Source organism: Papaver somniferum, chromosome 9 (genome assembly GCF_003573695.1).
Source record: "Papaver somniferum cultivar HN1 chromosome 9, ASM357369v1, whole genome shotgun sequence".
Lineage (NCBI taxonomy): Eukaryota > Viridiplantae > Streptophyta > Magnoliopsida > Ranunculales > Papaveraceae > Papaver > Papaver somniferum.
Genome location: NC_039366.1, coordinates 170,507,630 through 170,579,718, shown reverse-complemented (window position 1 = coordinate 170,579,718; position 72,089 = coordinate 170,507,630).

Sequence of the window (72,089 nt, the reverse complement as noted above, 5' to 3'; positions counted from 1 at the left end):
TTGGCGTCTTGTCGTATTTACGGCTTGGCCACAGGATGCTGGCGTTGGCGCTGCAACTTTGGTCAAGGAGTGCTGATGCTGACGCTGCAACTTCGGTCACGGACCATTGATGCTGGCGCTGCGACTTTTGCCACGGAGCGGTGATGATGGCGCTGCAACTTTAACCACGGAGCGGTAATGATGGCGCTGCTGGCTTGGGCTACGGAGCAGTAATGATGGCGTTGCTGGCTTGGGCTATGGAGCGGTAATGATGGCGCTGGCTCGGCTACAGGGCTTGGAGCGTTGGCGTGGCGTTGGCTCGGACGTGGAAATTGGCTCCATGGAACGTTGGCCCCGCGGGCTGAGCTGCCTTCTTCCGTGTTGGGCCCAAAAAAGGAAACCTTCTTCTACTCAAACTCCAAAAAGCTCCATGTATATAAAGGGTGTTGCCCATCTTTCTTTTTATTTTTGTATTGTTGGCTTTGCTTCCGCGTCGTGTTAGCAGCAAAGGTGCATCATCCGTGAGTGGATCAGTGGAAGGAACATCAGCATTAAAAGCAGGCCAGTATATTTCAGATATGTATTCCATTGTCTCTTCCTTCTTGTTTGTTCTTCTGTATTGGTGCAAACCCTAGCCATAGGCATGTCTTCCATGAACTTGTAAAAACACTTCAATATGAATAATTCCTCATTTCTAGTAGTATTATAGTAGCGTTAGCCACAACATTAATCGCAACGAAGCCAATGCAAAGCAATCATTTATGGGCAGGCGGCCGTCGTTGATTCCTTCTCTCGCAAAACCTAACTTTAGGTTTTTATTTGGCCGTGAGCACCATTCCCGCGGCAATACATAGTTTGGCCAAGAGCATATTTTCCGTGGCAAGTACTCGTTTGAGCGAGCATCAGTCCCCATTCCCTTAGGTCGTGAATGCCATGACATGTGGCCAAGGAAAACTTCCCGTATAAAATATGTTGTTGACTCTTGATTATTGTACCCAGATTTTGAGAAAATTTCCATGCATGTTTTTCTTCAAAGCAGTAACTTTTCTATTTTTGCTCCGTTGTAGTTACTTTGAAAGTGAAAGCAGCATAAGGAATTTTTATTAAGATGTCACCTGAAAGCAGTTCTGCCGACGCATCGATAAATGCTAACAACTCCAAGCCGAACGCGGATGATGAGTTCTTTACAAAGTATCCTACAGTTACAAGGACCCATCCCAAATTCGTGGCAACCCTCCTGACCGATTCATAGAATGAAGGAGAAGTCCAATCAGTCTATCCAGGGCGTATAATGAGATTTTTCCTTCAGAAGAAAGAGTATCTGGCTTCTCCCATAGACTTCAAAATATGTCATAGTCCATTGCGCTCTTATGATAAATGGATGAAATTCATGATAAGCCGAGATCATGTAAGAGCTAATCTGACTGGGGCGCAAATCGTGAATGCTGTCATGGCATCTGCGACACTTCAAATCAGAAAAGATGTTGCGGGCTTGATTACTTTCATCTCCAGATGGTGTCCGGAAACTCACACGGCTATATGTAGATGAGGTGAGATGACCATTGCTTTGGAAAGCGTAGCCATTCTGTTGAGTCTTCTAATAATTGGGAATCTTGACGTCATCTTGTCTGAGGAAGAAGAATAAATGCATGCCACTTTGGTCACGAAATCAACATGATATGTTCGGAAGGATTATGAGGAAAAGTGCTTCTATAACTGGTGGGTGTCTGAATGGTTCCCTGATGAGCCGGAGTCGGATCAGGTGTTGGATGATATACTCCATGTTGCTGCATTTTTAGCTCTGTGGTTATCCAGAGACATTTTTGATGATGGCTCTGGCAAGAAGGAGATAAGGCAAAAGCTCATCAAATTTTCTATCAAATTAGCGAAAGGCGTTGCTCTTCCCATTGGCAGTTTGTTCCTTGGCTCTTTGTACACCCATCTGGATCACTTAGCGGCGGACATGTATGTTTCTAATGGGTACATGAAAGTAGACTCGTACGTCCATGTCTCCTTTATCCAAGCATGGTTGTGGGAGCATTTCAAAAATTACGCTCATAACCCGAAAACCTCATTTCCTGATACATATAGCGGCTCTAGGATACTCCGTTTGTTGGAGAGGCGTCCAGGACCTGGCTCAAAGCTCATTGATTTTCTTGACAACGTGCATGCAGTTAACTTTTGTCCTTGGGCTCCAGTCCACGCCTCCATAGTTTAACCAGACATTTTTGCTTCCGCCTCGAACGTGACATTGCATTCTACTGACGAGAGTATGAGCATTGGAGAAACTGTGTTCTTGCGAAGCTGCATACTTGGGTATGTGCAATCTTTTTTCAGATGGTCTTGTGAAGTAGTCCCTTACAACTTTGACAGGGCTGATTGACATATGGGCTTCGATCAGGGAGTCCCATTCCGCTACCCACTGACAGCTCCAGATGAATTGCTACCCGCCGTTCTTGATAACAGCGTCTTTGCACCAGATAAAAGCCTTCCTTTCTTGATCTCAGAACGAAGACCGGTGAAGACTCCCAAATATAATGTGTTTTGGCAGGATGAGTTTCTCGTTATTCATCAATTCATGCAGGGTGTTATGACAAATCCACGCGGCAAGCCCTCCTCTAAAATTTTATCAAAGCACCCCTTGTTGAGGGAGCCTTCTCCGATTAAGCGGAAATCTCCTAGTTCAAATGGGAACAGTCCCCAGAAAAGGGAGCAAAGATCAAAAAGTCATGTAGGTGGCTTCCGATCGGATTCGACGGCTCTCGTGACCTTTAGTTCTTCCAACATGAAGGTACGTATGATCTTCTTCCTGACTTGGCTGAATTGCATAAACATTCTAAATTGTTTCCACTGAGCATCTCTTTCTTTTTAACTCAAGGTCTTAACAACATGAATGCCGTCGCCAAACTTGCACGTAAACAGAAAATGACACCTTCTGAAGAAAAATCTGGCGACACTGAGACGCTCGACAACGAAGAGGAAAGCGAAGAAGAAGAAAGCTCAGGATCCTACGGTGACAGAAAAAGTACTTCAGAGTGTATAAGCGCGTCTTCTTCCAGTCCCAGTGGACCTGCAGATGAGTCGGTGAGTTTCCCACACATTTTCCTCTTGGACTACTTATATATACGAATAAATATTCAACTGGTGATATTTACAGGAACAAGCCGCTTATGAAAATAACATTGAGATGGAGATTCATGGCAATGAAGATGTAGATGTGTCTCCAATCATGGAAACCGTACCCGCTGGTAATCTGGAGATGGAGATTGATCATCGTGAAGACGTTGTTGTGTCTCCAATGGCGGAAAACGTTGTCGCGACGACGGGCGTGATTGTTCCCAAAGAATCTTTGCTAGTCGTACATCCAGTTGCAGGTGTCGTTTTCGATCCTCCATTTGAGGCTCCTTTTGAGGGTCATGTGCTGATTGGAGGATTCAGCGTGCCAGTGAAGTATGCGGAGCTATACACCAAGATATGGAGAAATTATGGGCACATCTCCACGACCAGGAAGGTTGATAGTCTTTTTACATTGGTTAAGCGTGTGGAGGAAACCTTATCTTCAATCCATGACATATGCAGTGTGACTGGACACACTGTTTCTGGAGACGTAATCGAAATTTGGGAATTCCACGGGACATGTGTGTGAACTTCGAGTTTAACGCCTCTTGGTTTTGTGAAGGATTTTCCAAAATCCAAAAGCTGCAAACTGAGATGGCTGGAGTTCCTTCCGCGGATTTTATTAACCAGCAGGAGGCGGAAATCGAGAGCTTATCCTAGGAGTTGAAGTTGAAGCAGGATGCTCTTCAAAACATGAAGGATGCTTTCTCCAAGAAGAATGGGTTGTTGTTGGACAATTTCCCTTGAATGTTTTTATTTTTCTGAACCTCCTCTTTTAGGTTTTTTTTTTGAAAGGCAAGAGGCGCCTATTTTATAGTTTGATTTTCTAGTTTTTGGATTGATAGATGGTTGTTTTATAAGGATTTTCTGAATTGGTTTATTTTTGGAATGGTATGAAATTTTAGAACAATTGGGTTATTGGCTTTTGTAGTTATCGTGGAACTGACGCCTGTGTCAGGTTTCCAGCACATTCAAAACGTGAGTTGCGCAAACAAAACTTACCCGCTTAAGGGTCTTTCAACAAACTGAATCTTCAAGAACAAATCCGAGTTTATTGTGTGACGCCATCCTGGCCGCGAGAAGTCCCCAGTCATCCGTTATTGTCTGTGTGACATCTTTATGCCGATCCGCGGCAGGGCGGAGAATCTCCAGTCCTCATACGCAATTCCCCTGAATCTATCTTTTCCTGAACGATGCACTTCAGAGCATTGCATCCACTGGCAGGATGATGGATGAATCTGTGATACAGGCAATATCTTAAATCTAGCATCTCTTGATTAGTTGGTGGACGCCATACCGGGGGTAGTTGGACCACCCTCTCTCGTACCCAAATTTTCAGTAACTCCAGGACTCTTCTGATAGGAAACGGGAAGTGTGGATATTCTGGGTCTGGCTTTTCTCGCATCAGCGGTTGCTGTGGTGGGAGTTCTGGCAGACTTGGGTATAAAGCTCTTTTCGAAGGAGGAGTTGACGCTTGGGTGATCATTGATTCACGAGCGGATCGTTTACTTATACCATATTGTTGAAGGGTAATTTCTCTTGAGGGATCTGCGTCAGTGGAAGCAACACGAGGTGGCTGGGCTGGATATTGTTCGTTTCCATGGGCGTCTTGGAAGATTTCCCCCTCTTCAGGTGCCTCTTTCTTAAGCAAAGCAGTCGTGGACACGGACTGTTGGACAACTCCTTGAACCTCCGTGAGGGTTTGAGATAAATGTTTTTCAACAAAGCTTCGTAGGCCAGCTCTTCACCCTTTTCCTGTAGACACTGCGGCGTACCCAGCGAGTTTCCTTCCTTGGTCTTGTGAAACTGTCTTGGCTCTCTGGCAGAATCCAATTGGTTGTTCCTCTTATGCTCTTGTATAATATGGCTACATTATCTGTCTGTATCTTCATTGGTGTAAATGGTGGATTTTCGACAAGGAATAAAATCGTAAACTCATAATTATACGAAGCTCTGATCCAGCAATCAGACGTGAGTATCGAGACAAGGGTCTCTCGTCGGATTCTCAACGGAGAGTAGTTTCTCTCAGAGTATGTGTAGATATGTAGTCTCACGACTGGACCACGGCATATCTCATGAATACTGAATACTTTCAGTGATTATTTCTATATAGTATCACGAGATGGACGGCTCCTAGACAGCTTGCTCTGCTAGTATAGAGCGATAACGTCTTCAGGAACAAACAACGAGTTTACCCTGACTAGATAAAGGATATGACTTACCGACAAGCTCATATCGGGATAATTAATGCTCCTAGACAACTTGCTCTGCTAGTATATAGCCACAAAGTTAATTATTCCTAATTACAATTGCTCATATTCCATGGTCGAATCCACGACTGGTCCCATGGAATGGCAATAACAATTGCTCCTATTTCATGGTCGAATCCACGACGGGTCCCATGGAATGGCAATAACAATTGCTCTTATTCCATGGTCGAATCTGCGACTGGTCCCACGGAATGGAAATAAACAATTGTTCTGATTCTATGATCGAATCCACGGCTTGATCTCATAGAATAGCAATAACTATATTATCTCATTACTCCGATTTCTTGATCGAATCCACAACTGGTCTCATAAATGGTAATAGATAAATCTTAATTACTCTGATTCCATGGTCGAATCTACGATCCCATGGAATGGTAATGCTCACTTTATTATTCTGAATTCGTAGTCGAATCCTCAGTTGATCCTATGAATTAATAATAAATATCTTATTACTCAGTTTTGTGAATTATTCTCTACCGAATTCCACAATTAGTAATAAATAATCAACAACCGGGCGTCTGAGCTACCTCTAAGTAAGCCTCGATTCAAATGGTGAAAGTGTATTCAACGACGATACACTAACATTCACCGCACGAACGAGTATTTCAAAATACAACGAAACGATGAGCCTATGCAAAATAGGGAAGAAAATAATAAATAATTAAAAATATTGACCAAGGTGCTGGGAACACGGACACACGACCTACCGACCGTGTCGCGGTCAGTTTCACGCCAGTTTTATATTTTTAATACATTTTTATTATTTTCCATGATTTGATGAAAATTCTCTCATCTGATCAAATCTCCTTCGTCTCGAGGAAGCTCCTCGGTTTCATGGTACTTCCATAAATCCATAACAAATAATATAAAATTAAGGAAAGGAGTGGGGGACGTGACCATTGGCCAGCCGGCCATGCCTTGGTCCCATCCGACCCCACACCCCACGGTTCCTTATTATCTTATTATTATTATTATTTCTCTAATTTCATGAAAAAAACTCCTTGATTTCATGGTATTTTTTGCACAAATCATCATATAATAATAAAATAAAATTATGAAAATTTGTGGGACCGGGCCACTAGCCGGCCGGCCATGCCCTAGCCGGTCCCACACGCCCTTTGCTTTATTATTTTATTATTATTTATCCTATTTTTCCTTGAATTCATCAAATTCCTTGATTTTATGGTATTTCTCTCAAATTAGGAAAAATTCCCTCAAATCATCAAAAATACCTAAAAATATTAAAAAATTATGAAAAACTCGTGGGACCGGTCCATAGCCGGCCGGCCATGCCTCCATGGTCCCACACGACGGTGTTTTAATTATTTTAATATTTTGCTTCCATGAACTCATGAAAACTCCTTCAATTCATGGAAACTCCCTAAATTCATCAAATTTCTCAAAATTCATGAATTTTTCATAAAATCATCAAAATATTATAAAATTAAGGAAAAGGCACCACGGGACCGTGGTCACGACCGGACGACCATGCCTTGACCACGGCGGTCCCACGCCTCCTCATTCCTTATTTTATAATTATTTTTCATCATCTCATGGTGTTTTCCTCATTTTCGTCGAAACCCTAATTTTGGCATATTTTCTCAAATGGATGCTCAATTGCACGCCAGAAAATATCAAAATTCTCAGGGCTGCGATGCGGACGCCTTGGGGAAACGAGCATGCTATCTTGACCTAACAAGATTGGATCTTTGGCTCATGGAAGCAGGTCCCATCAATTTTCACAGTTTTGACCTAATTTGCACAATTGCTCGTATTAGGTCCAAAACTCTTCCAAACACTTCGGATTTTCATGAAGTGATCGTCAGTAGGTCACGTGACAACCCAGGTCCGGTTTCATGAATCCATGGTCGGTCCCTCGCCTCGTCATAATTAATTAGGTTTTCTCACCTAAGGCTCAGACGAGCATTTTTGAATAAATGATTAAGCTAGCATTTAATCATTCTTCCACCAACAAATCGTCAACTCTTCAGGAGTTCTTCGTATTTACTCACGTGAGCATATGGACACTACATGGTTGATCCACGGTCCCATATAATCGCTCCCTCCTTCGTCATATGGTTAAACTTCTGACGAACCATGAATTGATCATCAATTGATCAAATTAGGGTTTCTGAATCCAAGGATCATCATTCAAGATTCCAACCTTAATAATTTTACGACGGCCTCGTGGTCATTAATTTTATTAATTATGCTCGGTTCAACGACCAGTATTCTAATTAATATTTTTGGTGCGCTGCCAATAATCCATCAGATGAGCAACACATGCTCAAACGATCAAATATTCAACAATTCATCACATGAGCAACACTTGCTCAGATGATAAATATTTGCTCAAAACAAGGAATATTGGTTCAACAATTAATATTCAACGATCCATCGAATGAGTAATACTTTCTCACTTCATCGTAAGAATTATACCTCTGTCTCATGACATGTTCAATTCATGAGTTTCAGAACATCATGTTCGACACTCAGCAACTAAATGGACTCATCGTCCTATCAAACCACGAAGTCATCAATTGACTAAAAACCCACGAGACGTCAATCGTGTCACTTGGGGGGATATCACTGAATTCACGAGGTAGTGGGTGGAAAATCGATCAAGTCTCCACATGTTGAGAAACTGGTTTCAAACACGATCTCCACTTTCCCACTCCTTGATTCCATCAACTGTCACACTTCATGGGATCATGCTGTCTAAAATTCCAGCAATATAAATAAGTCTCTGAATCATGATTGAATCATCAACAGTATTATCAGTCTCACGTCTCATCGACAACACGAGATCATCAACTCATCAATTGAGCAACTACTCTCAATTGAGCAATTTCAATCATTCAGAGCTTATCATATTCCGAATTCACACACCCAAAATCTTTGATTACCATTGATTCCACATATTTCCCATCTTCCCTCCTACATATCAACCCATCCTCTCTTGTGACCGAATTTACTCTGGAACGGTCATTGTCTTGATTTAGGCCGGAGTACTACAGATTGATCTCTCGAATATAAAGAACCCCCTTTGCAGCGGTGCATCTGTGTGAGGTTTAATATTTCGCTCGGATCGAGGAGTTTCCTCCGTACGGTCGTCTCCTCAATTCCTTAAAAACCATCAAATCGTTTTTCCCCATCCACAGATTGGCGACCACAGTGGGAGATCATTCTCTTGGTTGCAATATCACAATTTCACAAGATGGTTGATCTCAGGTCGGGTTCAGTTACGAATCCTAACAAAAACCGTGCTAGCACTAGCAACAACAATAATCAGAATATCCCGGAGACAATTCTGACCTCCAACACTGATGGTGGTTACATTACTCCTCCTCACGCCGAAGGTCATGCACTGTCCGGACGACACCCTGAAGAAGTCAGAGGAGATCCACCACCTACCATTGCTGATCTTATCAAAGTGCAGGAGACTCTTGCAAAGAATCATACTGACATGGCTGCTACACAGAAAGAGATATGTAATTATCTCAAAACTCTTACTGAAAAGATGTCATAGAAGACTCAAGACAAGGGAAAGGAGAAGGAGAAATCCTCAGACGACGATCCTGAAGTAATTCCAATCATACAGTAGAAGACGACGAAGTCCACAAAACTGCTGCAGACAACTCATCAGCGAAGGGATCATCGAATTTCATCACTCGCGAGGATCTGGAGCACCTTTTGGAGAACCGTGGAAAAGACAAAACATCGCATGTCCATCGTCATCAACCTCCTTATCATGCCGCTACGCAGAAGATTCCACTCCCCAAAGGTTACGTTTCTCCAACCTTCACCTTATATGATGGAACTGGCAATGCTCGGGAACATGTCTCTCGTTTTATCGAATCCCTGGGAGAACATGAACATAATCATGTTGTTTGTCTCAAGGAATTCTCAAAATCTCTGAAAGGCAGAGCATACACCTGGTATAACAACATCGCACCGGGGACTATCAACAATTGGGGAGAAATGGTTAACGCATTCTACAGGAAATACTTATTTGTGTCAGAACAAGTCACCCTCTCCGACCTTGGAAGGATGTTTCAGAGGTTCAGTGAAAATCCCAATGATTATGTGAAAAGGTTCAGAGTCCAAACCCTGGATTGTCATGACCCAAACGTCACTGAGCAGCAACTAGTGGACTTGTGCATCAATGGCATGCTCCCGGTTTACAGGGCCTTGATGGAAAACCTTCGATTCCAGACTTTCTCAGAGCTTCACGAAGCTGCGAAGAGGTCGGCAACCAATGCACCCGCTCTTTTGGAAAGAGCAAAGTCTACAAAGACTGGGGATTCAAAAGACACTCGAGGAAGCAGGCGTTTGATCAACAAGCAGTACAACCTGCAACCTTCAACAAATGATGTCGCGGAAGGGAGTAAGCGAAAAGCAGAACCACAGCACAAGCATACTTCCTCCACCCCTTCAAAGGCACACAAGAAGGAGAATTCGAAAATCCCTCCTCAGCATACGGAAGATCCAGAAGCACCTGATTTTCCCTGTTCAATGGAAGAAGTTAATGAACTACTCGATGCCTGGATCCAAGATGGTGCAATCAAATTGCCTTATGTCAAGAAGGAACCAACTGAAGAGGCCATGGAAAATCCTCGGTATTGCCGCTTCCATAGATACGTCATCCATCCCACAAGTGATTGCAAAATTTTGAAGCGCATATTCAAAGAAAAGGTCGAATTAGGAGAGCTTAACCTGGGGACTGAGGGAGTGCACAAAAACCCCCTCCCAGTCAGAACTTTTACCATCTCTGAACCTCTTGTCAAAGAAACGGTCCAATCTCTGATCGAACATGTCTGTGAGTTGTTGTGTCTTTCGAAATCTCAAAGGAAATACATGTTTGCTGCACTGAACCACATCGTGTCCGAAAAACGTTTGTTGATCCAAGAAACCACCACTGAACCTTCAGTCACCGACAAAGAAATGTATGACTGGAGACTGCTCACCACAGTGCACATTAAAGGAAATGAGTTCAAAAGGGCGTTCGTCGATGTTGGTACCGCTGTCAACGTCGTCCCTTTGAAAACTCTCAGAGCTGCCGGTATTACTCGACAGGAATCCACCCACACTTCCATAGCAATTAGGGACCACGAAGGAATCTCCAGAGACGCATACGGCTTCATGACTCTCAAAGTTACGGAAAGATTGATCTGCACTGAGGCCAAGTTTTTCATAATCCGGGAAGACCCTGGATACGACATGGTCCTTGGAAGAACTTGGATTCATGCCGGAAGGATAACGATGCCTTCAACACATCCTGTCATCGACAAGGATTCCGAGTCGGAAGACGAAACAGAGGACGCACCACCGTTTGAGCATCTGAAAGAAGTAAAAACTCTGATGGGACTTACGCAGGAACTTGGAGAAAATCCGCACACCTTTTTCATAAGGTTTCGAGCTCAGGCAAGTCTTATTCCTCCTCATGCTCCAATATTACCAATGTTCAAATACGCTACTATGGTCCAAGGAATTCTACCCATGAACAATTTAGCAGTCATCAAAAGCTATGAGTGGATAACTTCACCTCAGCAATATTACACTCAATGGTTGGGTTCAAAACTTCTTCAAATCGTTCACTCTATCGAGAGGTTTATTGCTGAAGACCTGGCTAAGCATGATCAACACTATTCTGGATACTCTCTTCCGCGTGAGTGTCCATATGTGCCACAATCGTGGAATTCCGACAAACAGGAAATTCCGAATCAGCGGAATATATTCAAGGCACGATCGACCAAGACTAACAAGTTTCATGAAGGGGACCTGGTTCTCAAAGCAGTTCAACGCGGTCTTCATTCTACAAGGAACTCAAATTGGGAAGGACCATTCAGGGTCGCTAAGTCCGTGGTCGGAGGATACTAAAAATTGATCAACACAGATGGGAGAACCCTACCAGTAATTCACGAAAATTGGCTCAAGGCGTTTATCTGAAATTATTGGACATTTAAGGTATTGGGCGTTCGAAGCATTCATGGCGTTTGGATTTAACATTTAGGATTTTCTTTCATTTGTATTTCAATTCCTCCAAAATATTTGCAATACATGCAATCAGTATTTGAATTCAGCAATTTATCAAAATTCAGTTCATATTTCGTAAAAGAAAATCTCTATCAAATCTACAAGAAAATCCTTAACCATCAGTCAATCCAAAACCATCTAAATATAAAAACTCAAGTATAAACCTCACATCTCTCAGAAGTTCAGAAGTTCAAGAGATCAGCAAGAAAAGGCTTTCGCTCATCAGCATCCTTCAAGATTTGCAAAGCCGCCCTCTCCTTGTTCAACTCCTCGTCCATCTTGGAAATCTTGGCCTCCTTCTCCTTCACAGCATCATAGGGAAAGGGTATGTTCTTCTCACATGAATCCTTGATTATGTTTATTTGCTTACGAAGCCATTTCACGTTGAGGCCAAGTATTTCTGATTCTCCAAGTTAAACTCCCAATCAAAGAGTATATCTGGAGTCACGGTATTCCTGGGTCCCGTATGCATATCACTCACGACACGCAAGATAACGCCTACTAGCCTGGGCCTGCAGCCTGGCCGGGGTCGGCCTGTCAATAAAGCTGGCCAGGCCAAGCCTGGCCTGGATCCTATTAAATGAGCCCATCCTGAGCCTGAGCCAGGCCTGTTTTAATTTTGGCCGGTCCAGGCCTGGCCAGGCTAGCCAGTTAAAGTATGACCTCTTTCTTTTCAAAAAATATATCCATAGTGTTTCGAACTCATTACCTCGTGCTCATATATCAATGATCCAAACCAGTTGGGCAGCGTTTTATTTATGTCTAATTTGTCAATTGATATATTATATCAAATCAATTTACATATCGTAAGGTCAAACGATCCATTATTTATTTAAGGCAGGCGGGAAATTAGGAAACTCTTTAATGTATGGTTGCTATAAGCTGACAAAGACGTTGGCAACTTGGCATATTTAAAGGTCAATATATCAGGAATTTCCAATTTTATTAGGACAATTAATAGAAAATAAATGGAAGGAAACAACTAAATAATGAAATATTTATCGAGCATAGAAAGGAAACAACTAAATAAGAGATAAATTTATTAATGAAATATTTATTAAGTATATAGAAATAAAAATGAATTAATTTATTGACGAAAATTACTTACCGAAAAAAAAAGGAATTCATAAAGTCTAATAAATTTGTTTACATAATAAATCACATAGCGTGTACAAAATAAAATTTCAAAATATATAGGTGAGAACTTCATCACTACATGTTGAGTACATCCCAACTAGGTTGGCACCTACTCAAATGCATCACGATATGTTGAGTACATCCCAACTAGGTTGGCACCTACTCAAATATCTTTCATTTGCATTGTTTAATCATCGATCACCCCCAAACGTTCGAATTCAACTGCGATCTCATCAGTATAAGCTTGATCTCTATATTTTTCATCATCCCAATACTTCACGCATATGAGAGATTCTAACATTTCTGACTTTAATCTGCTTCTTTTCTCATCCAAAACCCTACCACATGCACTAAAAGTAGATTCTGATGCAACTGTAGATGCGGGTGGTGTTAATAGATCACGCACCATAATTTGGACAACGGGAAAATTAATACCATTCAATCTCCACCATCCCAATATATCAAACTCATCCACATTATCAACGGTTGTAGCTTGTAAGTATTTTTCGAGATCGTTGAGTGCTCGCGTTCCTGCAACATTAGAAGAAGAGACACCCAGTGGTCCACAACCACCGCTAGCATTGGCAAGTAAAGACCAAGATAGATCTTTTGTTTTTTTATGTGGTCTTGGAGTTATCATATTTTTTCTTTGAACATTAGACCCATAAATATTTTCATAATGAGTAAATAAAGAAGATAATTTTTCCATAACCTTTTCCACTGTGTCTAGCACAGGGATATTCAAATTCTCGCAAATTTTCGTAATTAAAACCATTGTATGTTGCAATTTTTTTCTTGGATCCATTATAGAAGCTAAATAATAAATAGGAGGAATTGGTTCAAAATATTTTCTAAATTTTAATTCCATTGCATATAATACTTTATCATAAATATCATAACCCTTACAATCAACAAAAGCTTGAGTCATGTTATATAATTGGTTTATGACAATATGAGATGTGGGATAATATATTCCTGATAAAACATTTGTAGCATCATAAAAAGTTTCCAAAAATGTCATGAACAAAGAACAAACTTCAAAATCAATCATTTCTAAGTTAACAACACAATCAGCAGAAGACATAACGTATTCAATAATTGCCTTTTCATAACCTTCGCACGCTTTTAACATAAGATATGTGGAATTCCAACGAGTACCACAATCTAATATCAATTTTCTAGGGTTCAAACCATTAGATGTGCAAATTTCTGAATATTTTTGTACCATACTAGATCCAGTTGTAATATACTTAATCGCATCTCTAATCCGTCTAATGAAATCAAGTTCTTCATCTTTTTTAATAGTATTCATTCCATCATTAACCACACGAGCAATAATATGGCATACACATCTAACATGGAACAAAGCATCTTGGTAAAAAGCAACAAATCGTGCACGTTTAAAATTATCGATCGCATTTGTATTAGCTGAATGATTATCAAAAGTAATGCTAAAACATTTGTTTGAAATGTTATACTCAGTAAATATAGATGATATGCATTTATATATTTCAAGCCCTGTGTGAGGAAATGGTATCATACGAAGTGCAATAATTCTTTTGTGCATCACCCAAGATGTGGGATCAACATAATGTGCAGTAAGTGATAAAAATCCTAAATCATTAACCCCAGTCCACATATCCGAAGTAAAAGAAATCGCACCAACGTGATTGTGGAATTCAGTCTTTAACAATTGTTTTTGTGAAATAAAATATTAGAAACATCACTTCTATTAGTATTTCTACTTACACTAGAAAATCCTGGTTGAACATAATTTTTGATCCATCTTTCTAATCTAGCATCTGCAGCAAAAGTAAAAGGTTGTTCTGCTCCTGCTACGTATATGGCTAATCCCTCCCTCATTGATTTTTGGGAGTATTTGAAACTTGATATGGAACTAGTACCAACATTTATTTGTGACTGTGTAGCGTCATTTCCGTTAGAATGTTTGGTCTGCATGTGCCTTTTTAAATGACTATTACCAGCACTGGGATCACCGGCAAATTCACATTTACAAATTTTACAAATAGCTCTTTTTTTCATAGCTCCTTGATGTAACTTTTTTACCCTATCAAAATTTTTCCATACATCGGACCTAAGTTCCCTTTCTTTTCTTTGTGTACCTACAACAGGTGGTTCTTGATTTTCTTCTTGGATTCCATTTTGATTGTCTAATTCTAACTCATATTCTCCAAAATTTAAGTTTTCTGGGTCTAAAATTCTAATTTATCTAGGTGTCATATTATTATCCATCATACAAAAACAAAAATCTAAATGGACGAATATTAAGTACTGATATCAGTAATTATGCCAAGAAAATAAAAACATTTATAAGTTAACAAAAATCAAGTAATTAAACAAGGAAATTAAACAACTAACCTTTACCAAAATTAAACCACTAATAAGGAAACTCGAAATCAATTGCTAGTATATCGGAGAAATTGGAGGAAACTTAAGGAAATTTTAGATAATGAAGATAATAGATTTGTGTTGTATATAGGATGTTTGTAAGTGTTAAAATTAGATTGATATATATATATAGAAACTAAATTATGAATAATTGTGCGATAATTAATGCCGTCATTTAATTTCAAGGGAATTTTTAAGAAACAAAACTTGATTTCACATATATTGAGAAAATATAACGGGAAAGATAATTAAGTCTTTAACGGGATAATTACTATTAATTACCTTAATTTTAGTTTGAATTAGAATTGATAACGAGTTAATTAGTTAGGTGACTCCCTTGTTTTTCCAATTGACCTCACGCTAATTAAGGAAAAATAACGGTAATAGAATCTTAATTATAATGGAATAAAATCTCATAATGAAATTATTATCAGTTGATTAGGTTGATAAATGGTTTCCAAAACAAAAAAGATGATAATTACCTACAAATAATTCTGAATGTGTACTTAAACATATAAAGACGTGTGGATTAGTTGGTTTAAGGTGCTTCTCATTTTCGGAGGGTAGATCACGTGATCGAAACTCAACACCATTTGAATTTTTTTGATCGACTAAAACTAATAGGCAGGCTTTACAGGCCTAGCCTGGCAGGCTTGTACTGGGCCGGACTTTAACAGGCCAGGCCATGACATGCTAAAAGGCCAAAAACTTAAGCCCGGCCAGGGCCAGTCACAGGCCACAGGCAGGTAAGGGCCTGATTTATTACGGATCGGGCCAGGCTTTGGCCTGTTTAAACTGGTCGGGCCAGTCCAGATCCTGGCTGGCCTGGCCTGTTTGACACCTCTAATCGAACATGTCATTGAGTTGTTGTATCTTTCGAAATCTCAAAGGAAATACATGTTTGCTGCACTGAACCACATCGTGTCTGAAAAACGTTTGTTGATCCAAGAAACCACCACTGAACCTTCAGTCACCGAGAAAGAAATGTATGACTGGGGACTGCTCACCACAGTGCATATTAAAGGAAATGAGTTCAAAAGGGCGTTCGTCGATGTTGGTACCGCTGTCAACGTCATCCCTTTGAAAACTCTCAGAGTTGCCGGTATTACTCGACAGGAATCCACCCACACTCCCATAGCAATTAGGGACCACGAAGGAATCTCCAGACACGCATACGGCTTCATGACTCTCAAAGTTACGGAAAGATTGATCTGCACTAAGGCCAAGTTTTTCATAATCCGGGAAGACCCTGGATACGACATGGTCCTTGGAAGAACTTGGATTCATGCCGGAAGGATAACGATGCCTTCAACACATCCTGTCATCGACAAGGATTCCGAGTCGGAAGACGAAGCAGAGGACGCACCACCGTTTGAGCATCTGGAAGAAGTAAAAACTCTGATGGGACTTACGCAGGAACTTGGAGAAAATCCGCACACCTTTGTCAGAAGGTTTCGAGCTCAGGCAAGTCTTATTCCTCCTCATGCTCCAATATTACCAATGTTCAAATACGCTACTATGGTCCAAGGAATTCTACCCATGAACAATTTAGCAGTCATCAAAAGCTATGAGTGGATAACTTCACCTCAGCAATATTACACTCAATGGTTGGGTTCAAAACTTCTTCAAATCGGTCACTCTATCGAGAGGTTTATTGCTAAAGACCTGGCTAAGCATGATCAACACTATGCTGGATACTCTCTTCCGCGTGAGTGTCCATATGTGCCACAATCGTGGAATTCCGACAAACAGGAAATTCCGAATCAGCGGAAGATATTCAAGGCACGATCGACCAAGCCTAACAAGTTTCATGAAGGGGACCTGGTTCTCAAAGCAGTTCAACGCGGTCTTCATTCTACAAGGAACTCAAATTGGGAAGGACCATTCAGGGTCGCTAAGTCCGTGGTCGGAGGATACTAAAAATTGATCAACACAGATGGGAGAACCCTACCAGTAATTCACGAAAATTGGCTCAAGGCGTTTATCTGAAATTATTGGGCATTTAAGGTATTGGGCGTTCGAAGCATTCATGGCGTTTGGATTTAACATTTAGGATTTTCTTTCATTTGTATTTCAATTCCTCCAAAATATTTGCAATACATGCAATCAGTATTTGAATTCAGCAATTTATCAAAATTCAGTTCATATTTCGTAAAAGAAAATCTCTATCAAATCTACAAGAAAATCCTTAACCATCAGTCAATCCAAAACCATCTAAATATCAAAACCCAAGTATAAACCTCACATCTCTCAGAAGTTCAGAAGTTCAAGAGATCAGCAAGAAAAGGCTTTCGCTCATCAGCATCCTTCAAGATTTGCAAAGCCGCCCTCTCCTTGTTCAACTCCTCGGCCAGCTTGGAAATCTTGGCCTCCTTCTCCTTCACAGCATCATAGGGAAAGGGTATGTTCTTCTCACATGAATCCTTGATAATGTTTATTTGCTTACGAAGCCATTTCACGTTGAGGCCAAGTCTTTCTGATTCTCCAAGTTAAACTCCCAATCAAAGAGTATATCTGGAGTCACGGTATTCCTGGGTCCCGTATGCATATCACTCACGACATGCAAGATAACGCCTACTTGCATGGTTATATCATAAGCACGCCCAGGGTTCCTGTCAACGATCATGTAGCCAAACTTCTTCCATATCGTCTCGTACAAGCGTGCATATCCAATGGAAACGCTGAATCCACCGACCAGTTCATGATACGGGAGTGAAGTGTTAAAGGGAGTATCGAAAGCAGCCTCTGCAGTTGGATATTCATACACTATTATACGGTTCTCAGTCACTGGAGCGGCTTCCACGACCAAAGCAACTGTTCCTTCGGTGTTCTCCGTTGCTATCTCGGTTTCTTCTATCACTGAGGCAACAACCATCTGGTTTTCCATAACATCAGCAGCGACCTTCTCATGGCCTCGAAGTGCAGGGATGGCTGTCTCTTCATCAATAACTTCGGAAAGGTTAGATTTATCATCAATGGCTCCAGTATCCTCAACTTCGGTATTTAGCACCTAATACGAAGATTACATGAGGTTAGAGTCACGAAGCCAAAGGAGATTATGAAACACAGTATACCCGCAAGGAAATATCATCATAGTACATTCAAGGCACGAGCAAATAACATGAAAGTCATGAAAACACATTTTACGATGAGTCCGTCTGAAGAAACTGAACTCTGCCCTGTACTAAGAGACGAACTGGGCGAAATATACAAGGAATCTGAGGATGGGTCATATTCCATTATCTTCGTATGGATGTCCTCTATGACATGTCAAAATTTCATGACAATCCGATGAACGAGCGAGTAGATGTGGCCAAAATATCAAGTGACACGCAATCTGAAAAAGTTCTGGAAGTCTCCTGGAAGTTTACTATTTCGCCTTTTTCAGTCTCTGAACGTGCTCAAAACTTAAAAAGCTTCTTGAATAAAGCTTGGAAATTTTTCGGGCTTGAATTTGCACATGCAGATCATCAAAATCCGACTCCGGACGAAGATTCTACAGCGTTTCTACTAAAAAGTTGGGTTCTGAATTTTCTGACGACGAAATTAGACTAAGTTTTCATATATTCACATGGGTTCTCATTCATTCATTCACAAGTCAGCACTTTTATACTTCTATGAATAATATACAGGATATATACTTACTTGAGGAGTCTCCAAAGTGTTCAAGGGGTTGGAATTGTCCACATCAACGACAAGAGGAACATCACTTCCATCCGGCTCCGAATCTTGGGAATTACCTCCATTCCCATTCCCAGAGGATGATTGAGTTCCAGAATTCTCCATCTCCATGACAACATCCTTATGTACACGCCCTTTACAATCAATATTTTCATCTATGAAGCACCACATTTGAACATGTGAAGAAATACTTACAGTTTCTTCGTCACTCAAATCAGCGATTGCTTGTTCAGTAGCAGAAAATTGAAGACCTTCAAGACTTGATGGAGTAAAATTCTGCAACAAAATTAACAACATTGGCTTCATGATTCTAATGTTAATAGCAATGAAAGTCACGGTGAGAAATATTGGGAACTCACCAAAGAACGAACTGGTACTTCACGGTATTAGGTAACAACTTATAACTTTTGTTCCTTCCTTCTCCGCCGTGAACAACTTCTCCAATATCTGAAAAATATGCATGGATTCGAGGTCTTACGCTACGACCGTCCTGTAAAGAATTCAATAACATGATCAGAATACAGTTACCATGGTTTCATAAAAGACATGTGGAGAATCTTACTTGAGAACACCCTGGAGATAATTTTCGTTTATCACCAGAAAGGTACTTCAGTCTTGGTCGACCAGAGATCATCTCAGCAGACGGAGGAATCTTCACTGGAGGCTGACTAACTGTCACAAATTCATGCAACCTCTCAAATTGTTGATGCCAGAATTCTATATAACCTGGGGTTACATATGAAAATCTATCAGAACCAGGAAACCAGTAACTACTCCCTTCCACGTGAGTGTGATCTAAATGAGACGCAAGCTGATCAACTGATGGTTTCCTTCTCCGGGTAGTTGGAACACATTGATCCATACCCATTTGTCGAGCCGCCCTATCAATGTTGTATTCTTCTACGACCCACTCTCCATGCATAACGGATAACAAGTCATCAGGAGTACAGCTCAACATGAAGGATCTCTCACCATCATTCGGGTTGGCACCAGATTTCAGAGTCGTGCTCTCTCCAGTATTGAAAGTCGTTGGTTGAGAAACACAATCAGGAACCGACACCCACGGACGAAAGTCGAACTCCGATTCTTCATCCAACACATCAATGAGGCGTGCTTTAGACCGAGGCTACTTTGTAGACCAACGCATGATTCGGGCATTATCTTTCTCGGCGAAGATGTGACGGGCATCAGTATTTGGTCCTTGCAGGATATTATGTGGGATAGGCGCATAATTCTTGAAGTGTTCCCACATCAAAGCTTGAAGGAACATCGTGTTAACATAACACTCAATCTTCATGAAGCCATTCGACACGCTGGAATCTAGCACCAAGGAGTCTAAGTTAGAATAAAAGGAACCCAGGAATAAGATACCTATTGGGAGTTGCTCACCTTGAGCCATCTTAATAGCGAAAGGGATTACGAAAGGCTTCAACGAATGTCCACTGTCTTCAAATATGTCTCTGGATAACCATAAGCATAAGAAAGCGGCAATAGGTAACATACCGGCGATGGGACTATCAGAAACTTCATCTCTTGGCCACCAACGTGTCAACCAATGGGCATAACAACCTTTACTACCTGACGCCTTGTTCACTTCTTCCAACGCAGCTGTCAGAGTGTCAAAAACCACTTTTTCCTCATCCGAAAGACCTCCAGAGAAATTACCTGTAATCGGGAGATGCATAAAAAAAGCCACATCTTCTAAGGTAATAGTAAATTCTCCCCATCTACATATGAAGGTGTGAGTGGGAACACACCAACGAGCCAGCAAAGCCACGATACTTTTCACATCATGATTAATAGACAAGTCTCCAGAAGCTTGAATAGCTCTCGTAACTTGTGCCTGGTTGAGCATAGCCCTGACATGAGGGATGCCCAACATATGCCTCGCCCATCCAGAATTTTTTTCCAAAGGGCGTCGAAAAAGCTTAAACTTTATGGTCGATGCAAGGAAAAGCCCTCGTTCGAGACAAAGTCGTATTACCATCTTCGGGGTCACCAATTTATTCTGGGTCACAGTCCTAGGGTTGATCAGAAGACGATATACCGGGGATTTGAGATATGCTTCAGCTCCTTTTGGATCCTCCTCAAAGAATGCGTCGTCTATATTCGGAATGTTCTTCACGCCAGTGGCATCCTACTCTTCTTCACCAATGGAGGTCTCGTCCATGCATGCATCATCCCTGGAGATGTCATCATCAGTATACGATTCGTCCCTTGAAGTATCATTGGCTGGGGAATTGGTCATTTTGCTAAAAACAACTGCAAAGTCCACATTACATTTTACTTCAGTATGCTGTCCAAACACGAATCAAGGAAATATGGAAAAAATGGTAACTCTTAACTCTTACCTTTTGTACTTCCACTAACAATAGTGATAGTAACAGTAGAGTTAACACTTCAAAATCGTTCGTCTCTTCGAAAACTGCAAAAAACGAACGAAACTTTATTAATTTCGAAACTGATTTTTCATAAAATCACGGACACAATTTTCATAATGTGAACATTCACACAACTTACCTATGAAGTTTACAACAATAAAATATTTCATCATAAATATATTGTCTATCTTCGAAGATTCCTCAAAACCCACGTTTTTGATTTTTCAAAAAACAACAATTAATGCAACATTGCTTACATAAATTCTCAAGGATTTTATCTAATGAAAACAAATTCATGCAAATAAAATATACCATCATATTTTGCACAATATATGTCACGGCTACATATAAAAAAAACTATTTTTCCTTCGTATCGTCGTTCTTTGTCTTTAAAACGAAGGTTTATTACAAAAATATTGTGAAAGCTCACATCTCATACATATGATAAAGTTTTTTATTTACATGAAATCTCATAAGCAAAATTTTATCACTGGACACAAGTTCATCATACATATTTTCCTTCGTGTCGTCGTTATTTGTCTTTAAAACGAAGGATTATTCCGATTTCATGAAAATTCACTTCTTTTATGATGAAACCTTGGTATACATGAAAGCTCATACACTAATTTTTATCACTGGACCTAGGTTCATATTTAAAAAAAAAAATCTCTCTCGAAAATCAGGGATTATAGTTAGTTTTCAAAACTAACGATCGAACGAACATACGTTTTCAAAAACGAGGGTTTTTCATAAAACTCACACTAATATACACACATGTATATAACTTCATCATGGCCAAAGCATGAACAACTCATGAGGATCATAAACATCAGCAAACAAAAAAAAGAAAATTACCTAACGTGCGGCGGCCGGAATTTGGCCGGACGACGGTCGGACGGCGCCGGCGATCAGTGGCGGCTGGAGGATCCGGTGGAAAAACCCTTCTTCCCTGGCGTGAAGTTGATGAAGGTTCTGGTCGTGTGTGAGGAAAATAATAATAAAAAAAAGAGGTTAATCCCTTTTATACAATTTTTATTTCCCAAAACCTAATTTTACAAGGATTTCCTTATTGGGCCCGGCCCGAAAATTCTAATCGACCACGGACTCGTCGTCCGAACCAGCGGTTCAACACCAATTTATGCTCATCAAACTACGCTTCAATCATGGCATTGAAGCCTTCATCAAGTCGTGGTTTGCTCATGCTCTCTAAATCCGGTAACGTCTCAACTTACGACTAAGTTCAATTACTGGTATTATTATTTATGGCCGGAAAATCACCATTTAATGTTGACTGAGGAACACAACTTTCCTCAGTAAGCAGGGGACTTAATATAGATGGTGGATTTTTTACAAGGGCTAAAATCGTAAACTCGTAATTATACGAAGCTCTGATCCAGCAATCAGACTTGAGTATCGAGACATGGGTCTCTCATCGGATTCTCAACGGAGAGTACTTTCTCTCAGAGTACATGTAGATATGTAGTCTCACGACTGGACAACGGCATATCTCATGAATACTGAATACTTTCAGTGATTATTTCTATATAGTATCACGAGATGGAAGGCTCCTAGACAGCTTGCTCTTCTATTATAGAGCGATAACATCTTCAGGAACAAACAACGAGTTTACCCTGACTATATAAAGGATATGACTTACCGACAAGCTCATATCGGGATAATTAATGCTCCTAGACAGCTTGCTCTGCTAGTATAGAGCCACAAAGTTAATTATTCCTAATTACAATTGCTCTTATTCCATGGTCGAATCCACGACTGGTCCCATGGAATGGCAATAACAATTTCTCCTATTCCATGGTCGAATCCACGACTGGTCCCATGGAATGGCAATAAAAAATTGTTCTGATTCTATGATCGAATCAACAGCTTGATCTCATAGAATAACAATAACTATATTATCTCATTACTCCGATTTCATGATCGAATCCACAACTGGTCTCATAAATGGTAATAGATAAATCTTAATTACTCTGATTCCATGGTAGAATCTACGATCCCATGGAATGGTAATGCTCACTTTATTATTCTGAATTCGTAGTCGAATCCTCAGCTGATCCTATGAATTAATAATAAATATCTTATTACTCAGTTTTGTGAATTATTCTCCACTGAATTCCACAATTAGTAATAAATAATCAACAACCGGGCGTCTGAGTTACCTCTAAGTAAGCCCCGATTCAAATGGTGAAAGTGAATTCAACGACGATACACTAACATTCACCGCACGAACGAGTATTTCAAAATACAACGAAACGATGAACCTATGCAAAATAGGGAAGAAAATAATAAATAATTAAAAATATTGACCAAGGTGCTGGGAACACGGACACACGACCTACCGACCGTGCCGTGGTCAGTTTTACGCCTGTTTTATATTTTTAATACATTTTTATTATTTTCCATGATTTGATGAAAATTCTCGCATCTGATCAAATCTCCTTCGTCTCGAGGAAGCTCCTCGGTTTCATGGTACTTCCATAAATCCATAACAAATAATATAAAATTAAGGAAAGGAGTGTCGGGCGTGACCATTGGCCAACCGGACATGCCTTGGTCCCAGTCGGCCCCACACCCCACGGTTCCTTATTAGTTTATTATTATTATTATTATTATTTCTCTAATTTCATGAAAAAACTCCTTGATTTCATGGTATTTTTTGCACAAATCATCATATAATAATAAAATAAAATAAAATAAAATAATGAAAACTTGTGGGACCGGGCCATTAGCCGGCTGTCCATGCCCTAGCCGGTCCCACACGCCCTTTGCTTTATTATTTTATTATTATTTATCCTATTTTTCCTTGAATTCATCAAATTCCTTGATTTTATGGTATTTCTCACAAATTAGGAAAAATTCCCTCAAATCATCAAAAATACCTAAAAATATTAAAAAATTATGAAAAACTCGTGGGACCGTTCCATAGCCGGACGGCCATGCCTCCATGGTCCCACACACCCGTGTTTTTATTATTTTAATATTTTGCTTACATGAACTCATGAAAACTCCTTCAATTCATGGAAACTCCCTAAATTCATCAAATTTCTCAAAATTCATGAATTTTTCATAAAATCATCAAAATATTATAAAATTAAGGAAAAGGCACCACGGGACTGTGGTCACGACCGGCCGACCATGCCTTGACCACGGCGGTCCCATGCCTCCTCATTCCTTATTTTATAATTATTTTTCATCATCTCATGGTGTTTTCCTCAGTTTCGTCGAAACCCTAATTTTGGCATATTTTCTCGAATGGATGCTCAATTGCACGCCAGAAAATATCAAAATTCTCAGGACTGAGACGCGGACGCCTTGGGGACACGAGCACGCTATCTTGACCGACCAAGATTGGCTCTTTGGCTCACGGAAGCCGGTCCCATCAATTTTCACAGTTTTGACCTAATTTGCACAATTGCTCGTATTAGGTCCAAAACTCTTCTAAACACTTTGGATTTTCATGAAGTGATCGCCAGGCGGTCACGTGACAACCCAGGGCCGGTTTCATGACTCCATGGTCGGTCCCTCTCCTCGTCATAATTAATTAAGTTTTCTCACCTAAGGCTCAGACGAGCATTTTTGAATAAATGATTAAGCTAGCATTTAATCATTCTTCCACCAACAAATCGTCAACTCTTCAGGAGTTCTTCGTATTTGCTCACGTGAGCATATGGACATTACATGGTCGATCCACGGTCCATATAGTCGCTCCCTCCTTCGTCCTATGGTTAAACTTTTGACGAACCATGAATTGTTCATCAATTTATCAAATTAGGGTTTCTGAATCCAAGGATCATCATTCCAGATTCCAACCTTAATAATTTTACGACGGCCTCATGGTCACTAATTTTATTAATTATGCTCGGTTCAACGACCAGTATTCTAATTAATATTTTTGGTGCGCTGCCAATAATCCATCAGATGAGCAACACATGCTTAGACGATCAAATATTCAACAATTCATCACATGAGCAACACTTGATCAGATGATAAATATTTTCTCAAACCAAGGAATATTGGTTCAACAATCAATATTCAACGATCCATCGAATGAACAATACTTGCTCACTTCATCGTAAGAATTATACCTCTGTCTCATGACATGTTCAATTCATGAGTTTCAGAACATCATGTTCGACATTCAGCAACTACATGGACTCATCGTCCCATCAAACCACGAAATCATCAATTGACTAACAAACCACGAGACGTCAATCGTGTCACTTGGGAGGATATCACTTAGGGTTTTGGTCTGGCGGTCTACGACACGTGTGTTCAAACACACGATGGAATGTGAGCAAGTCGTGCAGTCAGTTGAAGGAATTCACGAGGTAGTGGGTGGAAAATCGACCAAGTCTCCACATGTTGAGCAACTGGTTTCAAACACGATCTCCACTTTCCCACTCCTTGATTCCATCAACTGTCAAACTTCATGGAATCATGGTGTCTAAAATTCCAGCAATATAAATAAATCTCTGAATCATGATTGAATCATCAACAGTATCATCAGTCTCACGTCTCATCGACAACACGAGATCATCAACTCATCAATTGAGAAACTACTCTCAATTGAGCAATTTCAATCATTCAGAGCTTATCATATTCAGAATTCACACACCCACAATATTTGATTACCATTGATTCCACACATTTCCCAGCTTCCCTCCTACAGATCAACGCATCCTCTCTTGTGACCGAATTTACTCTGTAACGGTCATTGTCTTGATTTAGGTCGGAGTACTACAGATTGATCTCTCGAATCTAAAGCACCCCCTTTGCAGCGGTGCATCTGTGTGAGGTTTAACATTTCGCTCGGTTCAAGGAGTCTCCTCCGTACGGTCGTCTCCTAAATTCCTTAAAAACCAGCAAATCGTTTTCCCCATCCACAATTGGTAGAAGTACAAACCTTGGTGAAATATTGAACATCCTTCGTATCATTCTGGAAATTGGTGAGATATTTATGACAGGTAATTGTTGATTCTTTCCACAATCGACTTATCATACATTTCAGAATACGAAGCGTTTTATTTTACCCACTGATAATATCAACTTGGTTTGCAGCCATATCCTCTAGCATTCTTATCACACCTTCCATGGTGGTTGGCTTCTGGATGTTCATTGCTTTTGAATGGTTCGAATGACCGGGATACATCTGGGAAATTGGAATCTTTGACTGAAATGAGTTTTAGTTAATGATTGGATTAATCCTAAGACCAATTGGGATGGAAATGAAATTGAGAATTGAATTTGATATTGCAACCAAGACATTAATCAACCACTGTGGTCACCAATTGTTTATGGGTAAAAACTGTTTCTGCTGGTTTTGGTAAATTTGGGTGTGTGGATGAGAAACAAATCTAAACCTAAAAAAAATGCATTGCATGGAGTACTTTAGATTCAAAAGATCAATATCTACAATCCTGTCCTAAACCAAGAAATGGTCGTTCCAGTCTTGCTTCGGTAACAAAGCTATCATTTCTTTGGTATTTTTCTGGATACCGTGTTGTTGTTCTACCAAAACTTGTTGTTTGGTAGAAATAGGTAAAACCTATTTATACAAGTAATATCGAACGCACCCTTATCTCGTAGAAAGTGGGAGTGATTGAGTAATGGAGAAGTGGGATTATGTGTAAATGCCAGAAACCACGTTCCCATCATGGAGGAAACTGGTTAGTTTACACCCACTACTTCTTACCGCCACTAACTATCCTGCTTTATGACACTTTCTTATAATGGGCGCGTTGCACGCCGCACGCTGTAAACCGCCATACCAATACTCTGATGAGCATCCCCCAGTTTGTGACATGTTTGATGTCTCGAGTGTTTTCATGGAAAATATGTAGCAGGTTGTTATGTGTGACAAGTCAAAGTCAGGAGACTTTCCACAGGAGAATAGCACGTGATGCTATCTGTATTGTCTTAATTAGTCGCCCAAAACTTGCCACAGGCCTGTCAATTCTGTGGAGAATTTGGACGGTTGAGATCGTAACTCATGAGAAAGGGTGGCCATTGATTATGGCCACATTCTGTTGGCGCCTCATGGTAGCACAGTGGCGTTATTGACACATGCCAATGGTGTAGTGGAATATAGCGGCATGCCCGTGGCGTAGTGGCGCCTGGCGTAGCCATGGCATAGTGGCGCTTGGCGTAGCCATGGCAGCTATTTTGGCATATTGGTGTTAGACCCAAATATGGCTCTGGCAACATTGGCCCTGTTGTTATATCAAACTTAAGGCCTAGAAGAATTACTTGACTTAGTTGGTGTGGCAACTTTAGCTAAATTAGGATTTGGCATATCGAAACCCTAATTAGCGCGGCATGGCCGCGGCATGGTGGCGCTTTATGCAATCGGTGTCATGGCTACATTAAAGGAACTATGGAAGGCCATAATGTGGGTTAGCACGTCGGCGCGTTATTTATGGTACGTTGCACGTTCGGCATGCTTCTGTGGCAAAGTGGCACGTTTGGCATGTTTGGCATGTTCGGCATGCTACTGCGGAAAAGTGGCACGTTTGGCATGCCAATTAGTGTATTGGCGCGGCATGGCATGTTTGGCATGCCACTAACACGCCGGAGCGGAATGACACGTTTGGCATCGTGATTATCTGGCGCAACTTTGCCTCTTTTAATACTGTGGCAGGTTTAGAGCGACCTGATTGGTCAATTAAAAAGAGGGGCCGGCCAAGCATGGGTGTGGCCATATTTCTAGTGTGCGTGTGGCGGATTTAAAGCGACCTGATTAGTCGATGGGAAATAGGGCCGACAAGTATGGGCCCAGCCACAACTCATGTGTGTGTGGCAAGTTTAAGGCGACCTGATTGGTCGACGGGAAATAGGGGCCGGTTCGAGCAGCATGGGGCGTGGCCACTTGCAAGTGGCGCCGGCTGGCCTATGGCATGGCCACACCTCCCTTTGTTGCTGCTCCTATTCCGCGGCTCCTTTTATTCCTTGTTTTATGATTGTGGGTAGGATTTTGCACCTACTAATCCATGGCGGATTAATTGCCTAGTTCATCTAGGCTTAATTTCGACAAGCGAGGTCTAATATACTGCGCAGGGCGCAAAGCCCTAATTTTTGAAAATTTGTCAAGGTAATATCTGAATCTTGTGAATTATCACAAAATTGATTGAATTTTATATGTTGACACAAATTTCTCTAAGTTTTATTGCCAGAGAGCGGTATGCTTTCCGATTGAGTACTTTTATGCAAGGACCTTAACCTTGATACTTGGAAATTTGTGCTACTCTGTTGTGAGTGAACTCAAATTGTCATGCCATATCTACATTAAGGGTTCAGCCAGGGGAACATAGCACGGAGAGCATTCAAAGAAACTTATATTAATTTAATAATACAGGCAAAGTGCCGAAATTTATAGAATATCTGGGATTGTTGCTATATGCACCATTCTGGATAAATTTCATGAGAAAATATTGAGTTGCTTGATAAATGCGCAAGTGAAGAGGTTGAACACTCATCACTTTTACATGGCTCCGTTTCTTTGCAGAGTGACGGTATATTAAATGCGAGGTTTTACAATCTTAACCCTGGACTAAAAACCATCAACACTAATACAAGACGTGGTCACGCAACCAACCCGCGAACCTCAGGACCGAGAGGCAAGAACAACACAAGCGAAGAGCACACAACAAATAACCTCGGCTCCAAATTCCACATCACTAGCTCTACAAGACATACAGAAAGAACCAGAGGAACGCACACAAAGGAGACAAGAGATGAAGGAATCGATAGAGCAAGCCACGGAAACAGGCCAAGGTATCACCGAAAGAATGGAAGTAAACGAAAAAACGCAAGGATAACAAACCAAGGGCAATGTCGCAAGAAGCCGTGGAAGAGTACCTAGAGGAAAATTACCGCATAATAAAATAGGACAAATACAGCTCCACAAGTAGGCCCTACCCTACGAGCATCAGCGAATACCAATACCCTGAGGGTTACATATCACCAAAATTCAAAGTGTGCGATGGGCAAGGAAATGCGCGAGAACACCTTAGCTGATTCCTGTCAGCAATGAATGATAAAGCCTTTGATGGAAAGTTATGCCTAAGAGAATTCCCAAAGTCACTCATTGGCACGACATTCACCTGGTATGACAACCTAAAAATGGAAAGCGTAGACTCGTGGAAAACCATGTCCACGCTCTTCCTCAGAAAATTCTATTCGGCCAAGAGAAAGATCATATCAATAGATCTGAGTAGGTGCGACCAACGGACATGGGGGAAATATGAAAATACATCTTCTGATCCCGGTATCTCGCGCTGGATTTCCATGAAGACATCATCAAAGAAGCGCTAGTCGAAATATGTATACGCGCAATCTATACACATACGATGGCCACCATCTTTCTTGTCTACTAAAAATGTTGGACTAGCACAAGGACTTTTGCTTAACCTAATCAATCCTTTTTGTAACAAATCAACTTGTTCTTGTAAAATCTCATGCTTCTTAGGACTCAACCTATAATGAGCTTGATTAGGAAGAGAAGTTCTGGGGATAAAATATATTTGATGCTGCAAATCCCTTAATGGAGGCAAGGTATTAGGTAATTCATCAGGAAATAATTCACCAAAAGGAGATAATAAAGTTTGTACCTTAGAAGAAATCTCCACCATCAGCTTAGTAGACTCATGAAAACTCAAAGTATGAGTTGGTTGTAAAGAACGAGTAATGGAAGCAACTAGAGCAGTTGTCTCTGGTTCAGAATGTTCTCTAGTTGAATTAGAAGATTATAAAGGCCATAATACTTTAGTAAAACCATCATGAATGAAAGTGTACGTATTCTCATAGCATTTATGAAAAACACAAATATCATACTGCCATGGCCTTCCCAAAAGTAAACTTGCAGCAGTCATATTAATCACGTCACAAAGAGCATAATCCTCATATCTAGGGAATGAAAACATAACCAAGCACTGATGAGTTATCTTTTGTGTAGAAGAACTGTTTATCCATCCTACAGAGTATGGATTTGGATGAAGAGTTACCGGTAATCCCAACTTCTCAACCAACTTTGCAGCCACATAATTTTCAGTACTCCTACTGTCAATGATCATACTACAAAGTTTTTCTTCTATAATACACTGAGATTTGAAGATACTATGTCTTTGTGACAGACATGGTTCTGTGATCAGTATTAGACGTTGTAGATGGGGCAAAACGATTTGCTGGTTTTTAATTAAGAAGACGACCGTGCGGAGGAGGTCCCTTGAACCGAGCAAACTGCTCAACCTCACACGGATGCACCGCAAAGAGGGTGTAACACCCCGTGTTTTTAGCATGGCGCATGCTAAAAGATGCGCCATTTTCTCGAGATGAAACTTCTTCCAAAGCTTCCGTTGCATGTGAGATGCATATGGCCCAGGGCCAATATCCGGTGCCAGGTAAGGCACATCGCGTATGCATATTGGCTAAGGCCAATATGGCATTAGTTGGAGTCTACATTGTCCAAGAGACAATCTTGCATCAAATGATGCATTAGGCCAGTTGGGTAGATGGCCTTGAATATGTACAACCAACATGGCTGGACATCAGATGGAAAATGTACAACCAACATGGTTGGGCATAAGAGTGGCCTACGGGCCAAAGCTATAATACAACCATCCTGGCGGAACATCTGGTTGACATTTGAATGGCCTATGGGCCAAATTTGGAAATACAGCCATCATGGCCCTTCATCGGGTTTGGCCCAAGAAGTGTTCATCCATCCTGGCCGGGCATAGGAACTGGCATGTGAGCCAGAACCGAATGTACAACCATCTTGGCCGATTATTCAGGAAAATACATGGCAACGGCCATGGATAGTAAAAGTTGGGAGTTGATGAATGATTTTTCCTCCCCCAATTTGAGTTCTAAAAATGTGAATATTAACATATATAGGGAGGGATAGTTGGTTGAAGGTGCATATGCGGACCATGTACCAAGTAAGCTTCACAGCATATCCGGAACGCTATGAATGATGCCTAAGGCTCATTCTAAGTTGCATAGCCTTACGAATGGAGCATATGATGCTGAGGCATCACTATACCATTCCACGGACTCGATGATGCATCACTTTGATGCCTAAGGCTCATTCTAAGTTGCATAGCCTATACGGACTAGGCCATTACCACTATTGCTTGGCCACGACCATGCAAACGAGTTGGCATAAGTTTTTGTCCCTTCACTGCTGAACTATGGTCTGTGCTTGATCCCTTTAGAGTAGGGAAGGGTACGTAGGATGCCTCAATGAGTTGCAGCATTGCCGGTCCATCACTTTGTCGCTCATATCATCTAATTGTGAGATGATTGCGACATTCTGGCCCCTCATATCATCTAAGCTCGGTAGCTCGACGCAAGAGATGATTGTGGCCATACTTGATGAGGCTTAGTTACATGCCATCAAGTGGATGCGCATACTTCCTATCAAGCTACAAAGAGCAAGTTATTGCCTATCTGGAGGCTAAAAACCCGAGTGTTGTAATTTAGCTCAAGAAGAGTCCATTTTGGTTGGAAAAGTCCCAAAGATCAAGACAAGTTGATCTATAGATCCATATGGTCACCAGAATTTAGCCAAATTCCATCGTTTAAGGCCTCAAAAGGTCGTTTTAGCCGTTTAGAGAAAGTATTTATTTTCTTAATGAACCCTCTGCAGAACGAGGGTAAGTTGGAAAGGTGTGGAAGCTAATTTTGACGCATCATGCTCCACGAGCATGCTTGCAAGGGCAAATGGATGTGAATTTGCCTAGCCTGATGGCCCAGATCGTAGCTTCATCATGGCGCATCGGGGAAATTACGGCCTGCGGGGCAACTCGACAAAGGTGTAATTTTCCAGTACGTCACAGTTGGTATCAGAGCAAGTTCCGAGAAAACACTAGGGACTGTGTGGAGTGGACTCGTCAAACGAGTATTTTTCCTTCAAAGGGAAATAAAGTTGGAGCATAAGCCAACTTTTGCGCGGAAAGAGTTTGTGACTGCAATGTAGGTTACTATGTGAATCGAGTTGAGCTTGTTCGCGTACTGTGAGTTTTCCTAGCCTAAGTGGTGCCCCACTTAAGAGTGTATATTCGGAAGACCATTTGGGACGATGGGTAGACAATAGGACCGATCATCCCCACACATTGGCAACTGGCCAATGGTGTGTGTTGTCAGGCCCGACTAGCATCCCACTTACGAGTGGCAACCTGGATGACCGTCAGGGACGGTGGGCAACTGGAAACTGTTCCACACAGTACTGCGCTAAAATCTTGTCATTTCGATGACACCTTCAACCTTGTGAACTTTAGGGATTCTTGGGTGGTGGTATGGGACGCCATTCAGGATACCTGGTCGAGACATCCTCTTGGCACTGGCCAATTGCGATTCTTGGTATTGTTGTGGGAACTTTTGGATTCCTGGGCAAGTGGTATGGGACATGTGCTCAGAAGGTCTAAATTGTTGTTCATGACAACTTAAAGAAACCCGTGATTTCTGAGCATATGGTATGGGACTTTTGCTCAGGAAATCCAAACTGAAGAGATTGTCCACAATAGTTTGATTTTTAATTTCGAGGACAAAATTCTTTGAAGGGTGTGATAATGTAACACCCCGTGTTTTTAGCATGGCGCATGCTAAAAGATGCGCCATTTGCTCGAGATGAAGCTTCATCCAAAGCTTCAGTTGCATGTGAGATGCATATGGCCCAGGGCCAATATCCGGTGCCAGGTAAGGCACATCGCATATGCATATTGGCTAAGGCCAATATGACATTAGTTGGAGTCTACATTGTCCAAGAGCAATCTTGCATCAGATGATGCATTAGGCCAGTTGGGTAGATGGCCTTGAATATGTACAGACAACATGGATGGACACAGCCATCGGGTGGAAAATGTACAACCAACATGGTTGGGCATAGGAGTGGCCTACGGGCCAAAGCTATAATACAACCATCCTGACTGAACATCGAGTTTACATTTGAATGGCCTATGGGCCAAAGTCGGAAATACAGCCATCACGACCCTTTATCGGGTTTGGCCCAAGAAGTGTTCAGCCATCCTGGCCGGGCATAGGAACTGACATGTGAGCCAAAACCGAATGTACAACCATCTTGGCCGATTATTTAGGAAAATACATGGAAACGACCATGAATAGTAAAAGTGGGGAGTTGATGAATGATTTTTCCTCCCCCAATTTGAGTTCTAAAAATGTCAAATTAACATATATAGGGAGGGATAATTGGTTGAAGGTGCATATGCGGACCATGTACCAAGTAAGCTTCACATCTTAGCCGGAACCCTATAAATGATGCCTAAGGCTCATTCTAAGTTGTGTAGCCTTACGAATGGAGCATATGATGCTGAGGCATCACTATGCCATTCCACGGACTCGATGATGCATCACTTGGATATATTTGACGGAACGGCCTAATGAGTTGCAGCATTGCCGGTCCAGCACTTTGTCGCTCATATCATCTAATTGTGAGATGATTGCGACATTCTGGCCCCTCATATCATCTAAGCTCGGTAGATCGACGCAAGAGATGATTGTGGCCATACTTGATGAGGCTTAGTTACATGCCAGCAAGTGGATGCTCATACTTCCTATCAAGCTACAAAGAGCAAGTTATTGCCTATCTGGAGGCTAAAAACCCGAGTGTCGTAATTTAGCTCAAGAGAAGTCCATTTTGGTGCGAAACGTCCCAAAGATCAAGGCATGTGGATCTATATCCACATGGTCACCATAATTTAGCCAAATTCCATCGTTTAAGACCTCAAAAGGTCGTTTTAGCTTTTTAAAGAAAGTCTTTATTTTCTTAATGAACCCTCTGCGGAATGAGGGTAAGTTGGAAAGGTGTGGAAGCTAATTTTGACGCATCATGCTCCACGAGCATGCTTGCAAGGGAAAATGGACGTGCATTTGTAGATGGTGGATTTTCGAATAAAGGCTAAAATTGTAAACTCATAATTATACGAAGCTCTGATTCAACAATCAGACGTGAGTATTGAGACACGACTCTCTCATCGAATTCTCAATGGAGAGTACTTTCTCTCAAAGTACATGTGGATATGTAGTCTCACGTCCGGACAACGGCACATCTCCGGAATACTGAATACTTTCAGTGATTATTTCTATATAGCATCACATGATGGACGACTCGTAGATAGGTTGCTCAGCTAGTGTAGAGCCACAAAGTTAATTATTCCTAATTACAATCGCTCCTATTCCATGGTCGAATCCACGACTGGTCCCATGGAATGACAATAACAATTTTTATGATTCTATGATCGAATCCACAGCTTGATCTCATAGAATAGCAATGACTATATTATCTCATTACTCCGATTTCATGATCTAATCCACAACTGGTCTCATAAATTGTAATAGATAAACCTTAATTACTCCGATTCTATGGTCGAATCTATGATCCCATGGAATGGTAATGCTCACTTTATTATTCTGAATTCGTAGTCGAATCCTCAGCTGATCCTATGAATTAATAATAAACATCTTATTACTCAGTTTTGTAAATTATTCTCCACTGAATTCCAAAATTAATAATAAATAATCAACAACCGGGTGTCTGAGCTACCTCTAAGTAAGCCCCGATTCAAATGGTGAAGGTGTATTCAACGATGATACACTAACAGTTACCGCACGAACGAGTATTTCAAAAATACAACGAAACGATGAACCTATGCAAAATAGAGAAGAAAATAATAAATAATTAAAAATATTGACCAGGGTGCTGGGAGCACAGACACACGACCGACCGACCGTGTCGTGGTCAATCCCATGCCAGTTTTATATTTTTAATGCATTTTTATTATTTTCCATGATTTGATGAAAATTCTCTCATCTTATCAAATTTCCTTCGTCTTGAGGAAACTCCTCGGTTTCATGGTACTTCCATTAATCCATAAAAATAATATAAAATTAAGGAAAGGAGTGTGGGGCGTGACCATTGGCCAACCGGCCATGCCTTGGTCCCAACCGGCCCCACACCCACGGTTCCTTATTATTTTATTATTATTATTATTTCTCCAATTTCATGAAAAACTCCTTGATTTCACAGTATTTTTGCACAAATCATCAAATAATAATAAAATAAAATAAATTATGAAAACTTGTGGGACCGGGCCTTGGTCGGCCGGCCATGCCCTAGACGGTCCCACATGCCCCTTTGTTTTATTATTTTATTATTAGTTTTCCTTGAATTCATCAAATTCCTTGATTTCATGGTATATCTCTAAAATTAGGAAAAAATCCCTCAAATCATCAAAATACCTAAAAATATTAAAAAATTAGGAAAACTCGTGGGACCGGGCCCTAGCCGGACGACCATGCCTTCCACGGTCCCACACGCGCTTGTTTTATTATTTTAATATTTTTTGCTTCCTTGAACTCATGAAAACTCCTTCAATTCATGGAAACTCCCAAAATTCATCAAATTTCTCAAAATTCATGAATTTTTCATAAAATCATCAAAATATTATAAAATTAAGGAAAAGGCACCACGGGACCGTGGTCACGACCGGCCGACCATGCCTTGACCACGGCGGTCCCACGCCTCCTCATTCCTTATTTTATAATTATTTTTCATCATCTCATGGTGTTTTCCTCAGTTTCGTCGAAACCCTAATTTTGGCATATTTTCTCGAATGGATGCTCAATTGCACGCCAGAAAATATCAAAATTCTCAGGACTGAGACGCGGACGCCTTGGGGACACGAGCACGCTATCTTGACCGACCAAGATTGGCTCTTTGGCTCACGGAAGCCGGTCCCATCAATTTTCACAGTTTTGACCTAATTTGCACAATTGCTCGTATTAGGTCCAAAACTCTCCAAACACTTTGGATTTTCATGAAGTGATCGTCAGGCGGTCACGGACAACCCAGGGCCGGTTTCATGACTCCATGGTCGGTCCCTCGCCTCGTCATAATTAATTAGGTTTTCTCACCTAAGGCTCAGACGAGCATTTTCGAATAAATGATTAAACCAGCATTTAATCATTCTTTCACCAACAAATCGTCAACTCTTCAGGAGTTCTTCGTATTTGCTCACGTGAGCATATGGACACTACATGGTTGATCCACGGTCCCATGTAGTCGCTCCCTCCTTCGTCCCATGGTTGAAATTCTGACGAACCATGAATTGATCATCAATTGATCAAATTAGGGTTTCTGAATCCAAGGATCATCATTCCAGATTCCAACCTTAATAATTTTATACGACCTCATGGTCATTAATTTTATTAATTATGCTCGGTTCAACGACCAGTATTCTAATTAATATTTTTGGTACGCTGCCAATAATCCATCAGATGAGCAACACATGCTCAGACGATCAAATATTCAACAATTCATCACATGAGCAACACTTGCTCAGATGATAAATATTTGTCAAACCAAGGAATATTGGTTCAACAATCAATATTCAACGATCCATCGAATGAGCAATACTTGCTCACTTCATCGTAAGAACTATACCTCTGTCTCATGACATGTTCAATTCATGAGTTTCAGAACATCATGTTCAACTCAACTACATGGACTCATCGTCCCATCAAACCACGAAGTCATCAATTGACTAACAAACCACGAGACGTCAATCGTGTCACTTGGGGGATATCACTTAGGGTTTTGGTCTGGCGGTCTACGACGCACGTGTGTTCAAACACACGATGGAATGTGAGCAAGTCGTGCAATCAGTTGAAGGAATTCACGAGGTAGTGGGTGGAAAATCGACCAAGTCTCCACACGTTGAGCAACTGGTTTCAAACACGATCTCCACTTCCCCACTCCTTGATTCCATCAACTGTCACACTTCATGGAATCATGGTGTCTAAAATTCCAGCAATATAAATAAGTCTCTGAATCATGATTGAATCATCATCAGTATCATCACTCACGTCATCGACAACACGAGATCATCAACTCATCAATTGAGCAACTACTCTCAATTGAGCAATTTCAATCATCAGAGCTTATCGTATTCGAATTCACACACACACAATCTTTGATTACCATTGATTCCACACATTTCTCAGCTTCCCTCCTACAGATCAACCCATCCTCTCTTGTGACCGAATTTACTCTGGAACGGTCATTGTCTTGATTTAGGCCGGAGTACTACAGATTGATCTCTCGAATCTAAAGCACCCCCTTTGCAGCGGTGCATCTGTGTGAGGTTTAACATTTCGCTCGGTTCGAGGAGTCTCCTCCGTACGGTCGTCTCCTCAATTCCTTAAAAACCAGCAAATCGTTTTTCCCCATCTACAGATTGGCGACCACAGTGGGAGATTAATCTCTCGGTTGCAATCTAACAATCTCACAAGATGGTTGGTCTTAGGACTAATTCAACTAATTCAGATCAGAATATTTCAAACGGAACATTCCTCATGTTACACCTGGCGGCATGGAAGGCAGAGGGATCCCGACTTTGGCAGAGTTGGCTCAAATCCTAGAGGTCCATACCAGGAACATGGACCTGATGAAGGAGACGATAAACCACATCCTCGACTTTCTCATCAATTAACATCCGAGTTAGGCGGTACCCGCTCCAGAAGTCTCAACACCGGGGACTGAAGCGTCATCTGACCCTCAAATCAACAGCTTCACCACATACGAGAAGCCGGTGGAACAAGAGGTCACACATTTGATCGAAAATCTATGTGAACTCCTGCACTTCTCCAGGGATCAGCGCACAGACACATTTTCAGCACTCAACCAGATATCATCCAGCGTGCAAATAACGCCACCAACACCATCAGTTGAAGAAGTCTCCCTAGTGCCTGGGCATTCGATCGACAACATCTCTTTTGGAGAAGAAGATCGCATGACGGATGAAGGACACAACCGAGCATTGTATGTCACTGGTTTCATCAAAGGCACCGAATTTAGAAGAGCTCTTGTTGACACCGGTGCTTCTACCAACATTGTCACTATGAAGACTCTCAGGATGGCCAGGTTCCCACAAGGTAAAATCGTTCGCTATCCCATCCTAATGACAGGATTTGAAGGAAGTCAAAGCCATACATATGGATATGCATACATAGATTTGAGGGTGGGGCCGATTCGATCGAAAGCAAAGTTTCATGTGATCGAGCAAGAACCTGACTACCATATAATACTGGGACGCCCATGGCTCCATGATAACAAGGTGGTTCCTTCAACATACCATCAATGCATGAAGGCCCTGCTCGACAACAAGATCGTTCGCATTCCGGCTTCATCATCTCCTTATGCTCCCGTCTATGATACTGAGTTCCTTGAATCTCAAAAAGGCATCCCGGAACCTCCAAGCAGGATTCACAGTACTCCACTTCCAAGCTGGAAGACTATCGAGAAGGCTGATAACGATCCGTCATCCTCAGCTGCTAAAATGATCAAGTCACCTACTACACTACACCGACTAAACGCCATAATGATCAAGTCTCAACTCCAGGGACAAACTTCACGACCGATCGAGACGTAGAAGGGAGAGTCATTTATCGCCGACGGAAAGATTAGCAATTAATCGGGGAGAACGATGAAAAGTCTCCCCACCATGAAGAATCGTGTCAGAGTGAGCATCACTTGAAGAAGTCCAAGATGCCCCACGACAACTACAGGACGACACTGACTCTACCACTGACGATCTTGAAACAATCAACATTGGGACTGAAGACGATCCAAGGCCAATCCTGATCAGTTCAGCGCTATCACCAGAGGAGCGGACCGAGCTGGTAAAATTATTGAAAGAATATCAAGATGTCTTCGCCTGGACGTACGAAGAAATGCCGGGTCTGGATGACAAACTCGTCACCCATCACCTGCACATCGTCCCTGGTTCCAAAGCTGTCAAACAACCGCCCAGACAATTTAGACACGAAGTCGAGGAGCAAATCAAGGTCGAAATCCAGAAACTGTTGGCAGCAGGGTTCATCAAACCTATTCTTCATCCAACGTGGCTAGCAAATGTGGTACCTGTTAAGAAGAAAAATGGTCAAATCAGATGTTGTGTCGACTTCAGGAACTTGAATAAATGTTGTCCAAAGGATGATTTTCCTCTACCCAACATTGACATGCTCGTCGATGCAACCAGTGGTCACGGTATGTTCTCATTCATGGACGGCTATAGTGGGTACAACCAGATCAAGATGTATGAACATGACGCCAACAAGACTGCGTTCCGTACTCCCATTGGGAATTTTCACTACACTGTGATGCCCTTTGGATTAAAGAATGCTGGTGCCACCTATCAACGAGCCATGACTGCCATATTCCACGACATGATGCACAAGCAAGTAGAAGACTATGTTGATGATGTGGTGGTAAAATCGAAGACTCGAGCATCTCATCTCGAAGTTCTAAGGCAGGTGTTTGAAAGGTGCAGAGAATACAAATTAAAAATGAATCCTTTAAAGTGCGCATTCGGAGTTTCTTCCGGAAAATTCTTAGGATTCCTGGTCACGGCTGAAGGGATCAAAGTCGACCCGACAAGGCAAAAGCTATTACCACCATGCCTCCTCCACGTACCGTGAAGGAACTACAGAGCTTTATGGGCAAGGTAAATTATATTCGACGCTTCATTCCTGGATTAGCTCAACTCATTGCTTCGTTCACACCTCTGCTGAAGAAAGGAGCAAGCTTCACCTGGACAGCTGTTCAACAAGAAGCTTTCCATAAAATACAACAATATTATTGTCACCGGCCGTCATGAGGTCTCCAGTGCAGGGACGACTCTGATTCTTTACACAGCCTCCAGTGACGTCGCCATCGGCGCACTCCTCGCTCAGGAAGACGACGAAGGCGTCGAACGACCGATTTACTACTTCAGCCGCACAATGAGATGCTCAACTCCGATATCCAAAGGCCGAAAGGGCATGCCTGGCATTGGTACATGCAATCCAGAAGTTCAGACATTACTTACTATCTAACAGGGTCGTACTCATCTCCAAAGCTGATCCCATAAAGTTCTTGCTATCAAAGCCAGCCTTGATAGGAGACCAGCGAAGTGGCTACTCCAGATGTCAGAATTTGACATAGCTTGCACGCCACCTAAAGCCATCAAAGGTCAAGCGGTCGCAGACTTGCTCGCCGCTTTTCCAGGGGAAGACACAACACTACATGAAGAAGTGCGCGAATTCCCAGACATCTTGGTCATCAAGGAAGAAACATGGCTTCTATACTTTGATGGATCTGCCACCCCTAGTAGTGACACCGGAGGAGCGGGCATAGTGTGGTGTCTCCATCTGGTGAAGTTTTCTCACATTCGTTCAAGTTGGATTTCCACTGCACCAACAACTCAGCGGAATATGAAGCCTTCCTATTAGGATTATCCTTGGCCAAGCAAGCAGGAGCAACACACCTCGAGATAAGGGGAGATTCAAAATTATTGGTCAACCAGATGAATGGAACGTATTCTCTCAAAGAAATCACACTTGCTCCATTCAGAACCGAAGCTCAGCGACTGTTGACCTATTTTGCTGACGCAACGATCGTCCATACTGGACGGACTAACAATAGGCATGTGATTGCCTAGCAACTCTCGCCTCCAAGCTGCAATTCGAAGGAGCACAGAAAACGATCACTGTACAGACGTACGTATCTTCAACTTGGCTCACTCAGATCGAAGACATTCCAGCGAACGATTGGCGAGCACCCATCATTCATGAATTGAGCAGCTCTATTTCAGAAGGCCAAGTCAGCCTCAAGGAATTGAAGAACTACTTCTTGCTTCATGGAGGGCTATACTATCGAAACCCTGATGGATCTCTATCACGATGTCTTGGGAGCGACGAAGCGGAAGAACAGCTCAAGCGCATACATGAGGAAGTCTGTGGGCAAACGTTAGTGGTAACACTTTACAGAAAGCTTCAAAGAATGGGGTACTACTGGCCATCCATGGAGACTCAGTCAGAGATTTACAAGGATCTTGTCCTGATTGCCAAACACCTCCTCATCACTTGGAGGTTTTGACGATCCACCACACTGGGGACTGGAGGGAGCCTTACATCAAATACCTCCGGGACAACGAACTACCACTGGAAAAGCAAGCAGTCAAACTCATTCAGAAAGCTAAGAGATTCGTCTATCTCGATGGGATCTTATACCGCAAAAGCTTTGGTGGAAATTTACTGAGGTGCTTAGCCGAACATGAAATCCCTACAATCCTGAAGGAAGTACATGATGGAGAACATCAAGGAAAGAGGAAACTATTTCTTCAAATTCATGAGAAATATTATTGGCCAACCATGGAAGATGATGCAGCCGCACACGTTCAGAGGTGTCACCAATGCCAAACCCATGGTAATCTCATCCACACTCCTTGTCTCCCATTGAATTCTGTGAATAGTCCGTGGCCTTTCTACAGCTGGGGACTAGATATCATTGGGAAGATCAATCCAGCATCTTCAAAACAACATGAATACATCATCACTGCGACAGAGTACTTCACCAAGTGGGTCGAAGCTATTCCTCTTCGAAGCACCACTGGAGTTACGATTGCCGCCTTCATCAAAGAGCACATAATATGCAGATTCGGAGTTCCTAAGCATATCATCACAGATAACGGAACTCCTTTTGCCAATCAAGATGTTGAGAAGCTGCTCAATAAATATGGGATCAAACAAATCTTCTCCACGCCTTACTATCCACAAGGAAATGGTCAAGCAGAAAGTACCAACAAGACTTTGGTCAGGATTATCAGTCGGACGATTCATGACAATCCTCGATCATGGCATGAGCAATTACCCATGGCTCTATGGGCTTACAGAACTGCACCAAGGAGCTCGATCGGTACTTCGCCATATTCCCTTGTCTATGGAGCCGACGCCATACTTCCAGCAGAAATCAAAGTTCCCTCAGCCAGGATTGCAGCATCCAGTGGTGTACAATGGGATGAGGCCGAAATCTCCAGATCAAGAATCGCTGAGCTAGATATGCTGGAATCAAGGAGAACCAAGGTGGAAAAATATGTGGAAGCTTACAAACAGAGGATCTCCAGAGCCTACAACAAAATGGTAAGACCTCGAACATTTCAAGTAGGAGATTTGGTATTAAAGACGGCAAAGCACATTCAACAAGACATGTCCTCCTAAGTTCTCTCCTAAATGGGAAGGGCCATATGTTGTTATCAAAGCAGTGTCTAGCGGATACTACAAAATTTTAGCAATCAATGGAGGAAAGGAAGGAAACATCATCAATGGAAATGGCTCAAAGCTTATTATGCCTGATCCATGAAACAAACTACCTCTTCATCATTTCAAGCATTTTCAAAAATGTAATTTCATTCCTCCAAAGAGCATGCGAATGCTCCTTTGTTCATTAAACATTTCATAAATGAGCAAAATTCGTTCATACCATGATCAACTGTTTCACCTAACTAGAAACTCAGATTTACTCAAAAAAACAACCACAAATGCTCACTCAGAGCAAACCATCCAGCAACGGATAATCCCTGTAAGAAGCCTCGTCAAGCTTCTTCTGAAAAATCTTGGTCTTTGCCTTCAAGTCTTCGACCGCTTTCTCAACCCTTGCTGACTCCAGAGCCAGTATCCTCTCCTCATCCAGTAAAGCTGCATTCATGGAAATTGCATCAGCAGCCTCTGCCGCCTTATGAACCTTGATTATCTCAAGACGACGACGGAGCCAGCTTACATTGAATCGCAATATCTCACAATTCGAGATCATTTCATCCCATTGGTGCAGTTCATGGTTTTTGACGTCTCGCAAGTGCATCTGATTCATTTCCTCGATGATCGGCAATAGCCCCGCTACCGTGGTTAAAAGGGTTGGAAGAAAACCTTTCCACACTTCTGTGGTGGAATGTGACCATACTTCTTCCAGATCTTGGTGTACAGAGACATGACATTTGGGAACCGAATCCGCCGACCATTTCATTGTCTGGGAAGGTATTAATCAATGGGGCTTCGAATAAAAGTCCAGCGGTTGGGTATTCACGAGCATGGACACCGTCTCCGGTCTCCACGGATCCTACAGAATCTTCACATGCCTGGTTACTGCTTTCCTCAACCTCAACCACGGTCACGGACTTTCCACTCTTTCTTCGTCTAGCATCGACGACGACACGGACATCCGCCTACGATGAAACGAAGGAGTGTTAATCCCGGGACTCAGTACAATCTCAAGAGTCATAGGTTTACTTACAGACGATCCAGCTTCAGCACGAGCCGATCCATACCGGGCAGGAGCTCTAACAGTCCGCTTAGGCCTTGCATTATGAGGAGTAGCATTCTTCTTACAGTCCTACGACAAATCATTCTCTTGTGATCAACAATCTCGATTGAACAGAGACAAGAAAGGAGAAGAAGAAGAAGTGTACAACTTACTGAGATAGACGTTTATTTCACGCTTCGACTGAAGATCATCTTGAGAAAAATGTTATTGCTCGACATGGCGGCAAGAGGGTAGGATCAAAACTTCTCCGCACGATGAAGCTAACTCAGGAATGGAAGAAATATTTGAGTGGATCATAGATTTGGAGTGTTGAATATATATATATGAGGCGATAGTCATACATTCAACTCAATTACGAGTTTCAATGAAACCCTGGGCTTCAAGGATCGATACCAAAGACGTGGAGGAAAATAACACACTGGGGACTGAACATCACGGTCAAAGGATGGGCCACGCGGCCTTGTACACGTCATGAATTCTCAGCCGTGTTATGTTACTTCTCGTGAAATCGACAAGTCATGATGAATTTGGATATATGGACATTGGTCCATGTCATGGATAAGAGGAAACCGACGAATAACAAAATGTTCATCATTCAGAAGAAAAGTCTAATTGAAGTAAAGTCTTTAAACATTCAAAAAAAAAAGATATCCACTATGAAGACTAAAAAGGGAACGCTCTACCATCTACAAGAAGATGGAAGTAAAACTACTTGTCGGACTCATTCGAATTGTCAGCTTCATCGTCACTGCCCTTCTCGGAATCATCTTCTTCAGAGTCACTGTCAGGATCATTGGTGAAGTCCGGTGGACGGAAGATAACATCATCATCTGAATCCGAATTATCTTCTGCCGCAGCCTCAGCTTCAATTTTCTTCATCGTCCTCTGATGTTCTATTTCATATCGATCAGGCTTAATGTAACGCTCGGATGGTTCCCATGTGATCTCTCCTTCGGAAGCATCAGCATCAGAATCAGAAGGCACCCCATCCAAGAATTGACGCTTCTCCTCAACCCTCTGTCTCTTACGCCGGATGCGACCTTTTTCACGTTGACGGGCATCCTCCTTTTTGTCTTCAGCTCTTTTCTTTTCGAGTTCAGCAAAAGAGACTCTTCGCTTACCCAAAGGAACATTAGTCTTCGCCCCTTCCTGGGCAACCCTAGCCTTCAATTTCGCTACAGGAGCGTCAGAATCCTCATCAGAAGATCCAGAGGAAGAAGAGGAATACCAGTAATCATAATTGTTGTTACTGTTGGTCGACATTTTCTGGAACCGGAAGATCAAAGATTACTACTGTGTAAACAAACCAACATCAGCAAAAATGGTAACTCTTACCTTTTATACTTCCACTAAAAATAGTGATAGTAATACTAGAATTAACACCTCAAAATCGTTCGTCTCTTCGAAAACTGCAAAAAACGAACGAAACTTTATTAATTTCAAATCTGATTTTTCATAAAATCACGGACACAATTTTCATAATGTGAACATTCACACAACTGACCTATGAAGTTTACAACAATAAAATATTTCATCATAAATATATTGTCTATCTTCGAAGGTTCCTCAAAACCCACGTTTCTGATTTTTCGAAAAAACAACAATTAATGCAACTTGCATATATAAATTCTCAAAGAATTTTATCTAATGAAAAAAAATTCATGCAAATAAAATATACCATCATATTTTACACAATATATGCCACGGCTACATATATATATATATAAAAATTTATTTTTCCTTCGTATCGTCGTTATTTGTCTTTAAAACGAAGGTTTATTTCAAAAAATATTGTGAAAGCTCACATCTCATACATATAATAAAGTTTTGTATCTACATGAAATCTCATAAGCAAAATTATATCACTGGACACAAGTTCATCATACATATTTTCCTTCGTGTCATCGTTATTTGTCTTTAAAATGAAGGATTATTCCGATTTCATGAAAATTCACTTCTTTTATGATAAAACCGTGGCACACATGAAAGACCATACACTAAGTTTTATCACTGGACCTAGGTTCATATTAAAAAAAAATCTCTCTCCAAAATCAGGGATTATAGTTAGTTTTCAAAACTAACGATCGAACGAACATACGTTTTCAAAAACGAGGGTTTTTTCATAAAACTCACACTAATATACACACATTTATATAACTTCATCATGATCAAAGCATGAACAACTCATTAGGAACATAAACATCAGCAAAAAAAAAAAAAAAACGTACCTGGGAGCGTCGGCCGGAATTTAGCCGGCGGCGCTGATCCCGGCGGTCTTCTCCTGCTGCTGGCGTGAAGGTGCTGAGGCGGTGGAGAACTAGTCATGGAAAAAAAAAGGATTAATCCCTTTTATATCAATTTTATTTCCAAAACCTAATTTTCTAAGGATTTCCTTATTGGGCCCGACCGGCGAATCCTAACCGACCACGGACTCGTCGTCCAAACCAGCGGTTCAACACCAATTTATGCTCATCAAACGATGCTCCAATCATGACATTGAAGCTTTTATCAAGTCGTAGTTTTCGCATGCTCTTTAAATCCGGTAACGTCTCAACTTATGACTAAGTTCAATCACTGGTATTATTATTTATGGCTGGAAAATCACCATTTAATGCTGACTGAGGAACACAGCTTTCCTCAGTAAGCAGGGCTCTTAATGTAGATGGTGGATTTTCGACAAAGGCTAAAATTGTAAACTCATAATTATACGAAGCTCTGATTCAGCAATCAGATGTGAGTATTGAGACACGGCTCTCTCATCGAATTCTCAACGGAGAGTACTTTCTCTCAGAGTACATGTGGATATGTAATCTCACGACCGGACAACGGCATATCTCAGGAATACTGAATACTTTCAGTGATTATTTCTATATAGCATCACATGATGGACGGCTCCTAGACAGCTTGCTCTGCTAGTATAGAGTGATAACGTCTTAAGGAACAAACAACGAGTTTACCCTGACTATATAAAGGATATGACTTACCGACAAGATCATATCGGGATGATTAATGCTTCTAGACAACTTTCTATGCTAGTATAGAGCCACAAAGTTAATTATTCCTAATTACAATCGCTCATATTCCATGGTCGAATCCACGACTGGTCCCATGGAATGACAATAACAATTGTTCTGATTCTATGATCGAATCCACAGCTTGATCTCATAGAATAGCAATGACTATATTATCTCATTACTACGATTTCATGATCGAATCCACAACTGGTCTCATAAATAGTAATGCTCACTTTATTATTCTGAATTCGTAGTCGAATCCTCAGCTGATCCTATGAATTAATAATTAACATCTTATTACTCAGTTTTGTGAATTATTCTCCACTGAATTCCACAATTAGTAATAAATAATCAACAACCGGGCGTCTGAGCTACCTCTAAGTAAGCCCCGATTCAAATGGTGAAGGTGTATTCAACGACGATACACTAACAGTCACCGCACGAACGAGTATTTCAAAAATACAATGAAACGATTAACCTATGCAAAATAGAGAAGAAAATAATAAATAATTAAAAATATTGACCAGGGTGTTGGGAGCACGGACACACGACCGACTGACCGTGTCGTGGTCAATCCCATGCCAGTTTTATATTTTTAATGCATTTTTATTATTTTCCATGATTTGATGAAAATTCTCTCATTTTATCAAATCTCCTTCGTCTTGAGGAAACTCCTCGGTTTCATGGTACTTCCATAAATCCATAAAAATAATATAAAATTAAGGAAAGGAGTGTGGGGCATGACCATTGTCCAACTGGCCATGCCTTGGTCCCAACCGGCCCCACACCCACGGTTCCTTATTATTTTATTATTATTATTATTATTTCTCCAATTTCATGAAAAACTCCTTGATTTCATGGTATTTTTGCACAAATCATGAAATAATAATAAAATAAATTATGAAAACTTGTGGGACCGGGCCTTGGCCGGCCGGCCATGCCCTAGCCGGTCCCACACGCCCCTTTGTTTTATTATTTTATTATTAGTTTTCCTTGAATTCATCAAATTCTTTGATTTCATGGTATTTCTCTCAAATTAGGAAAAATTCCCTCAAATCATCAAAAATATTAAAAAATTAGGAAAACTCGTGGGACCGGGCCCTAGCCGGTCGGCCATGCCTTCCACGGTCCCACAACCCTTGTTTTTATTATTTTAATATTTTTTGCTTCCTTGAACTCATGAAAACTCTTTCAATTCATGGAAACTCCCAAAATTCATCAAATTTCTCAAAATTCATGAATTTTTCGTAAAATCATCAAAATATTATAAAGTTAAGGAAAAGGCACCATGGGACCGTGATCGCGACCGGCCGACCATGCCTTGACCACGGCGGTCCCATGCCTCCTCATTCCTTATTTTATAATTATTTTTCATCATCTCATGGTGTTTTCCTCAGTTTCGTCGAAACCCTAATTTTGGCATATTTTATCGAATGGATGCTCAATTGCACGCCAGAAAATATCAAAATTCTCGAATGGATGCTCATTCCTTATCTAAAGATCCACATGGTCACAAGAATTTAGCTAAATCCCATCGTTTAAGGCCTCAAAAGGTCGTTTTAGCCGTTTAAAGAAAATATTTATTTTCTTAAGGAACCCTCTGCGGAACGAGGGTATGTTTGAAAGGTGTGGAAGCTAATTTTGACGGATCATGCTCCACGAGAATGCTTGCAAGGCCAAAAGGACGTGCATTTTCCTAGCATGAAGGCCCGTATCGTAGCTTCATCATGGCGCATCGGGGAAATTACGGCCTGTGGGGTAACGCGACAAAGGCGTAATTTTCCGGTCCGTCACAGTTGGTATCAGTGCAAGTTCCGAGAAAACACTAGGGACTGTGTGGAGTGGACTCATCAAACGAGTATTTTTCCTTCAAAGAGAAATAAAGTTGGAGAGTATGCCAATTTTTGCGCGGAAAGAGTTTGTGACTGCAATGCCAGTTAATATGCTAATCGAGTTGAGCTTGTTCACGTACTGTGAGTTTGCCTGGCCTAAGTGGCGCCGCACTTACGAGTGGATATCCGGAAGACCGTCTGGGACGGTGGGTAGATAATGGTACTGATCATACCCACACATTGTCAACTGGCCAATGGTGTGTGTTGTCAGGCCCGCTAGCATCCCACTTATGAGTGGCAACCTGGATGACCGTCAGGGACGGTGGGCAACTAGAAACTGTTCCACACAGTACTGCGCTAAAATCTTGTCATTTCGATGACACCTTCAACCTTGTGAACTTTAGGGATTCTTGGGAGGTGGTATGGGACTCCATTCAGGATAGCTGGTCGAGATATCCTCTTGGCACTGGCCAATTGCGATTCTTAATATTATTGTGGGCAATTTTGGATTCCTGGGAAGGTGGTATGGGACATGTGCTCAGAAAGTCTAAATTGTTGTTCATGACAACTTGAAGAAACCCGTGATTTCTGAGCATCTGGTATGGGAATTTTGCTCAGGAAATCCAAACTGAAGAGATTGTCCACAATAGTTTGATTTTGAATTTCGAGGACGAAATTCTTTGAAGGGTGTGATAATGTAACATCCCGTGTTTTTAGCATGGTGCATGCTAAAATATGCGCCATTTTCTCGAGATGAAGCTTCATCCAACGCTTACGTTGCATGTGAGATGCATATGGACCAGGGACAATATCCGGTGCCAGGTAAGGCACATCGCGTATGCATATTGGCTAAGGCCAATATGGCATTAGTTGGAGTCTATATTGGCCAAGAGCCAATCTTGCATCAAATGATGCATTAGGCTAGTTGGGTAGATGGCCTTGAATATGTACATCCAACATGGCTGGACATCGGGTGGAAAATGTACAACCAACATGTCTGGCATAGGAGTGGCCTACGGGTCAAAGCTATAATACAACCATCCTGGCTGAACATCGAGTTGACATTTGAATGGCCTATGGGCCAAAGTTGGAAATACATCCATCACGTCCCTTCATCAGGTTTGGCCCAAGAAGTGTTCAGCCATCCTGGCCGGGCATAGGAACTGGCATGTGAGCCAGAACCGAATGTACAACCATCTTGGCCGGTTATTCAGGAAAATACATGGCAACGGCCATGAATAGTAAAAGTGGGGAGTTGATGAATGATTTTTCCTCCCCCAATTTGAGTTCTAAAAATGTCAAATTAACATATATAGGGAGGGATAGTTGGTTGACGGTGCATATGCGGACCATGTACCAAGTAAGCTTCATAGCTTAGCCGGAACGCTATGAATGATGCCTAAGGCTAATTCTAAGTTGCGTAGCCTTAAGAATGGATCATATGATGCTGAGGCATCACTATGCCATTCCACGGACTCGATGATGCATCACTTGGATGTATTTGACGGAACGACCTATACGGACTAGGCCATTACCAATATTGCTTGGCCACGGCCATGCAAACGAGTTGGCATAAGTTTTTGTCCCTTCAATGATGAACTAAGGTCTGTGCTTGATACCTTTAGAGTAGGTAAGGGTACGTAAGCAGCCTCAATGAGTTTCAGCATTGTCAGTCCAGCACTTTGTCGCTCATATCATCTAATTGTGAGATGATTGCGACATTCTGGCCCCTCATATCAACTAAGCTCGGTAGCTCGACGCAAGAGATGATTGTGTCCATACTTGATGAGGCTTAGTTACATGCCAGCAAGTGGATGCTCATACTTCCTATCAAGCTACAAAGAGCAAGCTATAGCTTATCTGGAAGCTAAAAACCCGAGTGTCGTTATTTAGCTCAAGAGGAGTCCATTTTGGTGTGAAACGTCCCAAAGATCAAGAATTTAGCCAAATTTCATCGTTTAAGGCCTCAAAAGGTCGTTTTAGCCGTTTAAAGAAAGTCTTTATTTTCTTAATGGACCCTCTGCGGAATGAGGGTAAGTTGGAAAGGTGTGGAAGCTAATTTTGACGCATCATGCTTCACGAGCATGCTTGCAAGGGAAAAGGACGTGCATTTTCCTAGCCTGAAGGCCCGGATCATAGCTTCAACATGGCGCATCGGGCAAATTACGGCCTGCGGGGCAACGCGACAAAGGCGTAATTTTTCGGTCCGTCACAGTTGGTATCAGTGCAAGTTCCGAGAAAACACTAGGGACTGTGTGGAGTGGACTCGTCAAACGAGTATTTTTCCTTCAAAGGGAAATAAAGTTGTAGAGTAGGCCAATTTTTGCGCGGAAAGAGTTTGTGACTGAAATGCCAGTTACTATGCGAATCGAGTTGAGCTTGTTCACGTACCGTGAGCTTGCCTGGCCTAAGTGGCGCCTCACTTACGAGTGGATATCCGGAAGACCGTCTGGGACGGTGGGTAGATAATGGTACTGATCATCCCCACACATTGGCAACTGGCCAATGGTGTGTGTTGTCAGGCTCGCTAGCATCCCACTTATGAGTGGCAACCTGGATGACCGTCAGGGACAGTGGGCAACTGGAAACTGTTCCACACAGTACTGCGCTAAAATCTTGTCATTTCGATGACACCTTCAACCTTGTGAACTTTAGGGATTCTTGGGTGGTGGTATGAGACTCCATTCAGGATACCTGGTCGAGATATCCTCTTGGCACTGGCCAATTGGCGATTCTTAGTATTGTTGTGGACACTTTTGGATTCCTGGGAAATTGGTATGGGACATGTGATCAAAAGGTCTAAATTTTTGTTCATGAAAACTTGAAGAAACCCGTGATTTCTGAGCATCTGGTATGGGACTTCTGCTCAGTAAATCCAAACTGAAGAGATTGTCCACAATAGTTTGATTTTGAATTTCGAGGACGAAATTCTTTGAAGGGTGTGATAATGTAACACCCCGTGTTTTTAGTATGGTGCATGCTAAAATATGCGCCATTTGCTCGAGATGAAGCTTCATCCAACGCTTCCGTTGCATGTGAGATGCATATGGACCAGGGCCAATATCCGGTGCCAGGTAAGGCACATCGCGTATGCATATTGGTTAAGGCCAATATGGCATTAGTTGGAGTCTACATTGTCCAAGAGCCAATCTTGCATCAAATGATGCATTAGGCTAGTTAGGTAGATGGCCTTGAATATGTACAGCCAACATGGCTGGACATCGGGTGGAAAATGTACATCCAACATGCCTGGCATAGGAGTGGCCTATGGGCCAAAGCTATAATAAAACCATCCTAGATGAACATCGAGTTGACATTTGAATGGCCTATGGGCCAAAGTCGGAAATACAGCCATCACGTCCCTTCATCCGGTTTGGTCCAAGAAGTGTTCAGCCATCCTGGCCGGGCATAGGAATTGGCATGTGAGCCAGAACCGAATGTACAACCATCTTGGCCGGTTATTCAGGAAAATACATGGCAACGGCCATGAATAGTAAAACTGGGGAGTTGATAAATGATTTTTCTCCCCCCAATTTGAGTTCTAAAAATTTCAAATTAACATATATAGGGAGGGATAGTTGGTGAAGGTGCATATGCGGACCATGTACCAAGTAAGCTTCACAACTTAGCCGGAACGCTATGTAAGGCTAATTCTAAGTTGCGTAGCCTTACGAATGGAGCATATGATGCGGAGGAATTACTATGACATTCCACGGACTCGATGACGCATTACTTGGATGTATTTTACGGAACGGCCTATACGGACTAGGCCATTACCACTATTGCTTGGCCACGACCATGCAAACGAGTTGGCATAAGTTTTTGTCCCTTCAATGATGAACTATGGTCTGTGCTTGATCCCTTTAGAGTAGGGAAGGGTACGTAGGCAGCCGCAATGAGTTGCAGCATTGCCGGTCCAGCACTTTGTCGCTCATATCATCTAATTGTGAGATGATTGCGACATTATGGCCCCTCATATCATCTAATATCGGTAGCTCGACGCAAGAGATGATTGTGGCCATACTTTATGAGGCTTAGTTACATTCCCGCAAGTGGATGCTCATACTTCCTATCAAGCTACAAAGAGCAAGCTATAGCCTATCTGGAGGTTAAAAACCCGAGTGTCGTAATTTAGCTCAAGAGGAGTCCATTTTGGTGGGAAACGTCCCAAAGATCAAGACATGTCAATCTATAAATCCAAATGGTCAGCAGAATTTTGCCAAATTCCATCGTTTAAGGCCTCAAAAGGTCGTTTTAGTCGTTTAAAGAAATTCTTTATTTTCTTAATGAACCCTCTGCAGAATAAGGGTAAGTTGGAAAGGTGTGGAAGTTAATTTTGACGCATCATGCTCCACGAGAATGCTTACAAGGGCAAATGGACGTGCATTTGCCTAGCCTGAAGGCCCGGATCGTAGCTTCATCATGGCGCATCGAGGAAATTACGGCCTGCGGGGAAACACAACAAAGGCGTAATTTTCCGGTCCGTCACAGTTGTTATAAGAGAAAGTTCCGAGGAAACACTAGGAACTGTGTGGAGTGGACTCGTCAAACGAGTATTTTTCCTTCAAAGGGAAATAAAGTTGGAGAGTAGGCCAACTTTTGCGCGGAAAGAGTTTTTGACTGCAATGCCAGTTACTATGCGAATCGTGTTAGCTTGTTCACGTACTGTGAGTTTTCCTGGCCTAAGTGGCGCTCCACTTACGAGTGGATATCCTGAAGACCGCCTAGGACGGTGGGTAGATAATGGGACTGATCATCCCCACACATTGGCAACTGGCCAATGGTGTGTCTTGTCAGGCCCGGCTAGCATCCCACTTACGAGTGGAAACCTGGATGACCGTCAGGGACGGTGGGAAACTGGAAACTGTTCCACACAGTACTGCGCTAAAATCTTGTCATTTCAATGACACCTTCAACCTTGTGAACTTTAGGGATTCTTGGGTGGTGGTATGGGACGCCATTCAGGATACCTGATCGAGATATCCTCTTGCACTGGCCAATTGCGATTCTTGGTATTTGTGGGAACTTTTGGATTCCTGGGCAGGTGGTATGGGACATGTGCTCAGAAGGTCTAAATTGTTGTTCATGACAAATTGAAGAAACCCGTGATTTTTGAGCATCTGGTATAGGACTTTTGCTCAGGAAATCCAAACTGAAGAGATTGTCCACAATAGTTTGATTTTGAATTTCGAGAACGAAATTGTTTGAAGGGTGTGATAATATAACACCCCGTGTTTTTAGCATGGCGCGTGCTAAAATATGCTCCATTTGCTCGAGATGAAGCTTCATCCAAAGCTTCCGTTGCATGTGAGATGCATATGGCCCAGGGACAATATCCGGTGCCAGGTAAGGCACATCGCGTATGCATATTGTCTAGGGCCAATATGGCATTAGTTGGAGTCTACATTGGCCAAGAGCCAATCTTGCATCAAATGATGCATTAGGCCAGTTGGGTGGATGTCCTTGAATATGTACATCCAACATGGCTGGACATCGGGTGGAAAATGTACAACCAACATGGATGGACATAGGAGTGGCCTGCGGGCCAAAGCTATAATACAACCATCCTGGCTGAACATCGAGTTGACATTTGAATGTCCTATGGGACAAATTCGGAAATACAGCCATCACGGCCCTTCATCGGGTTTGGCCCAAGAACTGTTCAGCCATCTTGGCGGGGGATAGGAACTGGCATGTGAGCCAGAACCGAATGGACAGCCATCTTGGCCGGTTATTCAGGAAAATACATGGCAACGGCTATGAATAGTAAAAGTTGGGAGTTGATGAATGATTTTTCCTCCCCCAATTTGAGTTCTAAAAATGTGAAATTAACATATATATGGAGGGATAGTTGGTTGAAGGTGCATATGCGGACCATGTACCAAGTAAGCTTCACAGCTTAGCCGGAACGCTATGAATGATGCCTAAGGCTCATTCTATGTTGTGTAGCCTTACGAATGGAGCATATGATGTTGAGGCATCACTATGCCATTCCACGGACTCGATGATGCATCACTTGGATGTATTTGACGGAACGTCCTATACGGACTAGGCCATTACCACTATTGCTTGGCCACGACCATGCAAACGAGTTGGCATAAATTTCTGTCCCTTCAATGATGAACTAAGGTTTGTGCTTGATCCCTTTAGAGTAGGGAAGGGTACGTAGGCAGCCGCAATGAGTTGCATCATTGCCGGTCCAGCACTTTGCCGATCATATCATCTAATTGTGAGATGATTGCGACATTCTGGCCCCTCATATCATCTAAGCTCGGTAGCTCGACCCAAGAGATGATTGTGGCCATACTTGATGAGGCATATTTACATGCCAGCAAGTGGATGCTCATACTTCCTATCAAGCTACAAAGAGCAAGCTATTTCCTATATGGAGGCTAAAAACCCGAGTGTCGTAATTTAGCTCAAGCGGAGTCCATTTTGGTGTGAAACGTCCCAAAGATCAAGACATGTTGATCTTTTGATCTACATGGTCACCAGAATTTAGCCAAATTCCATCGTTTAAGGCCTCAAAAGGTCGTTTTAGCCGTTTAAAGAAAGTTTTTATTTTCTTAATGAACCCTCTGCGGAATGAGGGTAAGTTGGAAAGGTGTGGAAGCCAATTTTGACGCATCATGCTCCACGAGCATGCATGCAAGGGAAAATGGACGTGCATTTTCCTAGCCTGAAGGCCCGGATCGTAGCTTCATCATGGCGCATCGGGGAAATTACGGCCTGCGGGGCAACGCGACAAAGGCGTAATTTTTCGGTCCGTCACAGTTGGTATCAGAGCAAGTTCCGAGAAAACACTAGGGACTGTGTCGAGTGGAATCGTCAAACGAGTATTTTTCCTTCAAAGGGAAATAAAGTTGGAGAGTAGGCCAATTTTGCGCGGAAAGAGTTTGTGGCTGCAATGCCAGTTACTATGCGAATCGAGTTGAGCTTGTTCATGTACTGTGAGTTTGTCTGGCCTAAGTGGCGCCCCACTTACGAGTAGATATCCGGAAGACCGTCTTGGACGGTGGGTATATAATGGTACTGATCATCCCCACACATTGGCAACTGGCCAATGGTGTGTGTTGTCAGGCCCGGCTAGCATCCTACTTACGAGTGGAAACCTGGATGACCGTCAGGGACGGTGGGCAACTGAAAACTGTTCCACACAGTACTACGCTAAAATCTTGTCATTTCGATGACACCTTCAACCTTGTGAACTTTAGGGATTCTTGGGAGGTGGTATAGGACGCTATTCAGGATACCTAGTCGAGATATCCTCTTGGCACTGGCCAATTGCGATTCTTGGTATTGTTGTGGGCAATTCTGGATTCCTGGGAAGGTGGTATGGCACATGTGCTCAGATGGTCTAAATTGTTGTTCATGACAACTTGAAGAAACCCGTGATTTCTGAGCATCTGGTATGGGACTTCTGCTCAGGAAATCCAAACTGAATAGATTGTCCACAATATTTTGATTTTGAATATCGAGGACGAAATTCTTTGAAGGGTGTGATAATGCAATACCCCGAGTTTTTAGCATGGCGCATGCTAAAATATGTGTCATTTTCTCGAGATGAAGCTTCATCCAAAGCTTCCGTTGCATGTGAGATGCATATGGCCCAGGGCCAATATCCGGTGCAGGGTAAGGCACATCGCACATGCATATTGGCTAAGGCTAATATGGCATTAGTTGGAGTCTACATTAGCAAAGAGCCAATCCTGCATCAAATGATGCATTAGGTCAGTTGGGTAGATGGCCTTGAATATGTACAGGAAACATGGCTGGACATCGGGTGGAAAATGTACAGCCAACATGGATGGCCATAGGAGTGTCCTACGGGCCAAAGCTATAATACAACCATCTTGGCTGAACATCGAGTTGACATTTGAATGGCCTATGGGACAAAGTCGGAAATACAGCCATCACGGCCCTTCATCGGGTTTGGCCCAAGAAGTGTTCAACCATCCTGGTCGGGCATAGGAACTGGCATGTGAGCCAGAACCGAATGTACAGCCATCTTGGCCGGTTATTCAGGAAAATACATGGCAACGTCCATGAATAGTAAAAAGTGGGGAGTTGATGAATGATTTTTCCTCCCCTAATTTGAGTTCTAAAAATGTCAAATTAACATATATAGGGAGGGATAGTTGGTTGAAGGTGCATATCCGGACCATGTACCAAGTAAGTTTCACAGCTTAGCCGGAACACTATGAATGATGCCTAAGGCTCATTCTAAGTTGCGTAGCCTTACGAATGGAGGCATCACTATGCCATTCCACGGACTCGATGATGCATCACTTGGATGTATTTGACGGAACGGCCTATACGGACTAGGCCATTACCACTATTGCTTGGCCACGACCATGCAAACGAGTTGGCATAAATTTCTGTCCCTTCAATGATGAACTACGGTCTGCGCTTGATACCTTTAGAGTAGGGAAGGGTACATAGGCATCCGCAATGAGTTGCAACATTTCCGGTCCAGCACTTTGTCGCTCATATCATCTAATTGTGAGTTGATTGCGACATTCTGGCCCCTCATATCATCTAATCTCGGTAGCTCGACGCAAAAGATGATTGTGGCCATACTTTATGAGGCTTAGTTACATGCCAGCAAGTGGATACTCATACTTCCTATCAAGCTACAAAGAGCAAGCTATAGCCTATCTGGCGGCTAAAAACCCGAGTGTCGTAATTTAGCTCAAGAGGAGTTCATTTTGGTGTGAAACGTCCCAAAGATCAAGACATGTTGATCTATGGATCCACATGGTCACCATAATTTAGCCAAATTCCATCGTTTAAGGCCTCAAAAGGTCGTTTTAGCCGTTTAAAGAAAGTCTTTATTTTCTTAATGAACCTTCTGCGGAAAGAGGGTAAGTTGGAAAGGTGTGGAAGCTAATTTTGACGCATCATGCTCCACGAGCATGCTTGTAAGGGAAAATGGACGTGCATTTGCCTAACCTGAAGGCCCGGATCGTAGCTTCATCATGGCGCATCGGGGAAATTATGGCCTGTAGGGGAACGCGACAAAGGCGTAATTTTCCGGTCCGTCACATAGGGAGTGCTTTGAATTCGAGAGATCAATCTATAAGACTCCGGCCTAAACCAAGACAATGGTCGTTTCAGAGTCAATTCGGTCACAAGAGAGGATGGATCATCTGTAGGAGGGAAGCTGAGAAATGTGTGAGATCAGTGGTGATTGTGACTACTCGTTTTCCCGTAGTCTACGTAATGTATACAGCTTAGAGAATCAGATGCTAAGTAGTATCGATACCTCTGTTGAACTGATAATACTAAGTAGTACAAGATATTAAAGATCACAAGTATAACAAAGTACTCAAATATAATGTAAAAGCTTCTAAGTTATCACGAGACACAAGAGATTACGTGGTTCGACATTTGTCTACGTCCACGGGGTAATGAGTGATTGTTTTGTATTAAGTATGGTGGTTACAAAGATCTACAATTCTTCTCAAATTAATGGAGAGAACTAAAGTTGAAGTAAATACTTAAGTTCTAAACATTAAAGAGGTATAAGCTTAAGACTAGATCTTCTCTCCTAGATATTGAATGTCCTTATTTTGTTGGTGAGGCTTGGTATTTATAGCCCCTTCTGCTCCAGGTATATCTTTGCTGCCTTTGGGTCCATTGTCTGCTGATATACCTTTCGTACACATTATACCTTCGTTCACCGCTCGCCTTATCCAGTTGAACCTTGCCACCTCAGCTGACCCACGTTCCTTCTAGAACTCCCCAACCTTAGTATAAGTTGTACCTTCGTTCACCGCCAGCTGCTACCAATCGGGTTTTGCCACATAGTCTCTCTCCACATGCTTTGGTTATGCGTGTAGATAAGGGATTTGAGCATTTAATGCTGATTAAATATCCCATCTACATTTGTCCCTTCGCCAGCTGCCTCCTTGTAGACTAGGATTTTACTCTTCTGATCTCAACCGTCGAGGCATCCTTCCTTGGGACGAGATAAAGTATATCTATGAAGGTATAGTTTGTAACTCAGGCTTCTCTGTATAGCGAGGGCTACACAGTTAACTTTTGAATGCGGCCACTAAGATCGTGACATGTGCCCTGCAGAATATTGGTATTCACAGTTTGCCCATTTTCTTTCATATTCTACCGTTTAGTAGGATTGGAAGAAAACTTCCGTTATGCCGCCATTTTGCACGTACCGATTGGGTGGTCCCTGCATGTCCCTTCATGCAATAACTTCCCGTTGAATTTCGGGACATCCAAATTTTTGGATTCTTCAGCCGCCTATAAGAAGGAAACAAAGAGAAGGAATTTTCATTAATTCCTTTTCTTTTTCGTCGAACTGTCGCTCTCCATCTCTTTCACTGATATTTTTCTCCTGCTGCTAACTGCCCCATCTTGTCTTTGATTTCTCAAGACTCGGATTCAGCCTCTGGTTATACAAGTAAGTGATACTTTCTTTCCACTGTTGCCTTCATATTTCTCCATGCATGATTCTGTTTCTCCTATTTTAATTGTTTGGTGTTGTTGTGGTGCTTGCATGTAAGAATTGTAGTTCCTTTCTATTTGTTCATGTTGTATGAGAACTTAGGTTTCATCCTGTTTCACGTTTTGATGATAATTCTGCCATGGTCGTTCTTCGTCTGCATCTTTGATTATGTGATGAATGATCTTCGATTTTTCCCTATGGTGGGTTTAAATTTGCTTCCCTTGGTTGGTTTAGTAAAACCCATGCCCAAAGTACGTTGGTTTTTCCTCTGATTTGACTTCTAGTCAACTGTGATTTTCGTCCGCCATTGTTGATGATGTTGCGCTTCCTGTTGGTGCAAGGAATTATGAGACTCCCGATGAAGCCTACGTGTAAGGGTCCAAGGATGTCTCCGTCAACTGATCCACCTCCGCGGGTGGATCATCCTGATGCTACGCCATCCCCGACCTTTGAGGATCCTGAGATACCTACTGGGACTGAGGTGGCTATAGTTGTTGAGGATGATGCGGACCCTGAGGCTGAAGAAGTTTTTGTTGAGGACCTTCCGCCTCCTCCTCCTCATTGTTCACTGCAAAGGTTGGCACTTCGTGACGAAGGTATCCATATTTGTTTACCTTTTCCGGGATCAACAAGTCTTCTTATCTCGATCGCGGTAAATGTTGGGTGTATGCTCCCTTTCTTATAACTGATCCTTCGATTTTTGGCTCTACCACCGCGGACCCCGGTATTCTTCGTGCGGCCTTTTCTTTGCCCATGAGATGTAGTGAATACCAGCATTGGGTCCGTAACCCTGCTGCTCCTCACCAGGTAACCTCCGTTTCGTTTCGAAAGTTCTTCATTTTGTTGTTTGTTTTGTAACCTCAACTTTGTTATAGTAATTTTTCTTATATATTCTGGTAAACTTTTGTAGTCTGCCTCTGTTTTCTCCACCGGAGCTGCTTCAGGCTATGCTGCCAAGGTTGTTCCTCACTCTGTTGATAGTTCAATAGTTGTTAGAGCAAAGAAGAGAGGGGTTTCACCTGGTGTGCTTGAGCCGACATCTGCTGGTCATCATATAGTTAGGGCATCCCCTTCGTTGGAGATCCAGCATGGTGGCGATTTTTGGCGTATTCTCCGGTCTTTTCGCGATGCTTCGGTTGCTGAGGATAACTCGAAAAAGCTTTTTGACTCCGAGCATGGTTTAGGAGACGTCACGGGCTCAGGATCTCCTTCTCCTTAGCTGGAATATTTCCTTTTAGTGTTTTTAGAACAATGTATACTCCTTTGTGGGCTCCTTTGACGCTTTTGATTGTGGTTGATGTGTGTTTGCCCCCTTTTTTCCCTCGAAAAGATGATTCACGTTGTTTTTAGATGGGAAAAAGTTCATTTGCTTATGCGCCACTCTTTCCTTCGTGGTTGGTTTTGTGTTTATCTTAAGAAGTTCCCTTTGTCCTTGCCCCTGGCTTTTCGTTCTTACATGTGTACTAACCAAAGGGATGCTTCCTTCATTATTTCTTTCTGATTTATGTGGTCGAGTGTGAGCCATCAGCGAAGATCGTCTTCTTGCCGACACCATTTTTGTGTGAATTTGATTTTCGAATAACCTTTTCTGGCATTAATATGTACCCTTCGGTGTAGGATACAATTTCTCCAAGTTATGTAGGACTAAGTGCATTTGTTTCGGTGTTTGCCTGAGCATGCTAGTCAAGAACATTTCCTTGTTTAGCATAGAGTTACCTTCGTCTAGTAATACTGCTACTGCTGCTAAGATATCTTCGTTGGAGGACGATCTGAGAAAGACTCAGAGATCCCTAGAGGCTTGTTTGTTGGCTCTTGAAAGAGCCAACAATGCTTCCAAAGTCGTTGAGGATGGTCGTAAAGCTACCGAATCTACCTTAGTTTTTGAATCTTCCAAAATCATAGGTTTGTTTCTTCTTTACCGTAGTTTTTTCTTCATTCTTGCTTGGCTTCATAGTCCTAAGGTATCCTTCGCCTGCCAGCTGGTAGTTCTAGTGAACTTAGATGCCTTCGGGATCAAGTAACCAAGCTAACCTCCAACGTATGGTATTATCAAAAGAAATCGGATAGACTGATGAACGTAACAGTTCACAATGAGGCCGAACTTTCCCTTGAGTCTGCTCATAATGCGGATTTAGTGAAGCATATGGCTTTACTTCGTGAGTATGACGAAGCCCTTAATTGGAAGGAGAGTATCATTTTAAAGCAAAAAGAGGATATTTCCTTAGTCGAGAAACGTCTCTCATCCCAAGAAGTTATCCGTAAGAAGTATCATGCATATTTTGAAGATGCATGTGCTTCCTTAGCGAAGGTTACTGCAGAACGAAATGTCTTATCTTCTGAGGTATGTTCTCTTAAAAAAAAACTTGTCGAGGATGGCTCCATTTCGTCTTCCATGTCTTATGCATCTTTAGTAAAAAGGCTGGAAGAGTTAGAGAATATTTACCAAGCTTTGTCCTCTGAGAATGCTTCGCTCCGGATTGATGTTGATGATCTCCGGACGGAACGAGATACCCTTGTGGAGGATCTCAACGCCGCTGAGGTGGATCTTGATGAGGCCCAACATAGTTTAGAAGAATCCCTTAGCCATGCAGGAGGTGGCTTAGGACCCTTATTTTTCTGCAGCATCCTTTGTGTCTTTAACTGCTTTTCTCTTATTGCTGATACCCTTTGCTTCCGCAGGTCTCCAGGAGCAACTGGTGGGTGAAAACGCCATGATTACCCGTCTTGAAGGCCAGATATCCTCGTTGGAGATTTCTCGCCAATTTGATGTTGCTTCTAAGTTTAAGGCTGAGGCGCTTCATCAAGCTAACGATCAGCTTAGTCCTCAGATGATGGAGCTTCGTCAAAAGTCGGCTTCGTATCTGGAGGTTCAAGCTTCTCAGATGAAGGTGCGGTTCGAGCATTCGGCCATTGATTATATCAACAATGCCTTTGCAGAGGCTGAGCTCCAAGCCGGAGGAGTTGTCTTTCCTCGTCTTCCTTATCCTTGATGTGTCATGTTTCTTTTTAACTGAACTCTTTGTTGTGTTATTACCCCAGCTGAGGGGCATTTGTTATCTCCTTTCCTTGAACAATGCTTTGTTACGATGTGAACCTTTGTTATCTGCAACTTTTAAGACATGTTAGTCGTATTTTGGTAATATTATTATGGTACCCTTAGTATTGAATGAATACATATATATAGACGTGTTGTGTCTAGTTATTCGCACATTCGAGTCGTCACAAGGTGCTAAGGTCTTTTTGACCTTTGGTGGAACATTCATTATCCTACCCAAGTATCCTTTGGCTAGAAGGTACCATGGTGGCGAGGGCTCCTACGTGCGTAATAATTTTCATGTAACCCTACGCGTTCAGCGCGATGGCTGCTTTACTTCGACAAGCTATCTCTATAGGGGATGTCTTACTTTTTCTTATTGCCTCATGAACGGAGCTATCACTCCGAGGATCCGAGTATTGACACATGCACAGTTGTGTCTTGCCTTGTCTCATCGTCAATTCTGACGGAGGGTGTCTATTCTAACCCAATTTGTGTTTAATCAAACAGACTTTTCTCTTAGAAAAAAAGTTTCTTTCATTGATAAGTAAGGTCTATAATACCTTTGATCAGGGATAGAACATGGTGGGTCGTTGCCCCTTCCCTTCTTCTCCTGAGTAATAACCATTTACGGGTAGTACTTCTTTAGGTACATTGCGTTCCAGGGGTGTTGTAATACTTCACCTTTTAGGTTCCTTAGGTAGTATGATCCTTTCCCGGCAATGTCGTGTATGATGTAGGATCCGTCCCATGTCGGAGCACGTACTCTTCGGCCACAAAGTTTCTTGGGATAACCCGTTTGTTGTATTCACATGCTAGCCTTCGTTGGTAGTTTACCATCTTTTGCAAAGCCACTTCTCGTCTTTCTTCGAGATCATCAAGATTTTCGAGCATCAGGTTCGTCGTCAGGTTTTTTTCCCATGCCTCCGTTTTTGTTGTTGGCAGTATTATCTCCGTTGGGATGACTGCTTCGGCTCCGTAGGTTATCAAGAACGTAGTTTCTCCCGTAAATGCTCTTTTTGTAGTTCGGTACACCCATAGGACATCGTGTAGCTGTTCACACCATCTTTTCTTGTATGCTCCTAGCTTCTTTTTCAAGTTCATCGCTATCGTCTTGTTAGTCGCCTCCGCTTGTCCATTGCTCTCAGGGCATATCAGAGTGGACTTGTTTTTCTGAATGTTGAAAGTGTTGAATAACATGTCTATATTATTTCCCTCCAACTGCTTGTCATTGTCATAGACTATGGAGGCTGGTATCCCGAACCTACATATGATTTTTTCAAACAAAAATTTAAAGACGTATGTGTCTCTAATTCTCGCCAAAGCTCTTGCTTCCATCCATTTGGTGAAATAATCCGTAGCCACGATAAGGTATTTTCTTTTTGATGTCCCTTCTATCAAAGGTCCAACAATATCAACCTCCCATTTGACGAATGCCCATGGGATGATGACTGAGTTGAGCTCCGTTGCTGGTGCCCCAATCTTCCTGGCAAAGCGTTTGCATTTTTCGCAGCGCTTAGCCACATTTTTTGAATCTTCGTCCATGCTCAGCCAATAGTATCCTTGCATATTGGCTTTGATTGCTAATGAAATTTTTCCGCTATGGTTGTCGGCTTCTCCGTTGTGTATATCATGCAGTATTTTCCTGCCTTCGTCTTGTGAGAGGCACCGCATCAGAGGTCCGAGAAATGACTTTCTGTACAATATCCCATCACGTAGGCTGTACATAGCTTCCTTGGACTCGAGTTTACGAGCTTCTTTGATGTCTGCTGGTAAGGTACCTTTATCAAGATACTGGTGAATTGGGATTCTCCAATCATCTTCTGCTTTGTCTTCGTTGCTTTCGTCCGACATGGACAGGTCTTTGTCATACTCGTCAGCTTCGTTATCTGGCTCTTTTATCCCTTTGTCTTCTTTTTCCTTTTCTGCTTCCCTCATGGCCCGAGTTTGGACAACCATGGCTTCTCCAACGCCTGAGGTTAGACCTTCTATCGAAAGTTCGTATATCCTCCCAATTTGCACGGACGTGGTGTTCCTGTCCCTCAGCATTGATGATATAAATGCTAAGGCATCTGCGTGTCTGTTGTCTTTCCGACGGACGTGTCTGAATGTGATTTTTTCGATCTTTGATGCATGCTCCTGTGCTAACTTTAGGTATGAAGACAATATCAGATCCAGAGTTTGATATTTGAGCTCGATTTGTCTGATGACTAGCTGTGAGTCACTAGTCATACGAACATCTGATAAGCCTAGCTCTTGTGCCAAGCGTAGACCGTGTATGACCGCCTTGTACTCCATGATGTTATTAGTGTATTGTTCGAATTCTAACCTGAATGCATATATGAGTCGATCTCCAGTAGGGGTTGTTATCACAATCCACATGCCTGCGCCTTCTCTATTGGAGGAGCCATCTACGAATATCTCCCACCTTCGTAAATTTTGTGGTTCCAAGATGTCTTCTGGTTCCGGCTTATCCTCCTCCGTTCCTGGGATGTCGTATATTTCTGCTTCGTCGTTGAGAGGTAGGTCCGCTAGGAAGTCCGCTAAGATTTGTGATTTCTCATCTTTCCTTGTCTCGAAGATTATGTGAAACTGTTTGATCATGGCACTCCATTTCGCTACCCTTCCGATCTTTTTCGTGTTGTCCAGGATTTGACTTATCTGAGATTTTGTGAAGACTCGGATGGTATGTGCGTCGAAATATATCCTTAGTTTCTGTGTTGTCACTACTAAGGCATATATGAGCTGCTCCACCTTGGCATAGTTACGCTCCGCTGAACTGAGTGTCTTGCTAATGTAGTATACATGCTTTTCTCCTTGCCCTGGTCTCGTACCAATACTGCGCTCACAGCGTAGCTTGTTACTGCTAAGTATAAGATGAGTATCTCACCTGGCTCCGGTTTCTGCAGGATAGGTACTGATGCTAAGTACTCTTTGATCTTGTGAAAGGCTTGTTCACATTCTTCGGTCCATGTAAACATGTTTCCTTTCCTTAGCGTATCGAAAAATGCTTTGCATTTATCCGACGACCTTGCTATGAATCTTCCCATGGAAGCCAAGATTCCATTAAGCTTTTGTACTCCTTTTAAAGTTTATGGAGATGGCATCTCTATTATTCCTCTGACCCTTTCAAGGTCTACTTCTATTCCTCGCTTAGTTACCAAGTATCCCAAGAATTTTCCTGAGGTTACTCCGAACGTGCATTTCTTCGGGTTCACCTTCATGTGGAAATTTCTCATGGCTTAGAATATCTCCCTTAGGTCTGATAGGTGGTTTTTTGCTTCTTTGCTCTTGACGAGCATATCGTCCATGTAGACCTCTAGTATCTTGACTATCCATGGCTTAAAGATTTTGTCCACTAATCGCTGGTATGTTGCCCCCGCATTTTTTAGTCCAAAAGGCATCCTTGTATAACAATACAAACCTCGTGGGGCAAAGAACGCAATATGCTCCTGATCTCCTTCTGCAAGGGCTATTTGATTGTATCCTGAGTATCCATCCATGAAGGATAGTCTCTGGTGCCCTTCGGTTGCGTTGACCAGTTGGTCAATGTTTGGCAGTGGGTAGCTATCTTTGGGGCACGCTTTGTTGAGATTGCTAAAGTCGACGCAAATACGCACGCCTCCGTTCTTCTTAGGTACGATTACCATGTTAGATATCCACATAGGATATTTGACTTCTTGTATGAATCCTACTGTGAATAGATTTTGTAACTCCTTTTCTACCGCTTCATGATAGATATCCGCCACCTTACGAATGCGTTGTTTAAATGGTGGCATTTCTGGTTTGAGCCGAAGATGGTGTGAGACCAAGTTTGGGTCAATTCCTGGCATGTCTTCCATTGACCATGCGAAGACGTCTGCGTATTCCCCGAGTAACCTTTGTAGTTTTATCTTCTCTTCCTCTTCAAGTAATGTTCCAATGTTGAGCATTTTCGGTTTTGTCTCCGTTCGGATGTTGATTTTCTTCGTTGGTTCCACCGGTGAGCAGGTTTGTTGTTGAGGATGTTGAGGAGTTCTTTTATGTAATTGTCATTTGGCGGAAATATCCGCCCTTGGAGTGGTGGAGGTGCTTGTCTCTGGAACTGAGATGACTTCGGGAACTGAGAAGGCTCCGTCTTTCACCTCCATGGTGTTTGCTTTTCGTCGTTTTCTTTCGTGTTGTTGGGTAGCAGCTCTTTCTTCGTTGAGTCTGACCTCTCCTAGATTGCATAGCCTTGCGTCTTGTTGTTCACCTTTGATTTCCATCTCACCCATGGATGTAGGGAAGCGTAGGTATTGATGATAAAAGTAAATGACACAACAAGATTTTGTTAACGAGGAAACCGCAAATGCAAAAAAACCCCGGGACCTAGTCCAGAATTGAATACTCTCAGGATTAAGCCGCTACACCAAATTACACCTAACTTCGTATAATTGAGACCAAGTAACTAACCCTATAGTTCACTTAGTTCCGTATGTATTCCCACGCCTCTAACCTATGAATAAGTCACGTACTTGGAACAATCTCTTTGGTTCGTATTCCAAACAGTAAAGGAACAAGAAATCTGTTTGGTATCAACTCTATTCAACCAAGTGATATGAGTCGGACAAAGGCTCTTCCGTTTATCTTAACATAAACTCCTTCGTCGGGTCTAGATCTATCTTATGTTCAATCACCCTAAGGTAATCGTTTAAGATTAAGCCAACAACACCTTTAATCTGAAGAACTGTGTTGATGCCGATCTACTCAATTAATCAATCCAATCTACCACAAGGATAAACCGATTATTAATTGGATCCTCTTTTACCGAAACAAGTATTGTGCACACCAAAGATTATAAAACCCAAGTCAGATCTTCAATATCTTCTTTTTCTTCAAATCTTCTTAAATCTTCAATAAAAACCTGCACACAATCACTTGAATCTCTTGTGATCAATCACGCACAGAACGGAGTCTGTTAATAATGGATTATCACAAGATCGTCTTTAGAACTAACAACAGTCTAAAGATCCCTGTCGAAACTCTGAACTAGTTTGAGTGAATCTTATATCATAAGAGAAGATTCTCAAGAATAAACAAACTAGGTGCAATCAGATTTCAACCACCGTTAGTCAATCAAATAAATCGAAAAAAAAAAAAGATAAACCGCAATTATCTAGTTTCCCACCAGTGGGTCGCGCTAGAGCTTCTCAATCCCAAAGAAGACTTTAAAACGAGCGGTCGTAAGAGATTTCACCTAATTAGATTACTCTCCTCTTCGATAGGAGGCTACACCAGTAACAAAGACAAAAGAGGAAGTCTGTTGTTACGAAGGATTAGTTTGCTAGAAAGGAAAACTTCGTGTATTTATAGACAAGGAAGTTTGGACACCTAGGAAATTCCAAAACCGAAAACATTCTCAAGATATTCATAAATGCACAGATTCGGTTTTCACAATTCCTGGAAATGCTCTGTCCAAAAATAACAATCGAAATCTCTTGGAAAATATAATTAGTAAATGCACATTACTAATTTTGTAATTTCCATACAAATGAAATTAATAACCTTAATTAAAAGATTCTTAACTTATTTGTGTTTCGATCCTGGGATTCTCTTCCCTTAGCCGTTAAGGAATATCTTTGAACAATTATAGAAATAAACATTCTCAGCACGTGTTCAAAGTTTGTCGACGTCTTAACTTTGTAAGTTCTCTTTCACACTTACAACCTTGAAACCGATTAGCCACACTTCCAAAAAAGTTTAGAATTGGTTCATCTGACTTTCAAGAACTATGTGATTGATAAAACCAACATCCAATCACAATCATGGGTTTACGGTTCTACCAAAACAAGTTTCGGTTATACCTCCATGTGAGTACTACGCATAGTCACATTAGCTTCCCAAAAGATTCGGTTGACTAGGTACTAGGATCGGTTCCCCATATATATGGTATCTAACTTATATGTGTTGCACATGTTCACAGGATCGGTTCCTCTTTCTGCTGCAAACCTTGCTGCACCCCATACAAGGATCGTTTCCCTTGATGTACTGCACCCCTTACAAGGATCGGTTCTCCCTTTCCCATACTAGGATCGGTTCCCCTTTCCCTTACAAGGATCAGTTCTCTTTCCCTTACAAGGATCGGTTCCCTTTCCCCAAGGCATACATAATCCGATCATACCAAGGTGATTACTTAAGATTGGTTTTACTAATAAAAGTTATACCAATACAAAAGTCAGGCCTTTGTGAATAGTTCTACCAAAAACACAACAAGTTGTGAGCGGTTCTACTTTATCACACATATTGGTTTTTCATAAGATATGCAATGAATAACAAAACCAATAACACCTGGCAATTTCCTTTTCGGTTCACAAAACAAGTTTATGAACTTACTTCCTTAGAACACATGTAAACATTGTTCCCTAGGATGAAATCATCACCTCATACCCATACATAATCACAAAAGCATTCAAATGATTATGGCGATGTCTTATCTACAAAGTTTAATGGTTAAGCAATAAACCTCGTATTGTATTCCTTAATACTATGTCTATCTAGAGTTTAAATATGCTTCCCAGTTATGTTTTCAATATGCACGACTTGAAAGATACGTTAGGGAATGAAACAGTTCAAGTCAAATATCACTAACCTCACGAAGGATGATTGTTGTCGTTGTAGCTCCTTGCTTCTTCACATCTTCAAGTCTTCGCAATACTTGTAATGTCTCATATCCTAATGCTTTCAAGCTAACCTATACAAAGTTTAACTCTAGTACATAATCAAACGACTCTTAACATGAGTTTTGATTCACTAAAATATGACAACCAAACTTGACATACCAACACTTGGTGGGTTCAACCGATCCATGCTCTAACAATCTCCCCCTTTGTCAATTTTAGTGACAAAACTCTTACATCATATGGATAAACAAATTACAATAATTCATTACAATCCGCTTGATTCCCGATTCAACAGCACAGTGAAACTGCTTACATTCAATCTTTGAAAATGTCGTTTTTGACATTATAATAACAAAGAAATACTCCCCCTAAGGAACATAGGTAGATATTCAATCCTCACGTATTTTTTATACCAATCTATATGACATGTTACTCCCCCTTAGTCTGTGCTTTCACTCTTTCGTTAGATAAAACATTCAAGTACCAATGTTCTTTTCCTTAGTGATACCAATTGATATAAAATCAATGCTAGTATTACTTGTTTACTCCATATATTTCCCCTCCTTTTTGTCACAAAAATGACAAAGAAACGAAAAAAATAAAGGACAACACGAAAAGAATCTTACAAATCTTATAATAGACTTGCAAACCTGTAAAGTTAGGCACGAGGGTTCCACACATCATGTTCTGATAACCAATATCAAAACCGAAACTACAAGTAGTCTTATTTTGATATGTTACCAAGGAAACAATTGCCCGAAACAATTTTCCCATTTAGTTTAGCAAACCAAAAACGACTAATCACATTAGTTCCTTTGCTAAACCGATTGTTCAAAAACAATCGCTTAATTCGATAAGACCAAAATAAAGAATAAACTTTATTTTTCTCATCAGGTTCTAATTATCTATAAACTTAGACCTTTCAATTTTAAAAAAACCAAATACTAGGTTAGTTAACTAGTATTTCTTTGTTTAGGCATTCGATTAGACTTGAATAACCGAAACCTCACTTTGATAAGACAAACTAAGATCAGAATTAACTTAGTTTCTTATCCGGAATTGAATTGGACTAAACAACTCATCCCGTACACATATTATTTCGTTAAGCCATAAATAATTCATACAAACTAAAATAAATCAACTTGCATAATTATTCACCTCAACCGGAAGCAATTGAAACAATAATAGACATTATAAGCACCGCAATTGCACCGTAATTTTGTAAGCCTAAACGATTGATACCATACAAAAGCAAGATAACAATAATTTTTCTTAACCGGAACCAATTGAATCACACACACATCAATTGTACCGAAATTTTGTAAGCCTAAACGATTGATATCACACAATAAAGCTAGATAACAATAGTTTTTCTTAACAGGAACCAATTGAAACACACATCCACACACACACCATGGAATAAATATCAATTGAACCTAAATTTCGTTAAGCAAAAGCAACAATATATATAATATAAACTCAGGCTTTTCTTAAACAAGAAAACAATTAACTAACAAGATTGTTACCTCAAATTTCGCATCCACTTATCCAATATGATTGCATCTTCTTCCAGGGAGAATTGATATCGAAATATCACCACGTTGTCATCCTTATGCGTGAACAAAAGAACAACAACATACCTCAACCTTTACCAGAGAAAGGTTGAAGACCGGTTTTCCCAATTGCAAGCAAAAGTTGAAAACCGTCAAAACACATATGATTTTATGCTAAACCAAAACCGATTCAACATATTGTGACTTTTCACATACTATTTCTATTAGAACCCCTCATAATCCTTTAATAAAGCCTACCTACTAGGGCTAGAACTTAATCCCGCTAAATCAAAAAGTCACCCAAACCATGAGGGTTCGCAATATATGAGATCGAATATTAAGGTAATAAAACCGAAATTAAACATCCCATAAACATACATAGCAATAAGGTAAAAGCAATTAAGCACATGCTATGTAAACCGAAAACTATCACAAGAAAAATTACTAATCAAATAATATTATTCATAATAGTTTTATTCATAATAGACCAATACAATCAATGAAATAAATCAAAAATTGATGTCTATATTTCCTTGCAACCTAGTCCTTCATGTCATAACTGAATGAAGGTGCATTACTACTTTTCAGCTTTTGAATTTCTTCAAGTAAAAAGCCTTGTTGCTTGACCAGAATCTCTTGCAGATGAGAAATTTTCGTGAAGGATTTTGCAAGAGCATGTAATTCTGTCTTCGATTGAACACAAAAGTGTGTCAATGCCTCAATACACTGATCTTTCTTCAAAGTATTCTCTCTTTCCTTCTTGCTAAGCCAGTCACCCTTTCTGATTTTACCCTTAATGTCAAGAGATAATCCGGACTTAGTTTTCAGATGATCTTTCTGATCTTGCATCTTCTCCAGAGAAACCATTTGATCAAGACCCATAGTTCGGACAAGGAATGATCAACGAAGGAAAAGAATCTTTTTATATTTTTCATACTTCCGAAAATATAATATTCCTGAAAATACGAATATATCAAAATATCTTCAAATACTAGATATTATTTCCATAGTCTACACAAAAGTGCCTTGATTTATCTTCTTCCTCACTCAAAATTTGGCACACAAGATGAGGAAAGAATTCTAATACCGATCAAGTGGTATTAGTATGAGATTTTCTCTCGTTATGTAATTTTGAACAACCAGAGTGTTCTTGATCTAGTATAGTATGAAAAGATCTCTTTCTATTACTTCGAACCAGCGAAGTATCTTGGGATAGATTAAAATTGCATGTGCAACTTTTAGTAATTCTATTAAGACAGTTTTTACATCTTGTCTTATTTCTCCCTTTACCATTAGGTGATTTAATAACATCGGAAGACATGTCCATTTTTAAATGGGTAAATCACTAATGATGGAGGATGGAATAACATTGACAACTAATGCAACATCAGCTGTTTCCTCTTCTTCATAATTGTATGACTCAGAGGACTCAAATAGAGTTACAGCCAATGCCTTGCTTCCAGTATATTTCTTAAGATTGGGACAGTATTTAGCAATATGACCAAACCCTTTACACTTGAAGCACTGCGGCTGATATTCATCATCTTCTTCCTGATCCTTTTTGGCAGGAACTCGATCATGCGGTCGAGAAGATCGATAAGTATCCTTAACGAATCTCTTGTTTCTTTTCTTTAAGAAATCTCGAAACTGTCTACTAATTAATGACAAAGATTGTTCAATCTCATCATCAGAATTTTCTGCAATCTGTTCATTTGAATCATCCAACTGTCTATTTTTTTCCATTGGAGTTTTTGGAACTTTTGCTTTAAAAGAAATTCCTTTACTTTGAATAGACTGTGATTCATGATCAAAGATCTTTAAATTACCAACAAGTGTGCTTCGTGTGAGAGTTTAAAGATCATTTGCTTCTATGATTGCATGCTTCTTAGAATCGTATCTAGATGGCAACGATCTGAGAATCTTGCATACTATATTTTTTTCAGAAATAGTCTTTCCTAACGAGAAAGAGGCATTAATTATCTCAGAGAGTTTAATGTGAAACTCCTCAAAAGTGTCGTTGTCATCCATTCAAAGGTTTTCCCACTCGGAAGAGAGGGTTTGAAGTCTAGCTTCTTTCTCTGAAGAATTTCCTTCGAATACGATCTGAAGATTATCCCAAGCTTCTTTCGAAGTTTGACATGTTGACACATGATGTTGTAGGTCGCGACTTACATCATGAATAATAGCATTCAAACCATCTGAATTCTGCTTTGCCAATGTCTTTTCTTCGCTCGAAAATTCCGCTAAGCGTTTAAACTCAGTTTCTGAATTTTCTCTCTTTGGAAGAGTATAACCATCGACGACTAATAGCCAAGTATTAAAGTCTCGTGATTGAAGAAAAGATCTCATAGCAGATTTCCACCATAGAT